This window comes from Carassius auratus, unplaced genomic scaffold, assembly GCF_003368295.1.
Source record: "Carassius auratus strain Wakin unplaced genomic scaffold, ASM336829v1 scaf_tig00035131, whole genome shotgun sequence".
NCBI lineage: Eukaryota > Metazoa > Chordata > Actinopteri > Cypriniformes > Cyprinidae > Carassius > Carassius auratus.
The window spans coordinates 70917-143005 of NW_020526206.1; the positions used below are offsets into that span (position 1 = coordinate 70917).

The 72089-nt window shown below is 38.2% G+C and overlaps 1 protein-coding gene across 2 annotated transcripts; it reads left to right on the plus strand.

Moving 5' to 3' along the window:
* Positions 1–25050: 25050 nt before the first annotated feature.
* LOC113081866 (GTPase IMAP family member 8-like) lies at positions 25051–58289 on the plus strand. Of its 2 annotated transcripts, XM_026253769.1 has the most exons (8): positions 25051–25118; positions 25452–25505; positions 30313–30354; positions 30605–30646; positions 30748–31425; positions 31915–31944; positions 32038–32724; positions 55993–58289. In XM_026253769.1, exons 2-8 carry the CDS (start codon positions 25490–25492, stop codon positions 57924–57926), a joined length of 3429 nt encoding a protein of 1142 aa, XP_026109554.1. In that variant the 5' UTR covers positions 25051–25118; positions 25452–25489; the 3' UTR covers positions 57927–58289. The 2 variants fall into 2 exon arrangements, with proteins under 2 accessions (XP_026109554.1, XP_026109555.1); XM_026253770.1 differs by lacking the exon at positions 30313–30354.
* Positions 58290–72089: the final 13800 nt, after the last annotated feature.

Consider the following 72089-nt stretch of genomic DNA (forward strand, 5'->3'; position numbering starts at 1 on the left):
TGATCGTTGGTGCTCGGCACTACAGGTTGATAGTCAGGAGAAATTGCGTGAACTTATTCTTCTAGAAGAATTTAAGAACTGTCTGCCAACCACAGTGGCCACCTATCTAGCTGAGCAGAAGGCCGAGTCAATTTCTGAAGCTGCTATCCTTGCTGACGAATACGTTCTAACGCATAACATTAGCAGAGACCGTTTTCGCTTAAGAATTAATCCCTCTATGACCTCTGATGCAGACAGGAAACAGAGTGCAATAAAACAAGATGACCGACACTGTTTTTATTGTAAAAAGCCCGGGCATATCGTCGCAGACTGCTTGATATTAAAAAAAAAACAGTCCACGAAACCAATGGGACTCGTTAGTTCTGCGAAGAAAGTATCACCTATCCTTCGTACAGGGTTAAAATTAGAGTAAGCCCAGTCCATGTACGATCCCTTTCTGACGAATGGGACTGTATCAGTGCCGGGTGAGGAAGCTGTTGCTGTGCGCATCTTGCGAGATACGGGTGCTGCACAGTCCTTCCTCCTTCGCGGTTTGTTGCCATTGTCGGAAAAGACTGCAACTGGTAGTAGTGTTCTTGTTCGAGGAATTGAGATGGGTTTTCTTGATGTTCCCTTACATTGTGTGCGTCTCGAGTCAGATTTGGTGTCTGGTGATGTGGTTGTTGGTGTGCAAGACTTCTTGCCAATCCCCGGTGTCACGTTCCTCCTTGGCAATGACCTAGCCGGTGGGAACGTGTGGAGTCGGGGTGATGTCCCACCAGAGGTTGTGTCAGGGTGCCCTGATGAGTGCTCACTAAAATTCCCTGACGTTTTTCCCACTAGTGTCGTCACTAGGTCGCAGACTCGAAGGTTGAGGGATTCCGTACCTCCTAAGGATGTAGACCTAAGTGACAGTTTTGTTGCTCACCCCGCAGAGTGTGAGAGGTTATTCGAACCCCCTTCCACTCCATGCCACGGTAGTCCTGTACCTGTGGCGAACGGTGAGAAAGAAAGAAAAACCAAAGAGCCAGATGTTTTGCTGTCCTTAGAGAAACTTATTAATGCTCAACAAAAAGACCCCTCTCTTGTTTCATGTTTTAAGGCAGTTCAATCTGTTTCAGACCATGTCAGTGAGAGCCCTGCTTATTTCATCAGAGACGGTCTGCTTATGCGGACGTGGAGACCTCAAAAGTAATGAGTGGAATGACATTGAGCAAATCGTTATGCCCGCTGAAAATAGATGTGCTATTCTGAGTGTCGCACATGATGGTGTTTCTGGTCATTTAGGTGTGACTAAAACAGTCAACCGCATTCTTCGTCATTTTTTTTGGCCTGGGCTGAAGCGTGATGTGCGGCAGTATTGTAAAATGTGCCATGTCTGCCAGGTTAGTGGTAAACCAAACCAGATAATTCCACCTGCACCGTTATACCCCATACCTGCCGTGAGTGAGCCTTTTGAGAGGGTAATCATTGACTGTGTCGGTCCTCTTCCATGGTCGAAAAGTGGATATCAGTATCTATTAACAATTATGTGTACTGCTACTCGTTTCCCGGAGGCGGTGCCTCTGAGAAAAATCACTGCTAAAATCGTGACCAGGGCTCTTTTAAAGTTCTTTGCTTTTGTGGGACTACCGAAAGTCATTCAAACTGACCAAGGAACAAATTTTACTTCGTGTGTCTTCTCCCAGATCATGAAATCGCTCCAGATTAAGCACCGAATTTCTAGCGCGTACCATCCGGAGAGTCAAGGCGCTCTCGAACGTTACCATCAGACACTAAAATCGATGCTGCGTGCATATTGCTTGGAGACGGGTACGAACTGGGAGGAGGCGATTCCTTGGATGCTGACGGCCTCTAGAGAAGTAGTACAAGAGTCAATTGGTTTCAGCCCTGCGGAGCTAGTGTTTGCACATGACATTCGCACACCTTTGAGCGTCCTTAAAGATAAGTGGATGAGCAAGCCTACTTCTCGTAGTGCACTACAGTTTATAAGCGACGTTCGCACCCGCCTACACAGAGCTCGTGAACTAGCTAGAGAGAACCTAGAAAAGACCCAAACTGGCATGAAAACTTGGTATGATCGAAAGGCAAGAGCCCGTTCATTTAAACCTGGAGACCAAGTGTTGGTTCTCTTACCCGTGTCCGGTTCTGCATTCCAGGCACGATTCAGTGGACCATATACCATTGAAAAGAAAATATCTGATTTGAATTACGTAATTTCAACCCCCGACAAGCAAAGACATTCTCGCGTCTGTCATGTAAATATGCTTAAACCATACTATACGCGCAAAGATGTTAAGACTGACTTGTGTAATCTTATCGTACACGGTCTTGAGTCCTCTGTGTTGCCTTCACTTGTAGATGATGATGATGATGTGGAGACCCCTCCATCGAGATGTGTGATTGAAGGTCGACTTAAAAACTCTGCTATGCTGTCGGTCATTGCAAATCGATTACCACATTTAACTCCCTCTCAAATCGCTGACATATTATCTGTGATGGATGATTTTCCTGAGTTATTCGGAGATGTTCCGACTGTAACAACAGTTTTGGAACATGACATAGATGTGGGTGATAAAGGCCCGATTAAACAACACCCATATAGGGTAAATCCAGAAAAGCTTTCTATTCTGCAACGAGAGGTTGAGTATATGACAAGGAATAATATTGCTGAACCTAGCTCTAGCCCTTGGAGCTCCCCGTGCCTTTTAGTTGGAAAACCTGATGGCACTTACAGGTTTTGTACCGACTACAGACGTGTTAATGCCATCACTCTACCAGACTGCTATCCATTACCGCGGATGGATGACTGTGTGGACCGGGTTGGCTCGGCCACCTTTGTCACTAAAATCGACCTCCTAAAAGGTTACTGGCAAGTGCCCCTTACACCAAGGGCAAAACAAATATCAGCTTTCGTGACCCCGGATTCATTTATGCATTATAAAGTTATGGCCTTCGGAATGCGTAATGCGCCTGCCACATTCCAGCGATTAGTAAATCTTGTTTTAGCTGGGATGGAAAACTGTGAGGCATATTTGGACGATATAGTCCTTTATAGTACACACTGGTCTGAGCACATAACACAACTTTGAGAGCTTTTCCGTAGGTTGTCCAATGCAAAGCTCACAATTAATCTTGCAAAATGTGAGTTCGGAAAAGCCACTGTCACTTACTTGGGGAGGATAGTTGGCAGGGGACGTGTTTTACCAGTGATGGCAAAAGTGGCCACTATTCAGGAGTTCCCTGTGCCCTGTGATCGGCGTGCGCTACGCCGATTCTTAGGAATGGTAGGCTACTATCGCAGTTTTTGCAAGAACTTTTCAACTGTGGTTTGTCCCCTCACTAACTTATTGAGCCCCAAGACTAAATTTGAGTGGACTGAGTCTTGTAACAAAGCATTTGAAAACGTCAAAGCTCTCTTGCAGACTAGTCCCGTGCTGGCTGCGCCAGACTTTAACAGACCATTTCAGCTTGCTGTGGACGCCAGCAATGTAGGTGCCGGTGCCGTACTTTTACAGTCAGGGGTAGACGATGTAAACCATCCTGTGAGTTTCTTTTCTAAGAAATTTAATTCTGCCCAGCGAAAGTACTCCACTATTGAGCAAGAGACCTTGGCTTTAGTTCTAGCTATTCAACACTTCGAAGTGTATTTAGGTTCTACGGTACATCCAGTTAAGGTCTATACTGACCATGATCCACTCAAATTCCTCAATCGCATGTACAACTCGAACAGGAGGTTAATGCGCTGGAGTCTCCTGCTTCAACCATTTAACCTCCAAATTGTGCATGTCCGGGGGATAGACAATGTTATTGCAGATGCGTTATCTAGGGTGGATGCTTAATCGTGTTTTTTTTTTTTTTGTTCTTCTCGTCTTAGAGGAAAAGGAGGATACGTTTGAAAAATTAAATTGCGTGACGTCTAGGTTATGGTTAGTAATAAAACAATACTATATATATAGTAGCTGCTATGTTTCTTTTTTTTTTGGGAGGGGATTTGTTTTAACTGTTTGTTTGTTTGGCTTGCTGATCTAAGGTAAGTCATTTGCATCGCGTATATTCATAAGTAAAATGAGTATTTGTCGTGTCCAGAGTATGGTGACAGGTCACCATTTTGGGGTGGGGGTGTTACGTCCCCCAGCCCTGTTTGATCCTAATCATGTGTTTGAACGCAGTGTCCCTTCTCTTAATTACAGATGATCCACACCTGTGCGGAGCCCTATAAAGAGCTGCTGAAACCACACCTGAGGGCGTACACAGAGAGCTGGAGAACAGAGCTGATGCACTGCCGTGCTGTTTAACTTTATAGGGATTGCTGTCCACCCAGTTGTAGAAAACGTTCCGCTTTTGTAGTTTTTTTTTGTTGTGTTACCATATCTTTCATTTTTCTATTAAACAAGCATACCCCTACCTTTGACACGAGCTGATCTGTGTGCGTCTCTCCTTGATGTTAAGGGTGGTGTCCGTGCGCCCGTAACATACGGAGATGATGGAAGAGGTTGGTTGTGGCGCTCTGCAATACGGCAATATGCATGGGACAAATTCTACAGATGGGCGACTTTTGTTGCTCGTCTTTTTTGTCTAAACCAAACCATCTACAGGCTAAAGAAGCTGACCCACGTCTCGTTATTAGCTCTTCTGGCACTGGTTTTGAGGATGACTGTGTATATTCGCTTTCTTCACTCATTTTTGTGTTGTTGCACTTGAAGCTAGATAACAAGTGACTAATGAGTAACCAGGGCCGCTGCTGGCCAAATGGGTGCCCCTAAGCAGGATTGTATTTTTGTGCCCCCCTTACTCAAATATGATTATGGAAAAAAACACCTACTATAGCAACCCATTCTCACTCCAAAGGCATCAAAAACCGAAGCATGGTCAAGCGCCCCTAGCGTCACTTTTATGATGCCAAATGTGCCTCTCGACGTCGAAGTATCTCCGCACTACGACCTTCATTGCTTTCAGTGGGAAACTTTTGGCGTCAGAATTTCGACGCAAGGACATGAGATGTTTATCGCTATGAAATCACTTTCAAGAAGTCTCATTCAGCACACATCGCAATACTTGCTATCAGTTCCACAGTTTGGGTGAGTAGTCATACGCTCTTTTAATGCCTTTTATAAAATGTATTCTGTCTTCTTTATTAATCAGATTAGCGCCATATGTTTAATCGCTGTATAATATCGGTCATCCGCGGCTGTCTTTGAGTTTCATTGTGTTTAAATAAATTAACACAGCTGCTAATTAGTGTGATTAAACTCTATCTGTCACGTGACGTGCCGTGGACCTTCAATCCGTTTTATATTAATTTCAGGTTCAATTATGTAAGTTGTATTTGTAGTAAAATCATCGAAATCACGACACTTACAATAGTAATAAATGAAATGTGAAGTTAAAACAGTAAATGGGTCATTAGTAACTGTAACTGTAGTTTACTATAGTATATTAATAATCAATACAACAATACAATAATCACCGTGTTTGTATCACTGTAATGTTAGTGTTTTTATGTGCTTTTATATGACAGATATCACAGTAATCATATGTTCTGTGCCATGCTTTTAATACCTTTTAATGTAAATCCCCCCCCAAAAAATAAATAATAAAAAAATGTATTTTTCCATCTTGCAGTTCATTCATATCAGTTTATATCTAAATATTTGCTCACAAATCATTATTAACATTCTGTATATAATTCAATTTTATTTTCTCTCGCCTTTTTTATTATTTTTATTTTTATTTTTAGCTGAAAGGACATAAAGGCAGTCAGCCCAGTGGTGTTTCTGGAGAGGGATTCCTTCAGAAATAGAGAAGACAGAAAGCTGCGGAGGCAGATATTTGCAGCAGTAAGTCTGTGATAGTTTGTCCCTTTTATCAAACATTCCTGCTGTTATAATTTGTACAGCATTTGTTGTTTCTTAAACTGTTGCACTGTCCAAATACCCACACTTGCCATCTTTGCACTTGACCACTTGATTACTTATTTGATGTCTTTCCTGTATTTGGCCTAGTGTTCGAGTGAGCATGATGACCACAAGTGTGTGTCGAACTTTTCATGACCTGATGACTGTGTTTCCCAATCCTGATCCTGGAGAACTGATGGAGCTGATGAGTTGAATCAGGTGTGTTTGATCAGGGACACATCTCAAATGTGCAGTGTTGGGCTTCTCCAGGACCAGGATTGGGAGCCACTGCCTTATGGGACACTTATGTGTTTACAGAGACTTTTAATATCCTATAATCAAATTTTCACATACTGTACATTGGACAGCTTTCCATGACCTCTTGTGAGATCTCAGCAAAAAGTTTGACGATTTATTCCAAAACATGATGCATGATGGGATACACTAAGCTTTGTATAGTGCTCCGGAGCGGTATTGGAGAGGTTTAGTGTGTGTTAAGGACGCTGTGCTTTGGCATTATTTAGACCGGGGACAGTCTCGTTCACACACTGTCACGTACACACACTCTCAAGTGGCCAAGATTGCAAGTGTGGGTATCTGGACAGGGTCAAAGTCTTAAAACTGATCCCTAAACACAGTCGCACATCACAGTCTTAATAATTCAGTTTAACACTTGTATGATATTGTCTCATCTGACACTATCAAAAGAATTCATATGACTATAGCTTGCTATTAATTACTTGCTTTCAATAATGGATGCATTTAACATTTAATTATACAGCATCTTTACAGAGGCTGCTTTTATTGTCTAAACAAAACCTAGTGTAATGTATAAGTTGTCCGTAATTAATAACAGCCTGTAAGTAACATACGCACAGCACACTGTAATGACGTAAGACGTCAGGGGCACTGAGGCATTATGGGCAGTTCACCGTTTTAATAAAAAATGTTTTTTTCTAGAAGTTTAAGAAAAACTTTTTAACTTCAGACTTCAGTTTTCCGCGAACAACGCATATTTGCCTTTTCTAGCAGCTATTTTATTAATCTTACATCGGCTTTACTATTTATGTTTTTGGATTGTTGCTTCAATTAAGACACGTCATAACACACAGGTAAGAACTCCATAGTTGTATTGCAAATTAGTAGCAGCTTACTCATTGAGGAACGATCGTGATTTTGTACATAAAAAAAGGAAAAAAAACTTAAAATACAGTCAAACAAACCCCTACATTACTAAAATTGCTACATATAATTGTTAAGTGTGAGTTATTTGTTTTCTCTTTAACTTCCTTCAGCTCTTTTCATGTTTGGGAGGTCATATTGTACAAATGATTAAATATTCGATATCAAAATTTTGCATATCGTCCAGCAACAATTTGGATATTATCGTCTAAACTATATATCGCCCACCCCTACGTGAGATGTGGACAGAGCTAAGACATAAACAAGTACAACACGACGATCTGACAACAGACAGCACACATGAGGAGACTAAATAGAGAAGGAGTGATTAACATGATGCAGAGTAGGGCTGAAAGATTACTCGAGTAACTCGATTACAAAAAATGATTGATGCAAATTCCTCTTCCTCAAAGCCTCTTTTAATTTATTTTAAATCTCATGTCAGGTTCTTTGGCAATGATTTTTTTAATGAGACACAAGCGCTGCATCCGAAATCTCATACTGTGAAATCTCATACAAGGAGTCAGAAGTGTTTGATTTGAGGGCGCGGGCAAACGTAAAGAGAACGTTGTGGCGTGTGTCCATTGCAAGATAGAGCTGGCATACCACAACTAGGGCCCTATGATTTCCGCGATGCAGAAAACGCGGAGGGAATCGTGGAATCCAGTCATTGCACTTACATCAAATCACGATATGGGCTAATATCTGTAAATATTTAGCCGCAACAGTCTATTTAAATATGAATCCTGCATGTTCTGCGTGTCTCTGTTAATGAATGGAGCAGAAGAGCGTCATCCTTTATTACAGACACTGAAGCGCGCGTCACGCTCCCATGATTTCAGCTTCTGCTTGTCTCACTAAATAAGGACGTGAACACATGAACAACATCTCCAGAACTGGTCTGACAGTCACTTCATTAGCATTTGACCGTTTGATTTGAGTAAAACTAGCGTCACATCACATACACAGAACTGTAAAGGTATGTTAACCCATCAAAATAAAAGTCAGTTTAAAGACTATTCATCAGCAGAATGTACATAGCCTACCGCAAAAAAAAAAACATAACATTTTTGAAGGTTTAAAAAAAAAAATTCTTCCATGTTTTATATTTAATAGTAAATCCCCTTTGTTTACCAAAAAGTTAAGTTAATTATCAATAATTAAAAGATAAATTAATGTTTTATGTGCATCTCAGAAAATGCTTTATTTAAAACCCCAACTGAATGGCACCTAAATGCACTTAATTCATCTGTAAACTTTCTTGTCATTGTTCACAGTACAAGTACAGACAGAGAAACAATGGGTAATAATTAAATGTTTATTTTTGATGTATGCATTGCATTCTATGCATTTAAAGCTCCCGTTTACACGCTTTTTTGAAGCTTTGATTGTGTTTACAGTGTGCAATGTAACATGTGTTCATGTTTCGCATGTAAAAAACACAGTATTTTACACACAATTCACCTATCTGTATACCGCTGTTTTCACTGTCACAAAAACGGGCTGATGACTTCCTTGCTCTATAAAGTTCCTCGTTCAGAAATACGTAACGAGTTCTGATTGGACCAGCGGTTCCTGTGTTGTGATTCGACAGCAGCTGAGAGCAGGCTGCCCTCCTGGTAACGTGATTGGGCTAGAACGCACGTGCTGGAGATGTATTTATCACAGGAGCGTTTTTACTGAAGAGATGCGCATGAAAATCGCATTCATTTTTTTGCACAGCCCTAACATCTAGTTAACAAAGCTAAATGGGAGAGGGGGTTCAGCGAAAAATCGGCAGCTGTCAGCAGGAAGTGGCTGCCAATAAAACCGGATGGCAGCTGTCGCTAATACCCGGAAATTGGAGGAGGCTGCCGGCGGCAACAAGACAAATAAATAATTATATACACTTATGATTATGTTTAATACTTTTTTAAATAAGTATAAAGGTCAGTATTGTATATTATTTTATTTAAAATATTGATCAAATATAAACAAAGAAATAAGATCATTTTGCTAAACGTTAATTTCCAGCTGAATGTTTATGCATGCATGTATCATTGTTTGTGTGAAATAAAACAATTTATATTTATATACGAGAGTGGAACTTACTGGGTGTATGTTGTATATTTATTATAGGCTATATACACAAATGACTGAAAAGAGAGAAGTCTCAGAGACCTTTATTTAAAATCATAATTTGCGGTTATATTTGTAGTATTTCAAGAAACAACTATATATATATATATATATATATATATATAGTATAAAGTAGCTGTTAAATTTGTAACTGGGTTAGTAAGTTGTCAAAGTCAGTGCTTTACAATGTAAACCGTATAAAATATATCCAGTAAGCAAGCAGACTAAAATATCAATCAGAATCACTAACAACAATCCGGAGGTATTTTCAAGACTCTTAGATCAGAACTGATGAGGTATACGGAGTTACTTCTCCAGCATCTTGCACCAATCACTGTAAAACCCAGGGTGGATGTGCATCTCTCCTCATTTTCCTCTTGCAACATGGTCAAGTCAAGCATTGTTTATTTATATAGTGCTTTTAATAATACAGATCAAAGCAAAGCAACTTTACAGTATTAAATAGGAAAATAGTGTGTCAGTCAATAATGCAGAAGGACATTAGTAAACTCAGTTTGTAGTCAGTTTAAAAGGCAGTTTATCATTCAATTCAGTGATGTCATCCTTCAGCTCGGTTCAGTTTAAATAGTATCTGTGGAATCATTTGCAATCATGTCAATGAGATCGCTGTAAATGAAGTGACCACAACGAAGCAAGCCAGAGGCGACAAGGAACCAAAACTCCACCGGTGACAAAATGGAGAAAAAACAAGGTCTTTACAGGGGATCTGTATCTGGGGCTCTAGTTGTCCTGGTCTCCGCTGTCTTTCAGGGCTGTAGAGGTCCTTTCTAGGTGCGATCCACCATCTGGTCTGGATACGTACTCGATCCGGGTGACTGCAGTGACCTTCGAATAAGAAAGAAACAGATTAATATAAATTGAAGATGTTAATATCTATACGATGTTTGATAGGGAGCCAGTACAGGGTTTACAGAACTGGGCTAATCCGGTCATACTTCCTGATTCTAGGAAGAACTCTAGCTGCTGCATTTTATTATTCATAAGAAAATGGTGACTTTACAAAAAAATAAAAAAAAGGTGTCAGTGCCATTGTTTTGTCTCAAGATGCACATCAGTAATGTGTTTTTTTTCTTTCTAAATGCATGTTTACAAAAGCTACTTCAATGTTCTAAATTTAACTACAGCCTAATCCTGGCTTAATCCAAGCCCTGTCTGTGAAACTAGACCTAAAAGTTATAAGGAATTATGAACCGGTCCATTATATTTTGTATAGATAACAATAAAAAAAATAATAATAATAATAATTGTTTTGCATTCACATGCTTACAACTTCAACTGGTACACAGAACAGTTCTGCACATGCATAGTATTAGAGAAAACACACCTCAATAGTGCAAAAAAAAAAACTTATTTTAAGAACTCTTAAGTTAATGTATATCACACAATCTCCTGAAAGACTTAACATGCAAAAATATATGGTTAGTGTTGCAAATGTATCTTCTATCATTCCAGTCAAACAACATTCTTTTATATTATTCAATAGACTGTTAACACGCTAACAAACGTTAATATTTAAGGGTACGTCAAACGTAATTTGAAGTTAATGGTAGGCCCCTAACAAGGTACACAAACAACGTTGCTACCACTAATTAGATTTCATTGAACAATTAAACCAAAGTAGACACCAAGTCTACCAAGTCGTTCACCAAGATACCAATTAAAATCAAACTTACAACGCAAAAAAACATTAATTACTCCGATGACCAATTTCTGAACTTACCGTTTGATCAATCGCAACCATTACTGAAGCGTTTGGGTGGAGTTATATCTGATTGGTTGCGCCCATGTTGGTCGATACTGATTGGCTCCCACCGAATGGCAGGTCCCGCCTACCATCCGGCTGACAGTTACTGCCTTCCGGCTGTCAGTTACTGCCTTCCGGCTGTCAATGGCAGCCACTTCCTGCTGCCAGCTGCCGATTTTTTATCTGAACCCCTGCTGCTAAACGGCGTTGCCCTTTGTGTAATAAGTTGGGGGGTGGACTCATTTAAAATAATGTAATCATCAGGTTTTAGCCAAGTTTCTGTCAAACAGAGCACATCTATATTATGATCAGTTATCATATTATTTACAAAAAGTGTTTTCGTAGAAATGGATCTGATATTCAATAAGCCAAGCTTTATCATTTGTTTATCCATATTTCATTTGTTTTTTATTTGTTGAACCTCAATTAAATTGTTAGCCTTAACTTGGTTTGGACGTTTTTTGTATTTTCTAGTTCGGGGAACAGACACAGTCTCTATAGTGTGAATATTGTGTATATTGAAAATAGAAGGGGACCTAGGACGGATCCTTGTGGCACTGTTATGTGGAGGGGTTGGGATGAACTCAGATGCAGACAGGAAGTACCAAACACAGGATTTATTAACACAAAAGGGGAAAACAAAACCCACGAGGGGGAAAACAACGACTAGGGTAGACACTAAATTACTTTACAAGACACGATAAACAAGGACTCTGAACACTAACTACAAACAAACACTCACAGTTATACAAAGACTTCTTAGAGGGGTTACAAGGATACGATATCTCACGAGGCTGACAAGTAGAAACATATGTGGAACAATCACAGTGTGGAACAATGAACCGACAAAAGACAGAGCACACTAGGGGATCTAAATAGGAGAACTAATTAAGACACAACAGGTGGCACAGATACGGCAATCACGACAAGACTAGGATAACAAGGGGGGCGGGGCAAGGGAACGAGACAACACAAGCACATGGCCCAAAGACAAGGCCATGTGCTTGTACACAAAAACACGGGTCTGTCATGATCCTGACTCATGACTAGAGAAAAGTCAGGACATGAAGGCAGAATCATGACAGGCACTCCATATTTTACTGGTGATAAATGAGATGACTCCACATTTAAATAAACAAAATGGTAGCGATCAGACATGTAGGATCTAAACCATCTTAGAGCCTGCCCTTGAATACCTATATAGTATTGTAATCGATCTATGAGTATGTAATGATCTATGGTGTCGAACACAGCACTAAGATCAAGTAAAACTAGCAATGAGATGCAGCCTTGATCTGAGGCAAGTAATTTTGAACTAAAGATAACAATGAGTTAATAATATTTGAGAAGCAGTTCTTCGGCTACAGGTAAAAACTCTTTCAGTAATTTAGTGGGAACAGGATCTAATGAACATGTTGTTGGTTTAGATACAGTAATACTATTGATACTATTGATACTAGTGATTACTATTAAACGTTTATGGAATATTTGAATCAGGTGGCATTTGGTTATTTGTTAATTTAGCCTCAAGGCTAAATAAAAACCTTGGATTGTTTTGGTTATTTTCAATGAGTTTGTGTATATGCTCTGCCCTAGCAGTTTTTAGAGCCTGTCCATAGCTGGACATACTGTTTTTCCATGCAATTCTAAAAACTTCCAAGTTAGTTTTTCTCCATTTGCATTCAAGACTTCTTTTCAAGTTTCTTTCTTGAGAGACTGAGTATTACTGTTGTACCATGGCACAGTACGTTTTTCTCTAACCTTTTTCAATTTGATGAGGGCAACAGCTTGTAATGTATTAGAGAAAATAGAGCCCATGTTGCCAGTAATTTCGTCAATTCGTCTTTGGTGGCTGGAACAATAGTTCTGCTCAGATGGTAACGCTGAGACATATAGTTAATATCAGTGATATGCAGCATGCACGATACAAGGAAATGGTCTGTAACATCATCACTTTGAGGTAGCATATCTATATCAGTAAGATTGATTATATGCGATATAATAAAATCTATAATTAAAGAATTTATTAGGTCAGTAAACGCAAGTCCTAAAGCATCATTTGTATTATCAACGTGAATATTAAAATCTCCCATGATTAGCGCTTTATCAACTGTAACCAGTGCTTTAAGTGGGCCGGTATGCACCTGTACTCACTACCGCCACTTCCAAATATAGCTCTTGAGCTTACCGCCACCTCTCCGTGCGCCCAGAACGTGCTTTTTGCATACGGGTATGATCATTTGGACATTTGTTTTAATAGAGATTTTAATCTTTTGCCTGCGCTGCCGCTTTTCAGAGCGCCCTTCACAATGCAAGCTTCCTAATTCATCCCACCGAGAGCAGAAACTACATTACCCATACACCCTTAAGCTTTACAAGTTTCCCAGTTTTTAGAGCCTGTGTTTTAGAGAGTTTTTAGAGTTTCCCAGTTTTTAGACTGTGGGAAGTCGTGGCCTAATGGTTAGAGGGTTGGACTCCCAATCGAAGGGTTGTGGGTTCTAGTCTTGGGCCGGACGGAATTGTGGGTGGGGGTAGTGCATGAACAGCTCTCTCTCCACCTTCAATACCATGACTTAGGTGCCCTTGAGCAAGGCATCGAACCCCCAACTGCTCCCCGGGCGCCCACTGCTCTGGGTGTGTGCTCACAGTGTGTGTGTGTGTGTGTGTGTTCACAGCTCTGTGTGTGTGCATTTTGGATGGGTTAAATGCAGAGCACAAATTCTGAGTATGGGTCACCATACTTGGCTGAATGTCACTTGACTTTCACAAGTGAAAAGCTTTTGCTGCTCTCAGTAACAACTCAACGTGGCCGAAGATGGTTAATATGCTCTCCTGGCTTCAGACTCTGAGTACTAAAATAACACGGTCAGAATCAGATAACTCGCTGGTTGACACCCCACCAAGCCTGAACGATATCGCTGCAGGTCAGACGCAAGCTAATGAAGTAATGCAGTAGCTCTTTCAGATAGGGTGACCAGACGTCCCGAAAAATTCAGGACACTCCCGAAATCTAAACTTTTGTCCCGAATCTGGCCCTAATTGTCCCGAAAATTATACTAAAGCAAAATCTTGAGTAGTTATTGTCTGATAAACAGTAAAAACTGTCTGGGGAGGTTGAGTCGTCCTGCAACCAGCCCCCGACCGCTGCTCATTGGCTGCAGCATATTTTTTCTAAGTTCTAAAAAAATACCGTAGGCGACTAGGCACGAATTTAGATATCCATTTATCTAATTAGTCTATATGCACAAAGACAACACAACCTTTTTGTCCCCTTTTTGTTTTAAAGCTTGATGAAGAGAGCGCAAGTTGCTGCAGCTGTGAGGAGGACAGTGATGCGCGCGTACAGGAGTGATTGACAGTTCGCGGCACTGTGTACAAAAAATACGTTTAAGCTTATTAGCGTTAGCGTTACAGAAAGGTCTGATTTACGCACTGTTACAACAGTCATTGTTTTTTTTTTTTTTTTTTACAATGACATTTGAGTTTATGATATTAAAGTTGTTGTTTCTTGTGACAGACTAAAGAGTAATGACAGACGGTTGATCTTTGAATAAAAATGTGTTTAGTTAAGGTTTGACATTCATTATCTTTTATTTTAGGCTACGAAGTCTAATATCGTAAGCCCCCATCCCGTCACCCAAGACCGCAGACATCCCCCTTAAACCTGTATCCTGTTTTCTGGGTAACATTGAGAATATCATTATTGTTGCAACACCTCCACCACGACCAGTCTATCGAGGCTCATGCTTATAGCAGTAGTTTGGTGGAGTCGACTCATTTAGACCAAAATAATCATTTGGTTTTAGCCAGGTTTCAGTCAAGCAGAGTACATCTATCGGTGATCATTTCATTTACAATAACTGCTTTGGGTGTGAGTGATCTAACTTATGAGCCCAAACTTTAAAAAAATTGTTCATTTACTTATTTATTTTTCTGGTTTAATCACGATAAGATTTTTTTAATATCCTACATTAAATTTATATTTTGGACCTCACTATTCGGGGAACAGACAAAGTCTTAATGGATTGTACAGCGCAAGTACTTCTATCATTTGAGCGTGTAGAACACAAGTCATCATTAATATTTATTTGAGAATTGTTTTACTACACTGTTAGACCTTACCGGGTTTTTTTACAGTAAAATACTGGCAACACTGTTGCCAGCTAGTTGCTGTAATGAATCTTTAACAGTGACTAACTGGCAACAGTGTTGCCAGTATTTTACTGTAACTGAACCATTACGGTGACTAACTGGCAACAGTGTTGCCAGTTATATACTGTAAATAAAGAATTACAGTGAATAACTGGCAGGAGTGTTGGCAGTTATTTACTGTAATTACACGAAACCACTCAGTATAATACTGCATATAAATTTACTGTATATAATATATGTGTAACACCAGAATGACAATATTTTTATTTATTTTTTTTCTTTAAAAGAGAATGCATATAAAATGTTCATACAAATATATTTTATTCATTTGGGAAAAACAAATACATAACATGAAATATATCGCAAAATTTAACAAATCAGAACATATACTAAAATGAAAAAAAAAAAACACACAAAAACAACCACATTATCTATAGAATTGGCTAAATAACATCTTACAACATCAGTAAAAAATATAAACAAAATACAAGTATTCTTATTTCCTTAACAATATAATAACAAAAGTAAAATAAATAAACAACAACGCCAGTGTATGTTAGTAACTTAATTAATCAAGCATATTTTCAATAAAAGCAAATTAATGAAATCAATATTTACAAAAAAATTATAACCAAATAGAAATAATGTTTTCTTCCTTTACAATATTACACACACACACAAAATATGTAGTGACAAAATATAATACTCAGTCACCATTGACCCACATGATGTTCCAAACCTGTAATAATTCAACACAAATTAAATAACCAGTTTATGTCTTTATAATGAAAGTCTTAAGAAATACTTCTTTTGCTTACTTAATCAGATGTTTTCTATTTAAATTCACTATGGCTCTGCAAAAATTTATGGTCATGTGGATTCGCATTTTGAACCTTTCTTTTAACTGTAGACCCAGTTTTGCGGCAAAAAAGAAAAAAAGAAAAAAGAAATTAATTAAATACCTGTATTATGAGAACCAAGTACAACAACAAATACATATTGGCAAAAAAGATATTCCTTAATTAAAACCATGATTGGACATAACAATTTTTAACACTTACCTTTGAATAAGCTCAAGTGCACTGGCTGACTCCTGGTACTCAATATTAAAAAAATAAAAGCAACCAAAAAGCACAGAGAGTGCTGCAGCAAAATCCAGCTTCTCTTCAATGCAATGTTTCACTTTCCCCTCAATGCTGACCATCCACTTAGATGAGGTTAGAAGTTTATCTCCTGAAAAATGAAAAGTCACCCTAAAAACTGCAAAGAACACATAGGTTGTTTACTATATATTTTATGCTTACCATGATGAGCCTTGGTGTGGCTGGTAGGGTTTGCTCAGTCTCTATTGAAGTTTCCTTGAAAACAACATTACTATTATTATTTTTTTAATAAAAAGATTACTCAGCAAAAACGTAGCAATGTTCCCTTTAAAAGGGTTTATTTTAATAGTTTTATTTAATTATTTAAATAAAATTAGTGCATTAAAGGGAAAAGCAAACTTTTCTACCATCTCATATGAATTTGCAAGTGGAAGCACAGCTCTGAAAAATTACAAGCCACAAATGCACACCTTAGGACCTGACAGTGGAGGTTCGTCTGTGGATGCCTATGCATAACGTTATCTTGTTTTTATGACTGCCTGTGATTTCTGTGCATATGAGACCTAAACAAGGAGAATTTCTTAAATGTACAAGGGAACTTCTGCATTCCGCAGGCATATTGAAAATTTGCTCTATGTTGGTGTCTTTTTATATGTGCATAAAAAACACTAAGCTGGTGGAAAGGCACATTGCACAGTTTGCATCTGTACATTGTGGCAAATGTTGACTAACCAATTAAATGAATAAATAAAAAATTACTAAATAAATAAACAATCTTGAGTTGGTAAATTTTTTAACAATTCAATATTTTGCAACACCAAGGGATGTCACTCAAAGTTTTGAGGAGAGGCTCAAAACTCAGCTAACCATATAGCATTCTGGAAACAAAGGAAGTCCAAGAACAAATAATAATGACAAAATAATTTAACTTCACATAAAGTATTCTAGAAACCACACTTATATTTGAACAGTTTACTTACTCCTTGTGTAAGGTTCCATTTTAAGGCTTAAAAACGTGAAAACGTTGCAACTGGTTGACTAACGATGCAGGCTGAAAAGTAAACAAATGACTTGACCACCAGGCTGCCTTAAAGAGGCAACACCTTCACTTTTAGGATAAGGCAGTCAGTGCATGTGTATGTGTGTGTTAATGCATATTGCATAAATCCTTGGTTTCTGCCTGAATATGTGTACACTTCACAATATAATGTGGCATAATGCACTCGAGTAGTGTCGGAGGACAGTAATTTACTGATTAATGTTACAGTTGGTACCTGTAATGGGTACATTGAGTAATTTACTGTAATTTATTATTTGAGCTGCATAAATTCTTAAAGATGCACCTCATATTACAGTAAGATATTGTTCCCAAAAGATACAGCAAAACACTGGCTATTTTACAGTTATATACCCTAGAAAATACAGCAAGGGTTAACAGTGTGAAATCACCGCCTCCGATCAGCGCGTACAGTGTCGAGCTCAAAACAAACGAATTTATTCTTGTTTAAGAGCTTTTTTAAATAAAATATTACCACAAATGCACACAATAAACCCATTGTAACACTACAAGAGCTAAATGCAGGTGTTTGTGACCCGTTTAAGTGTGCAAGACTAGCGCGACTGGCAGAATAACATATATCTCTCGAGCTGCAGGATTCTGGCTTTCGTCGTACGAACGAACACATAACGGACAAGATTATTTCAAAATAGCTTGGCGAATATAAACGAAAACAGCCACGTGAACATAAACTGTTGAGAAATAAATCTGAAGTGGATATACTGGATTTGAATATTAAGTGACCGCATATACCAGCTGCTTCTGTCTTCAATTTTAATCTACATAAAAAATGAAATTCATTCATCTTGGCTGCTTTTTTAATGTGTGTACGTATTTATTTATTATTTTGCTCTAACAAGAATTAATCTATATTTAATTAAATCAATTACATTTTATTTTACATTTGATTTGTCCATTTCTGCATCTAAACGCCTAAAAACATAAAACATGCTCTATTATACTATTGTTAGCAATTTCTTTATCGTCCAATTTATCTGGTGTACACACTTTTATTTTCATAATAAACTTGTTTGTTAGATTATACACAGTTACAGTGGTCTATAATAAATATTAACAGGTTTTATTCAAGCTGTTTAGAATGATTGCAGTAGGCTAAAAACATTGGAAAACAATAACTGTTGTACTTTATATATTTTGTATAATTTCATAGTTTATGCATTATAGTTATAAAAACAAATAAATTTAGCCACTCACATAGAAATCTTAGGCCTTATCCTTTTCTTACAGTTTTAGGGATTTTTAAAAATCGTAAAAAACCTTATTTGTGCTGCAAATAATAATTTCAAACTCAAAAAGTAAATAGTCAGTTCATGCTTTATAAAGCCTTGTCCCAATATTAATAGTCAGTAGTAAGCAGTTTATAAATACAGCTATAAATAGCTTGTTTTTGGTTTATAAGCACATTTATTAAAAAGGAGAGTAAAGGATCAGTTATCTTCCTATGAAAAATAAAAAAATTAAAATAAACAAACAACAACACTGATTGATACAGAACTCAGAAATTCTATTGTGGATTTATGATAAAATCAGCCTGTAAATGAATTCATACTCCTCCAAGAAGACACAAGTAGTTCACACCAAACTTTTTTTTTAACATGAAGCCAATATACTGAGATGTTAAATTGTGAATGGGTTTAGGATACCTTAAATGGTGTGGCCATAGCGATTTATTAAAGTAACATAAAAAAATACAATAGTTATTTTACTATATCTTTAAATTTTTTCATTCCAAACTCTTCATAATTTTTTTATATACGTAGAAGTCATCATTTGAAGGAAGCACAGTAAGTTTCAAAGCTTTATCATTTTCAAGAGCCAGCATAAAATTAAAACTAACTTATAAATATGAAGCTTGCAATTCTTAGTACCAATAATGGCCACCAGATGGAGCTATAGGATTACTTTTAAATAATTATTGTAGAAACAAGTATGATTTAAATCATTTATAGAAATCTTTCAAAGAAAAATAATCTGAATTTTATGTATTTTACTGATAAAATGACCCTCACTTAATTAGAATAACAAGCTGAAGTATTGTGAACGGTATATTAAGAATAATTCTTTATAGGCTTTATGGACAGATACGTTTTGAGTGACTCTTGAAGGTTCAGCACCACATCCTCTTTTACCACTGTTTAAAGAATTTATCTTACAGAACAGATGCGAATGAATTTTGGATAGCTTGAATGGTTTTGTCGTGGTGATTTTGTGAAATAACAGTAAAAAAGTAACCAGTAAATGTCTTTTATTTATTTAAAGTGCAGCTTCTAAACACTTCAAAAAAATTTACACATAGAAGACCAGTCATTCTGAGGAAATATGCATAGTTTCATGACTAAACAACACTATATGGATGATAGAAAATTAAAAAACTATCATACATCTGATGTCACTCTGTCCCTCAGTCACTGTGGTTAATGTGTGTGTGTGTGTGTGTGTGTGTGTGTGTTAAGTGAATTAGGTGTGAAACTATCAGGGAGCATTTAGTCTCCAGCGCCAACATTTTACAGAACTGCCACTTTCCTGGAGTCTCAGAATTACTCGGTGTCAGGTTCTGAGAGATCTAAGATTCCAAAAAATGATTTAATTAGAATACCATGAAGTATTGTGAAATACTATATATTAAGACTTTATATATAGGCTTTATGAACAGATTAGAGAGACTCGTGAAGGAACAGCACCACCTCCTCTTGTCCGATGGTTTGAGGAATATATCTTCCAGAATCTGGGATTAAGATTTAGGAGCTCATTTTTATTCCATCTCCTTTCCTGAAAAGTCTGTCTTGCAGAATTGACTAAAAATTAATCTTCATATTAATTCCTAATTATTTTGCAATTCTTTTTGTCAGTTCTTCTTGACCTGTTTTTCTCTTCCAGCTTTCCTGGACTATTGTATAGCACTCATAAATGATTAAATAAAAAATAATGGTAGTTATTAAGATTTATATGGTTTGGAATTGGTAAAATGTGCTTGGAAAAAAATCACAATAAAACAATGTTGAATGATTGTTATATAAATATTGTTCATGTTAACATAATGTTTATAAATGGAATCTTATTGTAGAGTGTTACTAAAGTTATATATATATATTGTTCTGTGAATGTGATTTTAAAGTCTAGATGATTCGGATTAACCCTTTAACTGCCATATCCTTTAAAACCTCACTGCCAGAGGGATATTGTGAATGCATGTGCCCGCTGGGCACAGTTTACCTGATGCCACCGGGGGTGGCGATGGCACTGGTGGCTTGAGCCCGCCATCGCTGCTTGCAGCTATATTAAATCTGTTTGTATTTCTTTTTTTGGGTCAGAGTCTAACAACGTTTGTCAGGATTGGCTATATTAGTTGTTCATCATTATCTTTTTTTTCTACACATTTTATTCAGTCTTTCTAAAAATTGTGCCTGTGTATTCTTCAGACTGAACTGGAAAATAGTTTGGACGGGGATTTTTTTAAATTTATTTTTATTTTATTTTTTCAGAAAAATTTCCAACTAAACAGTGCTGTTTTGTTCTGACTCTCAGTTCAGTTTGTCTCTTGAGCAGCAGGTAAACACAGCTGATGGTGGTGTGACAGTGTGTAACCCACAATGCATTATAAATTAAGGCAATATGTTAAAAAATGCAAACACAAAGCGGGACAGATATCATCTATAATCCAAACTAATGTTGTAAATATGAGTCCATCTGTGTAGATAAACAACAAGTTAAACATGAACTTTCGAATTGCATTTAACTAAGTCAGTGCATCCAAATGAAATAAGCTCTGTTAATATGGTAAAAATTATAATACAGGGCCCGTATTCATAAAGATTATAAGAATCCTCTCAGAAAACTCTTAATTTATCTTAAAAACTTTTACGTGGGAGTTTTAGCTTAAGAGCGATTCGGGACCGATCTGAGAGCAACTCTGAGTAAGGAAAAGACAAAAACTTTCATCTTAGAGAGGAGGCGGGGTTGACCCCGTTGCTATGTATGACACAATCTTTTGAAGACTGTGATTGGTTGGTTGTCCAAGAAGGAAAAAAAGAGTGATTTTAAGTATAGGGTCTATTTTAATTCTCACTTTGAATTTACATGCGTAATTTTTCCTATTTGACCGTTCTCTCTCTCACACACACACACACACAAACACACATTATATGTGTGTATATAAATCCTTTTTTTATTTACCATGCTTTTAATTTCCTATAAGGTATTTGCTCTTTCCAGTTACAGTGATTGCTGTCCTATTTAAGTGGCGGTTTGAATGTTGGTTTTAATGTATCAAACATGGAATCAAAACCAAGAAGGGCAAGAAAGCCAAACTGGACAGAGGAACAGTGTTTACTGTTAGCCCAGTTAGTGGATGAACACAAGGCCATTCTTAAGAAACTCTTAAGCCTCTTAAAAGTCCCCGTCTGTGCTCCTAACAAGTTTGAATTTAAGACCTCTTTTAAGGGTTAAGATGCTTTCTTAATTACTTTTTTCTTTACTAGGATTTTTTCTGCAATTTTAAGAGTAAACACCCACATTTCTAAGAATTTTCTTAGAATTTTGTCACTTGTGAATACGGGGCCCAGGATTTAAGCAAACATTGAACAACATGAAGTCTCAAAATAAGATGGAAAACACAATGAATCTTTTGTATGAAATAATGTGGTTTGGACAGGATAAAAACAGAACTGTAACAAACTTGTTCCGGTCTTCTCCGCGGTTTTCATTTCTGTATCGGTACAGTACAAATGTTTCAGTGTGAGCATTAATCGTATGCATTCTGCCTGTTCTATAGCACTGTGTGAGGTTTGAGAATATGCGCCCCAGTACTGTGATAGTATTGGAAGAGAAGTACAACTGTTAGAAGTATGGAATATGATCAGGAAAATGGGGGGGAATAGAAGGAATTATGAGTTACCAGTGTTGGTCGGTGCAGACATGGCTGTCAGTAATCTAGATAAAGCCGAACTTCTAGTACAAACATTTAAAAAAGTTCATAGTTCAGATAATCTTTCAGAAGAAGCCAGGAAGAGTAGGAGTAGAACATTAATGGACTACCCAAATTTATTAGAGACAGATGAGATGTCAGATAGTTTACTTAACCTGCCTCTGAACATGTTTGAGTTAAGAAGAGCAATTATAAGTGCTCGGCAGACTACTCCTGGAAAAGATGGAGTATGTTACAAAATGTTGGCACACATGACAGATACTACACTGGAAATTGTTTTAAAATTATTTAACCTAATTTGGGATACTGGTCAACTCCCTATTGTTTGGAAACAAGCAATAATAGTACCTATTCTTAAACCTGGGAAAAACTCATCAGATCCTACTAGTTACAGGCCTATTGCCTTAACTTCTCATTTATGCAAAGTAATGGAAAGAATAATCACAGAAAGAATAACATACTTCTTAGAGAGTAAAGATTTATTATCTCCTTATCAGAGTGGATTCCGAAGGGGTCGGAATACAATGGACTCTGTATTATGTCTAGAGTCAGACATCAGAAAAGCACAAACTAACAAAGAAGTAGTAATAGCTGTCTTTTTTGATGTGGAAAAGGCATATGATATGCTCTGGAAAGAAGGATTATTAATAAAATTAAAGTCTTTGGGAATTGGAGGTAAAACATATAATTGGGTTCAAGATTTTTTATTAAACAGGAAAATACAAGTAAAAGTAGGTGAAGAATACTCCAGTGTGTATACAGTGGAGAATGGAACACCACAAGGTAGTGTATGTAGTCCGTTATTGTTTAATATAATGATTAATGATATTTTCTCTCAAGTTAAACAAAACATTGGAAAATCTTTATATGCAGATGATGGGGCTTTGTGGATTAGAGGTCGTAATATAACATATATTAATAAAAAATGCAAGAAGCAATAGTTGAAGTTGAAAAGTGGGCTAATAAATGGGGGTTTAAATTATCTGTAGCAAAAACACAGGTCATTTGTTTTTCAAGGCGCCATAAAGTCACACCTCTATCTTTAAAATTATATGGGAATCCTCTGGAGCAAGTCAAATCAGTAAGGTTTCTTGGGGTTTGGTTTGATGAAAAATTGACATGGAAAGTTCAGTTGGATAAAATTAAGGATAAATGTAAAAAGATTATTAATATTCTTCTGTGTTTGTCAGGACAGGAATGGGGAGCAAGTAGAACATCTCTACAAAATATATACTGGGCACTCATGAGGTCTGTCTTTGACTATGGATGTATAGCTTATATGTCGGCAACAGAATCAAATCTCAAACAATTAGATGTATTGCAAGCTCAAGCCCTAAGAATCTGCAGTGGATCATTTAAAACATCCCCAGTGTCATCAATGCGGTGGAAATGGGAGAAATGCCTTTAGGCATCAGGCGAATGAAGTTGATGTTGACATATTGGGTTAATATACAGGGACAAAATGTTTCACATCCTGTCAAAAGTGTATTGAAAGAGTACTGGGAACATAATGAAACAAACTTTGTAAGTTTTGGGTGGATAGGTGATGCAAAGGCTAGGAATATAGGTTTATGTCATTTACAGTACAGCAATACAGTATCAATATCCTCCATCCCTCCATGGTTATTCCCCTCCCCTGCTGTTGACCTCAATATGAAGCGGGAAATAAATAATAAATCTAAACAATTTCCAGTATGTCATATAGTGAGGAATTATTTTGAGATGCATTTCCAAGATTCAGTGTTTTTATTTACAGATGGATCAAAAGATCCGGAGACAGGATATGCAGGGGCAGCTGTATATATTCCAACATATGATTTTTATATCAAGAAAAGAGTTACCAATCATTTGTCAGTTTATACAACAGAGTTATTAGCAATATTATTGGCCTTACAGTGGTTAGAGGAGAAAGAAATAATGTACACAGTTATTGCATCTGATAGTTATTCTGCACTGGAAAGTATAAAATCTGGCAGGTCATCTTTTAGAATGGACATAATTAATGAAATTTTCCATAAGATATATAATTTGAAGGTTAAAGGCAAAGAAACACAATTCATTTGGGTTCCTGCTCATGTTGGTGTGGAAGGAAATGAGAAGGTGGATATTCTGGCAAAACAAACTCTAAAATTAAAACAGATAGATCTACAAGTTCCATTAAGCAAAATGGAAGCTAAAGAATATATTAGGAAATATGCGTACTCAGTATGGCAGATACATTGGGATGATACTGAATTAGGCAGACACTTACATAACATACAAAATCAAGTTGGTTCTGGGAGGAGGGAGAGCAGGAATCGTAGAGAAGAAAGTATTATAACTCGGATGAGAATAGGTCATACAGGACTTAACAGTACACTATATAAGATTGGAAAGCATCCAACTGGGGAATGCATATACTGTTGTCAACAAGAAACAGTTGAGCATGTACTTTTTCATTGTATGAAATATAATAATGAGAGACATCACCTTATTCAGTCACTTAAGATAGCAAAACATCATGACTTTACATTGCCAGGTTTATTAGGGAAAAAAGATAGCAAGTTGTATGATTATATTATTAAATTTTTGAAAGTAAGTAAATTATACAAAAGAATATAATTTGTTTTGATTGTTTGTTTGTTTATTTGTTTTGTATTATTTTCCAGTTTGTTTATTTGTTTTGACTGTTTTTTGTTTATTTATAAGCTATATACAAATAATATCCTTATCCATACTCCATTCCAGTCGGTGGCGGTAATGCACCAATAAGTTAGGTTGCCAACCGCCAATAAACACCAAAGAAGAAGAAGAAGAAGAGAATATGCGCCCTCCTGTGGTGGATTTAGTTCATACAGGCTCGTTTCTACAGTGTGACATTTACTTTCAGTTTGGAGAATGGCGAGTCGTTGGTTGTAGCCTGTAATGGCGCACATTTCGGGTAAGATGTTAAACCCTCATATTTAATACATGTACGCTTTATCAAAATAATATTTTACAAGGATGAAAATGATAATTTTCTACTGTCTTAAAACGGACTTACTTGAAGAAATTAATACTCCGGAAGCTGCTGATGTGTGCTGACGTGTTTGTGTTGTCAGTTTATTACTTTGTAATAGCTTATTATATTGAGTTGCAAACTCTTATTACCTGACTGGATTGAGATTTTAATGACATGAGCGGAGCTAATCACACGCGAATATTAGTAGCTTTGAATCTTAATGTATTTTCTAATAAGCGCATGTATTTCTCTCTTCGCTGTTTTCCCCCTCAGCCTGATTTCTCGTTTGATTTTGAAACTTGGAGGCAGAAATGGCACAAAATCTACGTGAGTATCAAATTATAACAAATTAACGTGTTTTATTTAGAGACCCAGTCTTATTAAAGTGTTGCTAGTAGGCCTATAAACGATCGTTCCCATTATGTTAGCATTTAACATTGCATTTCTAATTCCATGCTTTATGGCCTACAAAACAACCGTGAACAAGTCGTCAATTTAAACCTAAGGCACCAATACAGCAACCTCAAACAACGAATGATGAACTTTATAAACTACATTGTTCCCGAGTGTACGGAAGATGTCATAGTGCGGGAGTAGGCCCAAGTGACGTAGGCCTAGGCCTATAAAGTGTTGGGATATAATATTATTTATGTGTTTTTATTTGCTCTGAAAGCAGAAGCAAAAAAATAACACTATGTTGTCCCAATTTTATAAACTAGGGGAAAGCACATGTAAACATTTAAACTGTGTCTTTTATTTTATATATTATTTTAGTTTCCTGTATGTAAACAACAGAGGCCTGCTGTGGCATTGTGACATAAGGAGACTAAGTCCTCACAGGTTTTTTTTTTTTTTTCAATGTGAATGCATGTCCCAGTTACTTTCTGTTAAAAAAAAAAAAAAAGTATTCAGTATAGTATTTGATAGTATAAAATCATACTATCAAATAATTATAATAATAACACACACACACACACACACACACACACACACATATATATACATATGTGTGTATGTATGTATTTAACGGAGTTTAAATAATGCTGTTAAATTCATGCATTAATTGGGGGGAACACGACATTGGCACTCGCATTTGTGTGCATGATATTGTGGGTGGAGTTATGTAATTACCAGCAGAGTCTCACATCTCTCACTGCTGATTTATGAGCAACGTTGATGCTTTGATAGCCTACACTAACCAGCTTTTGGTCGTGTTTGTCCCAGTTTTGTCTGTCCCAGGCCAGTAAAGCAAGACTTGAGTAACCATCCACCTGCTCTCCGTGTGATTTCATCCACACACACACACACACAAACAGTCACTGCATTGTTGAATTTAAACTACTAATGAAACTTTTTTTTTTTTGGATGCTGACATTTATTGTAACTCCGAAGCAGTTTCTTTTTGTATTAAGTTAAATATGTAAGAAATAACTGATGATTAGAAAAATAATTCACGTTGTAGCCGTTACACCTCGGGTGTGCATTATTGTTCTAATAATTTAATGGCCTGGAGTAAATTATTCCACTTATACTACGGTTACCACACCTCAAAATATCAATCAGACATATTTAAAGGGATCCGTCTGGTTCTTGTACTTAAATTGCTATTGTGAGTAGGACTATTTCTTCCGAATCTCTTCCAAAGCCTCTTTTGCTATTTCCAGAAAGTCATTTTAAGACTGGTAATGGAAGCTTGAGCCATTGACAGCATTCCAATGCAGTTATAAAAAAAAAAAAAAAAAAAAAAACTGTAACCTATCGGTTTGTGTAAATATCCTGATGAGACGTCACCTCGCTCGGAGTCTTCACTGGAGCATCATTTCTCGGGTAAAGGATGATTATATGTGGTTCTACCATCAACGAAGTGGAAAAAACAAACTTACAGAAATTGAGGTGGTTTCTATAAAGCTTTTAGTTTAAAAAAAAAAGATGATGAGCTTTTCCCTTCGGAAGGGCGTGCAAATCATAGGGTGCCCCCATCCACATTCAGCTTATGGTCAAAACAAGTGTCTTGCAGGTATTCAACTTCATCTACAACGATATCGTTGACTTGATTGCAAATAAATGCACAGACACTTTTTAACTGAACAGAGATGACATCACTGGTCCATATTAAAAGTAAACTAGCCTGTAAAATCTACACAGTGACCGCAAAACTACTGCATTACAACCAGAGATCGACCGATATGGTTTCTTCTATAGCCGATGCCGATGTTTAGAGGTCAGGGTCAGCCGATGGCCGAAATCTGCTGCCGATTTTTAGGGCCAATATCTCAAAGTTTTCCCCTTCATTTGCATGCTAAAATGTCACACTAATAATAAGTGGATGCACAAAATTTCTAAACTTATCATCATTTATTGAGCACAGACAGAAGTCAATCATCAGTCAATCATTTACAAAAATGTTTTAGAGCATTTATCAAGCAGAATTTTTCAAGTTTGTTGTAACATAAATGTAAACTTAAATATGCATTTAAATAAAATGTTATAAATAAAAATCAATTAAACTGAAAAATACAAAAAAAAAATATATATATATAAAATAACAGTAGTGCTGCAAACACATTAGCAACCAGCAACATTTGTGTTTGGTATAAAAGACACAGAACATCTAAAGTGCATTCTAATTTCAAACTTACATCGCAGTCTGTTCATTATTAAAATAAAGTACAGTCAACCAAACATTTAAAAGGTTACACTGGTCTGTTTAATTAGACCGTAGTATACCGGTCCACTCTGCTGTTATGCCAAGAACGTTTTTGCTCATGTGAAGAGGATGATCTTTTCCATCTAGTTTACATTTAAAAATTTGTAAAAAAAATTATAGTTTAACATTCAGATACATTGCGAATGTGAAAACATTTGGATATGCGCAGAATGAGACCTGAGCAATAACCTCCAAATACATCTAGTCAAATTTTTAAAAACAAATAGGCCTAGCGGAACGCAAAAATTCTAAGTCGAATGTTTTACTGAACAGGATCAAACAAAAAAAGTACTGGTCATAATACTTGCATAAAATATTTGATGTGAAAAGGCGGTTCACTGACTGCGCAGCACAGCCACAAGCACCACAGTTACGTTTGGGATAATTTTATTTTTAATACTATAGTGTAATTTGAAAACATTGCAATTGCATTTTAAAATACAACAACGAGCACCACGAAACCATTTAAAGAGGCGCATTCAGCGGTCTCCTTGATGGGAAACAGTCAACAAAGTAACATGATCTCAGACATATGGCGCACTCTGTTCATTTTATCAAATTATCATAATTACATCTATTCATTTTACAGTCCTGCTACTAGCATTTTATTTAGACTAAAACCCCTTTAATTCGGGTGAGAAAGCTTTTTTTTTTCAAGTGGCTTTGCACATAATAATAATAATACCGCTGAAGACGCATTTTGCAGTATTAAGGTTATTAATTGATCGTTAATTTAAACGTCGATCTATCATGGAAATTATCGAATATTGACATCCCTAAATTCAAATGAGTTGGATGGAAACCTGGCTATTGTCTGCATCAAACCACGCTTCCGAACAAATGTGATTCAAGGTTCTGGGCAGCTCCAGGACAGCTGTCTCTCCGAGCACGCTGCTGTCTGTGAGCGGCGGAGTAACGTAGACCTCAATCACGCTGCAGTGTTTGTTAGAGCTGCCAACTTCTCCACCCCATTTACAGAGTGAAATTCCTTGACTACCTATATCTCCCAAGGACTGTTGTTGAATCTTCCAAAAGTTTTGGCTTGGGGTCCTTCACATGCGCAGCACTTTCCACTGCAACAATAACACGGGGCTGCCCGCTGACGTGCCTGACTTTAAATCGGTGCTACTAAACATGGATATCGGCCGATGCCGATATATTAAAAAATGACAAAAATAGGCCCGATATATCGGCCGAGCAATATATCGGTCGACCTCTAATTACAATACAACTACTATCAGAGGAACTAATTCACTAGAAATCTGATTAATAATGGTTCTAAAATAGTGGTGCCCAGGCTTATGTAGCAGACTTCAAGTGGTAATCTCCGGACACCACAGAAACTCATCGACACCACGATTGGGATGATGAATTTATTCCTTAAACAGAGTAGAAGACATCAGAAGGCCTAATCTCTCATTTTTGCATTGAAAGATTCACGTGCAAACGAAACACTCAATTTAACACGGTTAAAAGTACCACTTTCAAGGAAAATGTGCTAATCACAGGGATACAAGTTACGACAGATACTCTTAACAGTGTTTTAACATCATAAATGTAGGGATTACATTACAAAGAACCGTTAATGCAAGCTAAATACGAGAGAGAAAAACTACCTCTGCTTCTCCATTCACATACACCGTGCATCTGAGCGCGAAGCTTAAAGGAGAAGCGGCATGTCTCTTGCGTGTCCCACTAATTAAGGCCTCACCTACAACAATTGATAGGAACTCTCAATCGGAACCAATGTAAATAAAACTTAATAAAAATGCTTTTGATACAAGTTTTTCTAGAGTTTTTAACTAGATTTACAGAACAAATTCCTTAGACATAAAAAAAATCTAATTAAACAGATGTCTTAGTCAACTGGCTGCACTTACGTGAGAAACAGGGTGTGTAAACATACAATTGACTTGACTTAAATTCTGTATCTCCTTGCTCTCTGAGACTAAGAGACTGCAGACCATGAGGCAGGTTTTTTTTTTTTTTCAACACAGGGTTGGGCAGAGATCAGCAATCATTCTGACCACAGGAAGCTGAATTGTTCAGACATAAAAAAATACTTGGCTGTTTCTATCTATAGTCGTACTTGATCTACCAGTGGCTCAGTTACAATCTAGAAATACAGAGGGAATCTGATTTTAATTAACATTTTGATACAAAGGCCTTAAAGTATTTCAGCTTAAATTATTCACAAATGTCAAACAGTAAAATCTGTAATATTTGCATTGCCGTCTTAAAACTATTCATTTATTCAATATTTCACCTTTATTTGAGTTCAAGTAGATAGAAACTTGAACACTTAGTTACAGATAAAAATGGCTTTGTAATATGTGCATTGTCCTTTTACTTATTAACGTGTTGTAGTCAGTAAGATTATAATGCAGATATTAATATCTGTTGAATTTTTATTTTAATTTTTTATAGAGAGCAAGAAAGAGCAAAGTTCATCTGGTAATCGTCCCGCCAGTAAGTGAAGGAAAAAAAAAAACTATGATTGACAAAAACATAGCATTAATATTAATTATTAACCTGCATTTTATGTGAAACAGGATTAATGTTGTAAACCATCAATGATTAAACCAGACCTAATGTTTGCATGTTAATTCTAACATTGTTCTGCACACATTCACTAAATCCAGTCAGTCATGATGATTGTGAAGGTTCAATCATGTCATATTTATCACATCTAATATTATATGGGTGATGCTATTTTTAGGGAGCCAAAGGCGACGAAGTCACAGTGGAGAACGGCCTAACAGTAAGTTCATTAAATTATAGCTATATTATAACCACAGACTTTATTTTTTTTTTTTCTAAATATTTTCGTGAAAGAATCAATTAATGTGTTTTGTGTTTCAGTGTGTGATCTGAGGATTGTTATTCTGGGGAAGAATGTACCCGAAAACAGCAGAGTCAGAAACTCAATCCTGGGAATAGATGTGCATGAGAGTGATGCACCTATAGAGCAGCACAATGTGCTGAAAATCAGTGGAACAGTGAAGAACAGACACGTCACAGTCATTGACCCTCTTCATCTGCTGAATCCTGACATCTCAGATCATCAGATCACACAGACAGTGAGAGGGTGTGTGAATCAATCTGATCCAGGACCTCATGCGTTCTTAATCATACTGCAGTATAAAGACTTCACCGAGGAGGACCTGAGAAAAGTGAAACATGTGCTCAACAAATTCAGTGGAGAAGCGATAAAACGCTCTATCGTTGTCACGACTGATGAAGAGAGAGATGACTCGTACATTCATCAGTTAATAAAGGAGTGTGGAGAAAGACATTTGGAGTTTGAAAGAGAAAACCCAGAATGGCAATCTGACATATTCCATAGGATTGATAAGATACTTCAGGAGAACAAGGAAGAATATCTCACATGTGAAATATTTCATGATGCTGAAGGAACATCAGTGGATGAAGAGCGAAGATCTCATGGTTCAGTCAGATCAGAGGAAAAATACAAAGAGCGCTCTTATTACAAAGATGATGGAAAACCCAAACAGAGCAAGAGAAGTGAAGGAAGTCTAAGTATGTTTTCAGAATTTATCTTCTTATTAGGCTAATTAAATAAAATAACTAAAACTACATTTTAATAAAAAAAAAGAAAAAGCTTCCAAACAAAACAGGAGCTTCCATATTCAGTTTGACTATAAGCAGCACATATTTTGTCACTGTTATTAAACTTGTGGGATGTGCCCTGTGTCCTGGAAAGTTTCCAGCAGAGAGAGTTTCAAAAAACCTGTACTGTTAATCATTCTCAATGAATAAAGTGTACATGTGAATAATGTATAATGAAAAACTCAAAGGAAGTGAACTGGAACAAGAACTCAAGAATTAATTAAGGAACTGGGAACAGCTTTAATGCTCCAAATAACAAAATAAAATATGCTTAGAAAATAAAAGCAACAACAACAAAACAGTTTATATGAAAGATGATTGCAGAATGACAGAATACAGCATAACTATTTGTACAATGTCAGACATTCATGTTTTTTTGTTTTTGTTTGTTTTTTACAGTTGATATAAGAGAGTGGATTCGCTCCAACTGTAAGTTGAAGCAACTATTGGAAGTTAAGAATTTCATATTCTAAAATGTGGTTGTTGTTTACGGAAGTCTAATGTTTTTAATATGTTTTTCAGTGCCAGCTAATTACTCTGGAAAACAGAAGCTGAACCTGGTTCTGTGTGGAAGTGATCCAACATTGAAAGTCTCTGTGGCCAAACTTTTACGTGGAAAAACTATAAAATCTTCACCTCAGAGAGAGAGCAGTGAAGAGTGTGTGAAGAAAGAGGTGAAGATTCATGGTCGTCAGATCAGTGTGATAGAGCTTCCAGCTCTGACTCGTCTCTCAGAGGAGGAAGTGATGCGTCAGACTCTGCACTGCCTGTCTCTCTGTGATCCTGGAGTTCATGTTTTCCTCCTCATTGTTCCTGATGCTCCACTTACTGATGAAGACAAAACAGAAATAGAGAAGATACAGAAGAACTTTTATTCCAGAGAGCATTTCATAGTAATGTTTATCAGTGAAGGCACTGTTAAAAGTCCAGTGACAGACTTCATAAAAAACAGCCCAGAATCTCAGAGGTTAATCAGTCTTTGTGGAGGTCGGTACTGCGTGATGGGTTTAAAAGAGCATGAAAGCTCAAGACAGATCCCAGAACTACTGGATTATATTGAGAACATGAAGACTGAACCATATTCACTTCAGATGTACATGAAGGCTCAGGAGAACAGAGTCAGATGTGAAACAGAGGAGAAATATGAAGAGAAATTGATGAAGATGGAGGATGAAATCAAAGAGTTAAAGCAGAAGATTCAGTCAGAAGGTGAGGATTTTTTCATCATCAGAATGTAGAAATAGTTCGCTCACAATGATGTGTGTTCTCTAAGTCTGTTGTTAGAGGTTCCTCATGGATTGTCAGTGAAGAAAGTCTTTAGCTTCATGCTTTTTATATTTAAAAGGATAGTTCAACTAAAATGGAAATATGCTGCTAAATGTTTCACCCTCAGGCCATCCAAGATGTATAGGGGGCTTTTTTCTAAAGTAGAACAGTAAAGAAGGTGATTCATACACTGTATGTCTGTGGCTGCTGGACTCTGAGCTTAAAAAATATATAGAGAGAGAGATTTTATATATATATATATATATATATAGAGAGAGAGAGAGAGAGAGGATTAAATTACTTTATTTATACAATACAGGTAAAACCAAACTGTGTAACACTTTTACATTTATACAATTCATAAATCACAATTGAAACATTGATCTCAACAAAATAGTTAAAAACTGACCACTAAATCATAATTTTCATTAACGGTGCATAGTACCTCATTTACAGCCCATATATTTACAAACATTGGCAAGCATCCTACAAGTTTATAGTATGCATATTCAATCTTAAGTTTTGATTTCACCAACCCCATAAACATGAACAAGGGATCTAAACTGTCTTTGCCCAACATCTTATTTTTTCTTGTTTTCCAAATAGCCAACTTGGCAATACCAAACACATAATTTAATAAAACCAAAGCATTTTTGTGACTAACTGAGTATTTTGGTCCACATATAAACAGTTGATAAGAAAAATCTTCACCTATGGCTGATGCCCAATGGGTTAAAACAGTGAACAAATTTCCCAGCCGTGCACATTGCACAAACAAATGAAAAACAGATTCACTTTCAGAACAAAAAGTACATCCCTCTGTTGCATTTGGATTGAGGTGCACCACATGTCTATTCGTTGCGCCATGAACTATTGTCCATTGCAAATCGCCTGTTCGTTTGTCAATTGGGCATTTTTACAATGACCGCCAACAGCCTTTGGGGGAGGCATTATCTCTAAAAATTCAGTCCATCTAGATAGTCACATATAATGCCGTCTTCTCAGCAGACTCAAAACTGCCCAGTTGAGGAGTATTGAAAGACAATATAAGGTTTTCCTTCTCCTGCCATTGTCCTGAATTAGCAGTTACCATTAAGTTAAATTAGATCGAGTAGATTTTATCCCAGTTCTCTCACTCAGATTGTCTACACTGATACTTAGAAGATGGCCCAATTTCACACATCCAGCTGTTATCAGTCGTGATGTCACATTTGTGCAGCATAAATGTCTAGAGGGTAAAAATGGATTAAAAAACAATGGTTCTTCAAAAAGCCAATGACCTGCACTCATTTCAACTGATCTTGACACACAAAATACTTTCCAAGCTTCCATCATAGACCTGTAGAAGGGGGTCAGATCTATTAAATTTGTTTAATTTAAGTCCATTAGGAACAAGTGTCTATCAATTGCCATATTTCCTGCCTTTCTTAACAATGCAACTGCTGTATTTAGCCAAGCAATATCATTGGTGTAAAGTAGTCTTTGAGCAGCTTGCAGGCAAAATGCCATAAGTCTAGATTTGATGTCCACAAGACTTTGCCCCCCTTCTTGAACTGGCAAAAAAAGAATAGCTGAACGAACCCAATGCTGTCCAGACCAGAAGAATGTCAATAGTTTCCTTTGGATTTCTTGAATTAATCCAGCAGGTGGCTGTAGCACAATAAATCTGTGCCACAAAGCAGAAGCAACTAAATTATTAGCAACTAAAACTCTCCCCATATAAGACATCTGTGGCAACAGCCATCTCCATTTCGACAGTCTGGTGAACACTCTCTCCAATGCTCCTTCCCAGTTCTGTTTTTGATACTCCTCAGATCCCAAAAACACACCCAAAATGTTTAATCCCCTTGTGTTCCAACTTAAACTACTGGGTAGTTTTGGAAACCTTTTTAAACCTCTATAACCTGCCCAAAAGGCTTCAGTCTTTTCCCAGTTTACTATGGCCGATGACGTCTTTTCATACATGTCAATTGTCTTAATTAAAACATCAATAACAATTTGATCATTGACAAAAATTGTGACATCATCAGCATAAGCAGTAACCGTAATGCTTGAAACCTGAGGCATAGTGGGTATTGAAAAGCCAGTTAAAGCTTTTCGTATATGAAGGAGAAAAGGTTCAATTGCAATACTGTACAATTGACCTGTTAAGGCACAGCCTTCTCTGATACCTCTTGAAACTGAAATGGGCCTGCTTAAGCCACCACCCAGCTTAACCATACAAGAAGCTCCATTATATAAAAGTTGTATCCATTTTATAATTTTTTTACCAAAACCAAAACTTTCAAGTAAATTAAAGAGGTAGTTATGGTCTACACGATCAAATGCTTTTTCTTGATCTAATGTTAATACTCCAATCTCTTCATTATATGTTTTACAAATATCCAAGACATCGCTCATCAAGAAAATATTGTCCATTATTGATCGGTTTGGGATACAGTAGGTTTGGTCTTAGTGGATTATGAAATGTAGATACTTCTTAAGTCTGTTATCAATACATTAAGATAGAAGTTTGTATTCTGTTGTAAACAAGGCGACAGGTCTCTAGTTTTTTAGGAGAGTTAAGTCTCCCTTTTTTGGTAAAAGAGACAATACAGCACATTGACATGAAGTTGGTAATAATCCATCTTTGTAACTTTAACAAAATACTCCAAAGAGGTCCATACCAATGCATTTCCAAAAATGTTTATAAAATTCAGAAGTCAGTCCATCAATGCCAGGAGAACGACAAGGTTTTAACTGTCCAACAGCATCACTGAGTTCATGAAAATAAATTTTATTTTCCAAAGCAGTCTTTGATTTACAGTCTATTTTTGGCAGATCTTGACACAGCTGTGCAGCACAATCAGAATCACATTCATCAGCCTTATATAGACAAGAATAAAAATCAACAGCATGACAACGCATTTCTGTAATATTGTTGGTTATTTTCCCATCATAGTTTGATCATTTCTTTGTAATGCAGCAGTTTCTATAGAATCTATGTCTTTTTCAAGTCTTTGAACTGTTTCTCTTTCTATGACAATGGAATGAATATGCAGTATATTGTGGACAATATGTTCTAATATGAATTTTGCCAACTTCCCACCACTGCTTTAAATTTTCAAAATCTGCCTTTTTGGTTCTCCATTTACAAAATGTTTGCAAAAAGATACATCTTGCAATAATTTAGCATTGAAATGCCAATATGAGGATTTTCTTGGTGAGTGTACCATATTAATTGAAATAAACACCAGGTGGTGATCGGAAAATCCCACAGGACAAATACAACAATCAATGATTCTAAGTGCTTTAAGTGGGACGGTACGCACCGGTACTCAGTACCGCCACTTCCAAAAATAGTTCTTGAGTGTACCGCCACCTCTCCGTGTGCCCAGAACCTGCTTTTAGCGTACCGGTACGTTCATTTGGACATCTGTTTTAATAGAGATTTAAATTTTTAGAGCCATGAGAAACTTTTCAGAGCGCCCTTCACAATGCAAGCTTCCTAATTCGTCCCACCGAGAGCAAAGACTACATTACCCATACACCCTTGAATTTCACAAGTTAAAAGCGCATGCGTCGCTTTCGCCGCTGTCAGTAACAACTCAACGTGGCCGGAGAGGGTGTGTGAAACGCGCATATACTCGGCTCGATAAAATTGCCAATACAGTGAACAACGCTTAATATGCTCTCCTGGCTTCAGACTCTGATTACTAAAAGAACATGGTCAGAATCAGATGACTCGCTAGCCGACACCCCACCAAGCCTGAATGATATCGCTATAGGTCAGACGCAAGCTAATGAAGTAATGCAGTAGCTCTTTCAGGTAGGGTAGAAATCTAAACTGTTGTCCCGAATCCCGAATCTGGCCCTAATTGTCCCGAAAATTATACAAAAGCAAAATCTTAAGTAGTTATTGTTTGATAAACATTAAAAACTGTCTGCGGAGGTTGAGTCGTCCTGCAACCAGCCACCGCCGGCTGCTCATTGGCTGCAGCATCTTTTTTCTTTTTAAAGTTTTAGAAAATAAGTGTATTCACACTGCTCAGGTCTCACCCACCACCACTCTCAAACTTATCCCATCATGCAGAGAGAGAGAGAGAGAGAGAGAGGACATACAGACAGGACCAAATCAATACCAATGGTTCCTGATACACTGAACTGAAACAATCTGTCTGTGCATGAACTTTCTGTTGCTTAATGATGTATGCACAGAGCTGGGTAGTAAATGATTACGTGTAATCTGGAGTAATCAAATTCCAAAAATCAAGTTCTTGTATTTAGAGCATTTAACATTTTATAATGCTCATAATGAGATAACATCTACTTTTTTATTTATCATATGATTACATATTCACAAATGTCATTAAATAATGACAATTTTTTTCCTCTCTTTAAAAATTTCCTTTCTAAAAATTAGACATGTGCCAGTATTTGGTAATGCAATATATCATGATAATAAATATGGACGATATTTATTGTTATCCTGGGCACTTCTAAATACCGTGAATAAGTATATATTACAAATTATTCAGAATTTGGAATGTATTTTAATAATTTTCCCATCAACTGGTCAAAATGCACAACGGGTTCGGTTTTAATTTATAAAATTTTACACGGGCTCAGGCCGGGCTCAGGCTTACACCCTGCTTTGCAAGGTAAATGAGCGGTCATGTGATATGTTTCAATTAGTGCAAGAAAGTACAGATGGTTCAGTGGTAGACTGATGGTCTTTGGAATGACGAGACTCGAGTTCGGGTCCCAGTCATTGCAGGTTTGTTTTTTTCGGGAAGTCGTGGCCTAGTGGTTCGAGAGTTTGACTCCTAACCCTAGGGTTGTGGGTTTGAATCTCGGGCCAGCATTATCATGACTTAGGTGCCCTTGAGCAAGGCACTGAACCCCAACTGCTCCCCAGGCGCCGCAGCATAAATGATGACCACTGCTCCAGGTGAGTGTGTGTGTGTTCACTGCTGTGTGCACTTTGTATGGGTTAAATGCAGAGGACGAATTCTGAGTATGGGTCACCATACTTGGCTGAATGTCACGTCATGTCGAAAGAAGCAAAAATGGATGCTGAGTAGGTGAAACGGAGGCTTGCCTCTGGCAATTATATTTTGGTTGAACCAGCAACTAAAGCAAAGTCTGAGCTGTGGAAAAGTTTTGACTGTGTTTATGAGAATAATGAGCCAGTGGGTTATATTGCTGGATACACCATCAGCGAGCGCAGGAATACAGTGGATTCAATCATTTTCCTCCACATAAACATGTAGGCATAGCCTAATCTCTGTGAGTAAAGTTTTTCAAATGATAACTAAATATTAATTGAGTCTTAAATGCATAATGTAGACAGAGTACATAGGCTAATGTTGGCATTATTCTTTTATTAAATGTCAGCTGCTAGTGGTGAAGCAAATCCAGAGGAGCCTTTATCTTAATTTCATTACTGGCAAAAACCTTAATATCTTAATTTAGAATTTATCGTAATTTAATTTAGTAAGAAATACTCTTTTTTTTTTTATTGGTGTGTTGGCCTATTTATAGGCTAAATGAGCCTAGGGCTGTTTAGAGTTCTGAGATGTTACAATGTTACAGAAGACTTATTTTATTTCTTTGTTCCAACTTCCAAGTGGCCTATAAGCCTACATTAGTCATGAATAAATTATGTTAAAACATGTACAGTATAAATGACTCATTCTTGACAAAAGGCAAAAGAGCTGTGTGCGCGCGCACATTTGAATAATGTCGGGCTGTAAACCGGTTAAGGGTTTTAAAAAGCTGTCAATCAAAATGTACTTGTCGGGCTCAATTTGTCGGGGTCGGGTCCAAAATGTCATGACTAAAAAAAGTCATGACAACTTTTTTAACTCAATTTCAATACCACGATAATACCGTATACCATGATAAAAGCATTAGCAATTAATCGCAACATGAAAATTTGATACCGGCATATCCCTGCTAAAAATGTATCTGCACCCATTTAGCTTTGACTGTGTTCACAACATAGAATGGCCATGTAAGTGTTATGTAAATACATTTGCAAACATACTTCAGAATGAAAAAAAAAAAAAGCACCTCTCAAGCAATTAAACAACGTATGAAACACATACTTATGCAAGTTACTAAACACTAAACACTGTTTAGCTGTGAAACACTTTCTTCATCACATCCTTCAGTAACTGTTGATTCTGGAAGTCTGAACAAAAAATATCAAAACCTGGAAGACTTGGGCATCCAATGTAATTTATGTTTTATATGTTTAATAATGTTTTTTCATGTAATGCAAGGATTCACCAATGTTTTTGTCAGCCAAACCTATTTGACATGATATTTACTTGAAAGATCTGTTCGATGTTGCTTAATGGTCACATTGATATTCAGATAATCAAATTGAATATATCTATTTTTAGTGTTGAAATTACTTATTTAATAATAATAATTTATTTTACATTTTTATGATTTAATTTATTACCAGGGTTTATTAACTCACAAACCCACTGCAGTTCTTACATTAAGTACAGTTTGGGAAACCCCGGTGTAATGTAATGTGTAATGCATTTTATGATGTTAATGTAAAAAAGAAAAAGGAATATATTTTCTTTCTATTTGATTCTTATATCCATATGGTACGTTTAATGGCAAGTGTAACACAAGTTAGATAAAATATAATCTAAAAGTAATTTAAAAAAAATGTCAGAAAACATTTTCTAAACGAGTAACCTAGATTATGTTACTAACTACGTACATTTCTCAACATGTAATGTGAAATCAGTAATTAATAAAATTTTGTTAAGTAATCTACCTAGTTCTGTGTATGTGCGGGCACATACTCGCATGAATACTGATGCTGTTTGTTTACAATGAAAAATGAGGTGTGTGCAGACCTTCATCAGCAGTTCCAGCGTCTAAAGCTCACAACATAAAAGTTACAATGGCTGATGATTTTAATGTGAAAGAGAATAACATGAAATCTTATGCACAACCATTCTTGTTCAAACCAGAATACTCAGACCTAGAACTGAGAGAGATGGAGGAAGCAGGGGCACAACAACAAGCCTCAGTGAGACTGAGGGCTTAGAGCTAGAATTGATCTGGATCACATGTCAGAAATCTTTAAAAAGTCTCTCGAATGGGATTGCAAATGGAAACATAATATTTTAAAAAATTGTTCCTGTATTGAGGATAAGCCCAGGTAAGTACATTTTTGATGAACAATAAAACACTAAATATGCAGTTGATGAATCACCAAGGACAATGGTTTCACCTAAAAACATTTGTGCTAAAGAAAAATAAAGTCACCTAAATTTCGGATGGCCTGAGGGTGAATAAATTAACAGCAATTTTTTTTGTCCCTTTACACTGTAAAAAGTGAAACATTGGATTAACTTAAAATTGAAGTAACCATTCACAATAAAGGTTTTACATTGACCTAATGTTCAGAAACCATTCTGTAGGGATGCAGATGGAATTTAGAAGTCTGTTTCTGACGCGTGCTTTACCTTGAATAAATCAAGTCATTGTCCAAAATAAAGTCAGATATGCCAATCCATTTATTGTCCATCTTGCATTGCAAATATCAAAATAAAACAAAGGAAAAATATAACTTAAACGTAACTTCGTTTCTTCATTAATAAACAAATATTTCATTTAAACAAACTGTTAAGAGGTACGATCACAGTTTCCTCTACCTTCATCACAGCACGGTCAAAAAATTTGTTTGACCTTCCATTGCGCACCTGTAATTCATCAGCGATTGGCTTAAATTTACTCAAAAATACTCATATGCCCTCTAGTGTCACAAACACAAATTACAATGAAATGGCTCCAACATACCTGCCACTAATTGTTAATGATGTAGGGCATAAACAATTAAAATCATATATTTACATAAGGAGCCAGTCAACAGTTCATTTTACATAAGTGAATTACCTTTTATTTCTTTTTTTTTTTTTTTTTTTTTTTTTTTTTTAAAGTCGGACCTCAAATGACTTACATGTCCTCTTCTGCATATGAATCGTCTCAAAGCATTTATGCAAGAATCAGTGTCCAACGAGTAAGCCTTCTCTAATTGGACTGACCTACTGGCCATGCATGTAAAGATTACGCCATAGCATTTCACACAAGTGCGACCTCTTTTTACATCAATTGGGCCAAAATAATATACTCCTACATTAGAAAATGGAGGTAGATCTGCAGTTACTCTTTCTGCGGGAAGTCAGCCATTTTTTGCTCTCCTAGCTTACCTTTGTGTGGTTTGCAGAAGGTACAGCTTGAAATATTTTTTCTGGCTGTTGCATTGGCGTGGGTAATCCAATATTTCTCTCTTAATTTATAGAGCATGTACTTTCTCCCACTATGGCCACTTTGCACATGAATATGCCTAAGAATCAGTTTGGAAATATGCTGATATTTATCTAAAATAACAGGATGTTTCCTTTCTTCAGGCATAGCAGTTTTGCATAACCTCCCACCGATTCTCAGAAATCCATCTTGTAGAATTGGACTTAATTTGTGAATAGAACTGTCTTTTCTGATTCCAGATCTTCCAGATTTCAGTGATGAAATCTCCATGCTAAACTTTTCCCATTGACAGAACTGAATAATAGCATTTTCCGCCTGGCAAAGGTCATCTGAAGACAAGCAATGTCCAACAAACAAAGCTTTGGTTTGTTGCAACCTTTGTTCCAAGTCATTGGAATTATTTAAAGTGATCAATTGTTTTCTTTGGCGACTTAATTCATGTAGAACTTTCTTTACTTTCAGGATCCATGCAACTGCTGTCTTGAGTATTTTCCAATCAGAAAAGTAATTGATCAGCTTATGGGTTGCATTTAGGGTGACCACCCGTCCCGCGTAGCGCGTGCGCGCACAGCGTTTGAAGCCCAATTCATGCGTCCCACAAATTGAGACTGTGTCACGCATATCAATGCTTGCTCCAAAAAAGTCGGTTGCTCTATATCCTCGAGCCCCAGGCAGCCAAACGAACATTACTTGACAGTTCAGCACGCTACTGTTGCCACACCCACTCCTCAGTTGAACTGCTGACTAGGTTGTTGTCAACTTTTTCGTTGTTGTCATGACAGCGCACGCACGTGCATACCAGACAAGGAACTTTTAGATGCACGCTTTCCAATTTGAAATATGGAGAAAGCGAGGCACCGCCATCATCAATTAAAAAAGAGAAGGTGTGTCCTGTTTCAAACTTTTTTTTTTCATGCGCCTGACTTTACTAACATGCAAGTTCACCATCCTTTCTCCCCTTCTCGTTCCGTGAACCTCTGGAGTTGTGTGTTTAGACTTTTTTTTTTTTTTACTGTTCCTGTGGTGTTGAGCAACTTCAATTCATTGTAATCCTATACTTTTATATTATAATTTATTTAAAGTGAATAAATTGTAATGAAAAATAAATTAAATTAAATAGCTAAAGTAAATCTTAAGTGGAAGTGCATCTGTCAGTTCTGTCATGAGCATAAATCAGCAAGTACACACGTTTAGGGGAATAGGGCATTATTAATATACCATGTAAGGTGGTATGTGGTGTCCTCAACACTTAGAACATTTGTTGAGAGCTCTTTCTTGAGTCCTGTATCATCATCAACAATGTATGATTCAATGTTTTTATTTGACCACTTAAGAACTGGTTCTCTTAAAAACTCTGGTCCATTTAACCATCTTTTGTTGGTTATGAGCTGCTGTACAGCCATTCCCCTGGATGCATCACCTGCAGGGTTTTGTGAAGTATGAATATACCTCCACTGTGTCACATCTGAAGCTTCTCTGATCGCAGAGATCCTATTCACCACAAAGCTACGGAATCTCTTGTTTTCATTCCTTATGTACTTCAGGACAGAGGTGCTATCAGTCCATAAACAAGAATTTTCCGGTTGAAGCTGAATTTGTTCTCTGAGCATTTTGTCAATGTGAATTGCTAGGATTGCAGCCGTCAACTCTAAAGGAGGAATGGTAACTGGTTTTAGAGGTGCCACTCTGGCTTTGCCAAGCAGAAAGGAAATGTGAACAACATTGTTACAATTCTGTAGCCTCAAGTAGGTCACAGATCCATATCCACTTCCAGTGGCATCTGAAAAATGGTGTAGTTGGGAACTAACCGTTTGTCCAAAATCCCCTGGCTTCAGACATCTTTCAACATTAAAAGTACTTAACTGATCCAAGTCAGCAATCCACTTAACCCACCTTTGTTCAAGAACTCATCATCCCAGTTATGGTTTGTTCTGCACAACTCCTGGAGGATAAGTTTGACTGGAAGTGTCAGTGGTGCAAGATATCCTAAAGGATCATACACTGAACTAATCACTGACAATATGCCACGTCTAGTTGGCATTCTTTCTTTGCAAACATTTTTTTAATTAAAGGTGTCAGTCTGAGTCCTAAGGCCCTTTCCACTGGTAGTTGGTCTCGATCCAAGTTGAGTTCATTAAGGTTCTTGGATCCGTCCTGTTCTGCAGTGCACTGCAAGACCTCACGGCTGTTACTGACCCACTGAGTTAGATAGAAGCCTCCTTTGTGACAAAGTGTGGTCAGGTCTTTGGCCATCTGAATTGCCTCATACTCTGTAGGTAAGCTTTTTAGGCAATCATCCATGTAGAAGTTTAAATGCACAGTTTCAATTACCTCTTCATTAAAGCAGTGCTGATTGTCTTTTGCAGTTCTCCTCAGAGCGAAACATGCACAACTTGGGGATGAAACTGCTCCAAATAAATGAACAGTCATTCTGAAGACAACAACATCTTGTGTTACATCTCCGCCTGGCCACCATAGGAAACGAAGAAAGTCTTTGTCTTCCTCTGCCACTCTGACCTGGTAAAACATTGCTCTGATGTCAGTCATGAAAGCAACACATTCTTGTCTGAACCTCAGAAGATCGCCCATTAAAGAGCTTGTCAGGTTTGGGCCCTGTAGAAGTTGACTGTTTAATGATGTGCCTTGGTATTTTGCTCCACAATCAAATACTACTTGTAATTTGCCTTTATGAGGGTGCACCATGATGTGGAATGTACCAAACCTTACCTTCACATCGATCCAACTGATGTTCTGGCACTTTCTCAGCATAGCCTTGGATAATCATATTGTTGAGAAAGTCTGCATATTCTTGTTGAAACTTTAAATTCCTTTCAAACTTTCTCTTTATCCCAACAAGACGCTGTTTGACAATGTTAAGATGGACACAACAATATCTTTGTTTTTGAAAGGCAGCTTTACACTGTAATGTCCATCTTTAAAGATCACAGAAATCTCCATGATTTCTATGAATTTTGCATCCTCTCGACATTTCCTCTTTGTCCTCTGACACCTTCTCATTGAAATCATGGTGGTATTGCTTTTCCAATAACAACTCCAAGGTTTCAACAGAGATCCTATTTACTTTAGCAATATTTTCTAAAGAGAACCATTAACGACCCACTCCAATAGGGTTCGTATGGCATAGGGACCAGCTCCCTGACTATTTACTGCTTCCCACGGCTCAAGTAATTTGGAGGCATTGGTACCTATCAACAACTCTACTTCAGCTTGAATCTGTGGAATGTGAATACCATCAAGATATGGCCATTTAGCTAGGTCTTCCTGACTGACCATGTTAGCTTGGTTTACAGGCATTTGCTTCTGTGTGTAAACTTCTGGTAACCCATAAAAATCTTTTCCAGAAAGACTTGAAATCTCCAAGTTGTTTACCACATAGCTTGAGACCGTTGTTTTGGGACTCATTGTAAGCAAGCAAATTTTTGTCTTTTGTCCATTCAGGTGAAGCTTCTTCATCAAACTTTCAGAACAGAAAGTAGAGGTACTGCCTGTGTCCAAAAATGCATAGGTTGCATTGCCCATTGCAGACTTTACTTGGACTGGAAGGATAGGTAATATACCACTGCTACCCCCGGCCCCTATATGACCACATGTTTGGGCAGATACAAGCGTGTTGTTGATAGTTGGTCCTACATACTGCTCATTGGTTGTGTTGACAGCTTTATTAACTTTGAACTCTTTAAAATGAATGTGAAGAACACTGGGGTGTTTTTGGTTGCACACTTTGCAAGTCAAGCACCTTTTACACTCTTTGCTCAGGTGTCCAACATGTAAGCAAACAAAACAGACAGCTTTTTCCTTTATAAAGTTGATCTTTTCCCTATGTTTCTTCTTTTCAAACTCTACATTGCTCCAAAGAATGATTTTGTAAACTGAACAAACAGGTGGTGGAGATACACTTGAACCGGCTGATTGACTGTTCAGCATTTGCCTTTTGGATTTCACCAACAAGGGTTTTGTCAATGTTGGTGACACTGGTAGCAAAACTGTCCCCTTTCAACTTAGGCTTTGACTGGGATTGTGATTTCCATTTGTAGACATCTTTGGGTTTACCAATTGTTCTTATCTCTACATTTTGAATGGACCCAAATACTGGATCGGTAATGATTTTAATTTGGTATTCAATGAAGTTGACAACATCACTAAATTTGGCTCTTCGTTTCTGTCGTTCCATGATATCACAAGCAGTTGTTCTCCATTTTTCTCTGTTTAAATGGAAGCTTTAAAATTACTGCTCTCATATTTGTTGGCATGTCTAGTTCTTGCATGTACTGTAGATCTGCCATTTCATTGCAACAACCACATAAAAAAAGTGCATAATCTTGAAGAGCTGTAATATCTTCGTACCAGATCATAGGCCATCCAAGCACTTTTTCCATATATGCAGCAGAAACAACTGCTGTTTAAGCATAGCTTTAGCTGTATCATAACCTCTTTCAGGTGCCATATTCATTTAGCTTCGAACTATTTCTCTTGGGCGCCCTCTTGTTTACCTTTCAAGAAAGTACAAGCAGTCACCCTTGTTATTATTTTTTCCTCCACACAATGTTTAAAAGCTTTGGTAAACAAACTGAATTGCAATGGATCCCCTTCAAATCTCACGTGGTGGCAAGTGTTGAGACTTTTGCTGCTGTATTAGCAGTTCTGTTTTTTTATTGATGTTTTGAAGCATATTCTGTGTGAAACCAAACCTTCCACCATCTACTGAAGATTTTTGAAGGCTGCGATTTTTACATCGATATCCATTTGTTCCTTACGTTTCTCCTACATTTCCAACTGTTGCTCAATATCATGCTTCGCTTTTAAAGACTTTGCTTGAGTGACAAGAGCAGCCTTTTTTGCTTCAAGCTGAATGCGTGAAAGTTGCACAGAGGCATTGGATTTGCTGGAGCGAGAACTGTGGTGGCTACTTTTGTGGCTTGAAGTGCGACTGCTGACCCTTGTTTCTACATTTGAAACGCTATCACTGGGTTCAATTTCTCTGGCAGAATGATCACATTCCTCCTGTAGCTTATCCAACCATTTATTTACCACAGTGCTGAATTCCGCAACCCATAACAATTTTGCTTTAAACCAGGTTTCATGACTGTCTTTCTCTTCAACAGGCAATAAAACAATCAGAGACTTGTGTGCTTCTTTTGCTTCTTTGCATTGTGTTGTAAACTTTTCAAACATACTTTTGACCTCATTTTCATTTTCTCTGTTACCCATAAACCCTTGTATAGTCTTTTTCAGTTGGGATGCTTTGTAAAATTTTGACTTTCTTTGTTTTTGTAACATATCTAGTTTTGCCATTAACCCTTTGCACTAAGCTTAACCTCTCATTTTCTTACGGATGATTCAACATTTCTCCCACTGCATTCTGAGTTTGAGCCTCATCATGCTCGATTTCAGAACTATGAAACTCCTTTTCATCTGCCATTTTTAAACCTTTAAATACTCACTGCATATTTACATAAACATCACCTCAGACATCATAAACATGGGTAAATAATTATTTCAAGAAACAGTTCATAGTTTCACAAACACCCTTTTTTAACCCACCAATGCATTGGATTTTGTTTGTTTGTTTTGTGCGCACAATTGTTTTTTATGGCCATTTACAGTGGCGTAGCAAGTCAGTCCTGGGCCCATATGCAAAAAAAACCTTAACTTAAGAACAACTTTGAGTGGGATGCCAGGTGTGGAAAAAAAAAAAAAAAAAAACGTTTTAAACTACTGATCTTGGCACGGCGGCCCAAAATGTAAAAACATAAAACGACTCAGTCATTTTGGCATGGCGGCCAAAAATGTTACAACACAAAACTACTCACTCATTTTAGTTGCATTTTAGTTGCACTTGGCCTGTCTTTCGGCAAGTTCATCCACGATGAACGTGGTGTTTAATTCACGGCTTCGTGCATTCTCGATGGAAAGAATTGCCGGTCTCGATAGTCTGTTTTGCGACATGGTTCTCCGCAAATAATTTTTTATTAGTTTCATTTTTGAAAATGAGCGCTCCGCTGAAGCAACAGTAACAGGGATGGTAAGTAGGGATGTGCCGATACCGAGTCCCGATCCGATACTTCTGTAATACATAAAAAAAGAATAAAAAAGAGTGAAAAAAACAGATCCAGGATGTTCAATAAATTACATTTTGAAACTAGACTATTGCAGACTATCTTGTCTCTTTGAGTTTGAATCTATATTCACACCAAAACAAAGTGATGTCATGCTGTCAAGTGATGTCTTGCTGTTTCTGTGTGGAGTCAAAATGGTCTAGCTCTGTGCCACGCATAACTAAAGATTTGTTAAAAATTAATGAGAATATATATATATATATATATCTGAGTGCTGATCGGGAGGTAACGTCCGATTCCGATCAAGACTGAAACCACGCGATCGGGCCTGATTTCCGATCACGTGTTCGGATCTGGACATCCCTAATGGTAAGAAAGAGAAATAAAACGGTGCACATGTCACTGAAGCTAGATGTGATAGAATTGTTTTCAACAATCAAAACAACAATTGGCCAGATCTTGAACTGTTTTCATCCCAGAGATTTGTCTTTTAAAGGCGGCACAGAATGCAATCAATTGTTGTGGAAGGGCTGGAGACAAGTCTTGGTTGTATCTCTCCACTAACCTCTGTGCCCCTTCGTATATCGCATTCTTCTCCTCAGTTGCAAGTATACGTGGCTGGATCACTCTAAACAAATCTGCAAGTGATCGCAAAGCTGAAAATCGCTGACTCAGCTGGGAAATTATAATGTCTAGGCAAGCGTTAAAAACATTTACCTTTAAGTAACTTTCAGCATCAGCCAAACGTTCATCCTGATATAGGCAAGGCAAGGCAAGTTTATTTATATAGCACATTTCGTACACAATGGCAATTCAAAGTGCTTTACATAAAAGAAAGTAAAATAATCATGAAGAAAAATAATAACAAAAATAAGACAAGCAATTTTAAAACTTTTAAAATGATTAAAACATTTAAAAACAGTTAGAAAATGATTTTACATAAAAAAAAAAAAAAAAAAATAGTGAAAATATAGTGCAATCAGTTCGGACATTGCACAGTGCTCATTCAATAAATGCACAGCTAAACAGATGGGTTTTGAGTCTAGATTTAAATGTGACTAGTGTTTTAGCACATCGGATCTCTTCTGGAAGCTGATTCTAACTGTGGGCAGCATAGTAACTAAAGGCGGACTCCCCTTGTTTTGTGTGAACCCTTGGTATTTCTAACTGACTCGATCCTAATGATCTGAGTGCTCTGTTAGGTTTATATTCAGTGAACATATCTGCAATATATTTCGGTCCTAGGTCATTTAGTGACTTATATACGAGTAAAAGTACTTTAAAATCGATCCTAAATGTAACTGGAAGCCAGTGTAAGGACCTGAGGACTGGTGTGATATGCTCAAGTTTGCTGGTTCTAGTCAGAATCCTGGCAGCAGCGTTCTGGATGAGCTGCAGCTGTCTAATGGTCTTTTTGGGAAGGCCAGTGAGGAGCCCATTACAATAGTCCACCCTGCTGGTGATAAAGGCATGAACAAGTTTCTCCAAGTCTTGACTGGAAACAAAACATCTAATTCTTGCAATGTTTTTTAAATGATAGTATGATGATTTAGTTACTGCTCTGACATGACTACTGAAACTAAGGTCTGTCTCCAGAATCACACCAAGATTCCTGACTTGAATTTTAGTTGTTTGACCCCTAGAGTCAAGGTATGCATTCACCTTGAACACTTCATCTTTGTTTCCAAATGCAATGACTTCAGTTTTTTCCTTGTTTAACTGAAGAAAGTTGTGGCACATCCAACTATTAATTTCATCAATGCATTGGCAGAGGGAGTCAATGGGGCTGTAGTCATTTGGAGATAAGGCTAGGTAAATCTGGGTATCATCAGCATAGCTGTGATAGGCAATTTGGTTCTTTCTCATTATTTGACTTAGTGGAAGCATATACAGGCTAAACAAGAGCGGTGCAAGAATTGACCCTTGTGGGACTCCGCATGTCATGGACGTCCACTTAGACTTATGCTCTCCTAGACTCACATAATAGCCTCTCCCTTCTAAGTATGATCTGAACCATTTGAGTACCATCCCAGAAAGCCCAACCCAGTTTTCCAGTCTCTCTAGTAGTATGTTATGATCGACAGTGTCAAATGTAGCACTGAGATCTAGCAATACCAGCACCGATATTTTGCCAGAGTCACAATTTAAGCGAATATCATTTATTATCTTAATGAGTGCTGTCTCTGTGCTGTGATGCGGTCGGAAACCAGATTGAAAATTGTCTAGGTATCCATTTGAGTTTAGGTATTTGTTCAGCTGATTAAAAACTACCTTTTCTATAATTTTGCCTATAAAAGGAAGATTAGATATTGGTCTAAAATTGCTCAAAATTGTGTTATCAAGATTGGTCTTTTTCAGGAGGGGCTTTACAACTGCAGTTTTTAGGGAGTTTGAAAATGTCCCAGAAAGAAGTGAAGCATTCACCACTTCTAAGAGATCTGCTTTTAAGCAGTCAAGCACACTTTTGAAAAAAGATGTGGGAAGTGTGTCAAGACAACAGGTTGACGATTTTAGGTGCTGCACTATGTCTTCCAGAATTTTGCTATCAATTGTTTCAAAAATAGACATAGTATCTTTTTGATATTTTGGCCGAATCTGTCTGACCTCTGCATTACTTGAGGATGTGCTAATCGCCTTCCTGATATTGATGATCTTCTCAGAAAAGAAAGAAGCAAACTCATTACATTTGCTGTCTGAGAGCATATCACTGGGAATCTGACTTGGGGGGTTTGTCAGTCTCTCAACAGTGGCAAAAAGAGTATGAGTGTTATTTAAGTTACTGTTTATAAGGTTTGAGAAGAAGTTCTGTCTAGCTGTGGCTAGTTTCACATTAAAAGCATGAAGGATGTCTTTATAGATGCTATAGTGAATTTCAAGCTTCGTCTTTCTCCACATCCGCTCGGCTTTTCTGCATTGTCTTTTCATAGTTTGAACTGCTGTTGATCTTCTCCAAACTGATTTCTGTCTGTTTGTTTTCTTACTGACTATTATTGGAGCAATATCATCAATAACATTCTTAACTTTTGAGTTAAAGGAATCAAGGAGAATATCAACAGAGTCTGCAGAAATGCTTGGTGTTAAAGATATAGCCTCCATAAATAGTACACTTGTGTTCTCGTTTATGCATCTCCTTCTGACGGAGACAGATCTAGATTCAGTGGTAGCAGAGATCAATATATCAAAGAAAATACAGAAGTGATCAGATAGTGCTATGTCCTTAATAACAATGGATGAAATGTTTAGACCCCTACTGATGATTAGATCCAGAGTGTGTCCACCTTTGTGTGTGGGTCCATGCACATGCTGAATCAGGTCAAAAGTGTTTAGAACCGTTATCATTTCTTTTGTAGTTTTGTTTTCTGCATTATCTATGTGAATATTAAAATTGCAAAGCAGTCAAACTCTGAGGAAATCATTGATAACATTTCTGTGACCTCTTCAACAAAGGCTGGAGAGTATTTTGGAGGCCTGTAAATAATAATAAACAGAATGCGTGGGGCACCTTTCAGCACAATCCCTAGATATTCAAAAGACAAGTACTGACCAAATGACACTTGCTTGCATTGATAGACATCTTTAAATATAGCAGCTTCACCCCCACCTCTCCTAACAGTCCTGCAAACACTCATGTAAGTGGAGTTAGGAGGGGCTGCTTCATTTAGGATTGTTGCACTGCAGCTGTCTTCTAGCCATGTTTCATTTAGAAACATAAAATCCAGATTGTTTGTGGTTATAAAGTCATTGATTAGAAATTATTTATTTTTTAGTGAGCGAATGTTTAAAAGTGCTAACTTGATGGCAGTGCTTTGTGTCTTTTCATCAATCTTAGTTTGATGCATAATAGGAAGCAGATTAGATGAGTTTGCCCTTCAGCTTGAGATGGCCTTAGACTTTCTATCACGTGATAAAACTGAAATAGAGAAAGCTACAGGCACACTGGGTTCCCGCTTGTTCAGTAGGCATTTGTCAATGTTGCTGCTATTATAGCGGGGACCCGACACATATCACTGAGAGCTGCTATCAGTTGTTTTTGGTTCACCTTCAGCAGATAGAGGGTTTGGGCCCTGGCGTTGTGGCAGCGGTCGGAGAGCTCTCATAGGAACAGGGCCCACAGGCTTTGGTGGTTGGGGGGCCCGCCGTTTTTTTGTTGATATCTGCGGGCTAGCAGCGAATGAGTGAGATAGTTTAGTCCCAACATACACCAATTCCTCCATTTTCTGTGAGAAGCACAGAAGTGGAGATGCTGGAGAGAGGGATAATGTGTCTGGTGAGATGGGCTGTGTATCTGGTGTTTCCGGTGGCTGTGATGTGTTGTCCTCGCTTCCCTGGCTGTTTTCCAGAAAGTCGTACTTGGGTGGTGAATCTTGTAGCTGTTTTGATACATCACAGTCAGTCTGTGAGGAACTCTGTAGGCAGGGCTCAGCAGGGATAGTGTCTATCAGCAGTGATTGTTTTGGCTGCGTGGTGTTATCAGTGTCCTTGTGGGATATGTCAACCACATGATGACTTGGACCCGGTGTGTGTCTGCTGAATGGATTGACACACTCTGCTGAAGGATGACAGAGGGAAAAGTAGATATTGTCCTTAAGCACTCTGGCACCAAGTTTGTTTGGGTGGAGGCCATCCGGTTTAAACAATTGTCTATGGCCCCAGAAAAGATTAAAGTTGTCGATGAAATTGACTCCTTTTATATTACAAGATCTTTGTAGCCATGTGTTCAGCCCAAGCATCCGTGAAAACATTTGTTCCCCTTGCTGGGAGTGGTCCACTGATGAACGACTGAACTTTGAGTCTTCGAAGTGTTTCAAAGAGTTCACTGAAGTCCTTCTTAAGGAGTTCTGACTGCTCTTTCCAAATATCATTCTTCCCCACATGGATGATGATTTGATTTTGCAGTCTTGTGCTTCATCAGAATGTTCTGAAGTTCCTTGTTCACATCAGAGACTGTTGCTTGAGGAAGGCAGCATGTTGTTGTAGTCCTGCTACGGATGTTTCTGATAACAGAGTCACCCACTATCAGAGTCCTTGGCTCGGCTGCGCTCTGAGCTGAAAGCCGCTGTCTGCTCATCCTTGAGCGCCTGTTAGTAGCGGTGTTAACTGCTGGCTGATCAGATCCATGTTTAAATACATTTGGGGATTCCTCACCCACGTTCATTAATGCTTCAAATCTGTTCTCCAGATGTATAGGGGGTGGTTGAATGCCAGTATTCACAAGCCTTGTCATAGTCGAATCTGGCGTAGAGGAAGCTATGGCAGCAATACGAGAAACTCGTGACAATCTGATGTCTTGTGTTCCTTTGGGTCTTGCTCCCTGTTTGTGCCATCGATTAGTGTGGCGATCAGTTTCGGCTTGTTCCTCTACACTTGGTATAAACTGTTGAGATTCAGGAGATTCATGGGACTCACCGGCTGTATGCTGAGGGGGTCCATGACGACTGTCTGCTAAGTGTTCCGTCTGTTTTGGAAGTCCAGAAAGTAACTTTGTTTCAAGAATCACAATCCTTTGTAGAAGTTTGCAGCAGTTCATGCAACAAGTAGATCCAACAGGAGGCATTTTCTCTCTCTTCTGTTTGAATGTAGGCAGTTGTTTTCCTGTCTCCTGAATGTTAGCTGTTCGCAGTGGGAGACAAAGTCTTCTTTTTGTAGTATTATTCCAGTCCCAATGTTTTTAGTTTTAGCGTTTGTGCCAAAAATCTGTTGTTTGAGCACTGTGCTGATCTGCTGAAGTAAAAATCTTAGAAAAATCAGAGAAAAGTAGAAAATAAGAAGCAAAGCGCAGAGCAGTAAGCTAGAACGTCCGAACGGTAGCAAAGCCGGAAGTTATAATTCATATAATTCATCGAAATGGCGCTTTGCTCTTCTAATTCTTTCCTTTTCAAAGCCGAAAAGCCAGATAATGACTTGTTCACGATAATGACAAACTGCTTTGATTTGAACTCTCTCACAACAGGCACGGAAGAGAAGACAATGCTGAATAAAGTCGTAGTTTTTGCTATTTTTGGACCAAAATGTATTGTCAATGCTTCAAAATATTCTAACTGACCCTCTGATGTCTATCCCTTTAAATGTACTCAAAAATACTCATATGCCCTCTAGTGTCACAAACACAAATTACAATGAGATGGCTCCAGCACATTCAGTTCAAACTAATTTTCTGCATTTCATGCGAATTCTTTTCTGAATTTGGTGTAAATCAATATTTTTAATTGGCTTAAATTAAAACAAAATGTTTTTTAACAGACTTGATTTCCTGCAAACTCTTTTCTGAATTTGGTGTAAATCAATATTTTAAATTGGCTTAAAAAAAAGAGACTTCAAACTGAAATATGTATTCATTTCAAGTAATATAAAAGGCTTCAGAATGGGCATAATCTAAAAATTCTTAATTCTCTCAATATATTAAATGAGTCAGATCAAACTTTATTTTAAAGATTTATTAAAATTTGTATGAAAATCACGGTTTTTAAGATTATACTTTTTGGGGGGGCAAAACAAACATTGTTTTACAAATACAAATGTAATTCTGAGAGAGATCAAGTGATCAGTTCATTTCAAGTTGAATTTAATATATAGCAGTAATTAAATGTGAATATAAATAAATTATACAAGAACAAATAAGACAAAGAATAAAAAATAAGAACAAATACCTAAAAACAACTGGACTGCTTCTCTGCTTCAGGAATTCACATTTTTGGCAGAAGAAATAAATGTAAATCAAATACAAAACATAGATATTGCCACATCCAATAAACAACAAACAACTACTTAACTACTAATATGATGTAGTGGAGACTGGGGTGAAAGCATTACTGCCATCCTGTGTTCATCAAAGCATTGAAATGAAGGTTGTCAGTCAGTCATTGACTATGCAGCAGAGTGCAGAGGCGTCATATTTTCGGGGTCATTTTTCTTGTGTCAAGTTCCATTAAAACTTTCTGAAAAAAAAACTCAAGTGAATTTCAGTTCTTTTGGATACTCAAGGTTTAGCACATATGTCAGTCCAAATAGCATTGCTACAGCAGCTGCAGTTGAGGGCACGTTACTCTATGGCAGGGATCCTCAAATCTGGACCTCTAGATCCACTTTCCTGCCGAGTTTGGCTCTAACCTTAATCAAACACACCTGAGCATGCTAATCAATGTCTTTGGGATCATTAGAAAATCACAGGCAGGTGGTTTTGATCAGGGTTGGAGCCAAACTCTGCAGTGCATTGGACGTCCAGGGCAAGATTTGAGGAAGGGGGCTCTATGGACTCAATGAGAACCCTGGTGTCTGTCTCACTGATTAAGACGGCCATTGTTTGCTCCAGTCCATCACCTGGCATATCCTGGTGAGACAATACATAGTAATGAATAAAGAGTGCCGACCAGACCCAGTTGATTGTGTGAGAGACAAGTTCCATTGCTAGCCAGCTATAATTTCACAGACTAGATGATGAAAAGAAAGTTAATCAAAACAGTAGAGGCAAAACTTTGAATTAAATTGCAGCCAAGGATAGTGAATATTTCAAACGATAGTCTGACCTAAAACAGCAGAAGCTTACTGTCGAATTTAATGTTCGACAGTAAAGGAAAAAAGTTTGTCTATTCTGAAGTGTATGTCAATATCTGTTTTCAAATGTATGACACACCTGCTCGTTGCATGTGTATGTGTGAGACACCAGTTGTGTGTGTGTCTGCTTGTGTATGAGAGACTACTGCTTGCACAGCTCGTTCTGAACCAAGCATGTAGCCAAATACCAATGTCCTCCCTGAAACATAATTGTCATGAATCAACTTTGTGACATGCTGACTGACGCGTGTGTGTCTTAAACTCTCTCTTTCTGTGTGTGTGGGATAAAAAATGTGAATATAGTCAAAAAGTTAATACATTTCAATAATTCAAGGTAAAAAGTGAAAACTTGTATATTACATTGATCCATTACACAAAGTGAAATATTTCAAGTAAATATTTGTGTAAATTTTGATGGTTGTGGCTTACAGACACTCAAAACCCCAAATTCAGTATCTCAGAAAATCTGCAAAGGAGGCCAAAATACTCAACCATGTATTTAGTGCATATACGTGAACATAGCTATAAGCTGCAATCAACAGAAGTAGCACAAATAATTGCGTGAAATATTTCACTTTGTGTAATGTATATAATGAATACATATAATGCATGAGTTGCACTTTTTTTGTAACTTAGTTTGTAACGCCATTCTAATTTTTTTAGCCCTACGAGTATGTATGCGTGGATGGCTGAGCAATGTACGTACCTGAATTTCCTTGATGAAATGGTGAACAAATTCACCAATGTAGATGATTAAACATTTAAGAACGGATTCCCTCCTTTTCTTGATGTCCACGACCTGAACAAAATGCATTAATTAACATAAAAAATATAATTATTGGCAGATGCACGTGCTATAACATTTCTCCCCGAAAAGGTTGGAAGTTAAAATAGATTGAATGGAGGATTTTAACTGTAATAAGATAACAAGCCTCCTCCGACTTCTGCTCCGTTCGGTCTCTTCCAGAACTTTCTCTCGAGTTTTCATCTGTGAGCATACGCAAACCATGCATAATCTAATAAAAGTCGTTTGATTGAATGTATAATTTGAATTTCATTGTTATGTTATAATTTTATATTGTATCAGTCTTAGAAAATGGATTGAAAGACACATACAAATTACAAAATGTAATTTTACCTAACAATCTAATAATTTTAGGCTATTGGAAGGAAAAAAATATATATCATGAAATACAGCAATGTTTTACTTTTTACAGTGTAATCTCCAATTTTAACACTTGAATGTGAAGCTTGTGCCTTTAACCACATGATATTAACACATGTGTACATGCATTATTTTCAGGTGCTGAATGTTCAGATGATCAGGAGAGTTTGAGGATTGTGCTGATTGGGAGAACAGGAAATGGAAAGAGTGCAACAGGAAACACTATTCTGGGAAGAAATGAGTTTGAGAGTAAAGCGAGCACAGATTCAGTGACGACTGACTGTAAGAAGGGAGTTGGTGAAGTTGACGGTCGATCAGTAGCTGTGGTTGATACTCCAGGACTCTTTGACAAATCACTTTCAAATGAACTAGCGGTGGATGAAATAGTGAAATGTGTTTCACTCTCATCTCCTGGACCTCATGTGTTTGTCATTGTGTTGAGTGTGGGAAGATTTATACAGGTAGAAGCAGACACTGTGGATCAGATAATAAAGATCTTTGGTCCAAAATCTGCTCAGTTCAGCATCGTTCTGTTCACAAGAGGAGACGATCTTGAGGGTGAATCTGTAGAGGATTATGTGAAGAGAAGTACAAATGCAGAACTGAAGAAACTGATCAGTGATTGTGGAAACAGATTCCTGTCTTTCAATAACAGAGAAAAACAAGACAAAACTCAAGTGACCCGACTGTTAAACATGATAGAAGAGGTGAAGAACAGTAATCAGGGTCGATACTTCACTAACAGCATGTTTGAGGAGGCAGAGATGTCCATTAAGAAGAGAATGGAGGGAATACTAAAAGAGAGAGAAAGAGAAGTTCAGATTCAAAGAGAAGAATTAGAAGCCAAATATGAGCTGGGCATGAAAAACATGATGAAGAGACTCGAGGAAGAGAAACAAAGAGCAGATGAGGAGAGAATGAAGATGGAGAATAAATTCAGAGAAAAAGAGGAACAACTCAGAAAAGAGTCTGAAGAAAAAGAAAAAATTGAACAAATGAAAAAAGAGAAGGAAAACCAGAAACGATCAGAAGAAGAAAAACAGCGAAGAGCTGAATATATAAAAAAAATTGTAGAAATGAAGAGAGAGATTGAAAACCAGAGATCACAGTATGAAAAACAGCAAAAAGAAAGAGAAGTAGAAGATAGAACGAGAGAAGAGAGATACAGACGAGATCAAGAAAAAATGAAAAAAGAACAAGAACGTGTTATAACAGAGTTAAAGATGAAAGAAGAAAAAGTAATGAAAAAGAGAGATTTAGAGGAAAAAAGGAAAAAAGAAGAAGAAGAGAAAGAGAGACAAGAATGGGTGAGAAAAATAAAAGAGGCTGAAAATGACAGAAAAGAGACTCAAGAAGAAATTAAACGACAGCAGAGAGAATGGGAGGATGAAAAGGAAAGACAGATGAGAGAACGAGAGGAAGAGGAAAGAAAGAGAAAAGAGAAACATGAGGAACAACTGAGAGAAAAACAAGAAGAACTGGAGACAATGAGAAAGAAATTTGAAAAAGAGAGAGAAGAAAGAAAGATGATAGAGAAAGAGAGACAGAAAGAAAAAAGAGAAAGAGAAGATAAAGAGAAAGAATATAAAGAAAAGAAAACTGAAATGAATAAACATTATGAACAACTAGAGCGAAAGAGAAGAGAGGAGTGGGAGAGAGTGAAACGAGAAGATGATGAGAGACAAGAAGAAGAGAGAAAGAGATGGAAAAAAATGATTGAAGATCTGAAACAAGAACAAGAAGAAGAGATGAAGAGAAGAGAAAGAGAGAGAAAAGAAAGAGAAAAGAAAGAAAGAGATGAAATGAAACAGAATTTTGATGCAGAAATAAAACAGATAAAGAGGAAACATGAAGATGAAGCCAGAAAACAAGCAGAAGAACTGCATGATTTAAGAGAGAGAAAAGAGCAACACGTTCAGGAGCTCCAAAAGATACTGGAAGAACGTCAGAAACAACAAGAATTAATGGAAAAACTCTTTCAGCACCTGAACGAGCAGAAACGAGAAAAAATGAAAGAGCTCCAACAAGAAGTTGAAAAACTGAAAAATAATCCAAACTGTGCCATTATGTGATTGATTTCAGTGCATACAGATGAGTGCCAACAACATTAATGCTTCCGTTATAGTTTCTGTATTTACTTCGAGTACCTTAAGCTTTTCAATAAGAATTGCTTTGCTGACAAAATGAAAAAAGGTCAAAACATTTACAAAAAGTCATTCTGTTATTCTGATACTGTTTTGAAGCATTTCATTGGCATTTTCACATTGCTTGCATACTTCAGTATTAAATAAAAGTGTCAAAAACGGCAATATTCTTCTACCCCCTTCTACATCTAAAACTAACAACAGACATTTTGTTCCTTTCCACCTTAAAGGGGGGGTGAAATGCTCGTTTTCACTCAATATCCTGTTAATCTTGAGTATCTATAGAGTAGTACTGCATCCTTCATAACTCCAAAAAGTCTTTAGTTTTATTATATTCATAAGAGAAAGATAGTCTGTACCGATTTTTCCCGGAAAAACACGAGCGGCTGGAGGCGTGACGTGTGGGCGGAGCTAAAGAATCACGAGCGCGAGTAGGCTTTTGCGTTGAGAGCGTTTTGAAGCTGTGACATTACCGTGAGGAAAAAACCATCATCCCAAACAAACCATGGCTAACAGTCAGATTCAGCGTATATTTATGATCCAGAATCAGATCCAGAGGCTGAAATTTAACAAGAGCAGCATCAGCAACAACGTCTCTATGTGGTATGTAACGTACTGAAACTGTATATATTTGCTTAGCGGTTTTGGAAAATGACTAAGTTCCACTTTATGTCGTCTTTTTTTTTTAAGCTGTACATGTGGAAAGTGCAGTTTGATGACAACATCGCATGTTGTTTACTTGATATGCTTACACGCCGATAGCTAAGTTAACAACACAGAGATATTTGAAGCAGTTTTACTCACCGCCTGCGGTTCCAACACACAATCGTGACCCTTTTTCGTTGGGACTGCATTATCCTTAAGAAATAAACGATGTGCAAATCCGGCGTCAAACTGGGCCTTGTTTGTAAAACAAGCATCTTCGAAATGCAGGGAACAAACAAAAACACTTGCACAACTCCGTTGATGCTCTGTAAAAATAAACTCCATCCACTGGTCCCTTAATGCTGTTTTTTTTTTTTTTGGTAATCTGTGCAGGGTTGTCTTGCCCTGGCAACCAAAAACACACTTCTTTTGTGACATTTCGCTCTCGCTCTGATCAGTGAATGTCTCTGCTCTGATCAGTGAAGTCTGTTGTGCTCTCAGTGCTCTGCTATACGGGAGCGCGCGCTCTTCCGGCAGAAGTGCCTTAGGACCCATATAAGGAGATTCCGCTCCATCTAACGTCACACAGAGCCATACTCGAAAAAAACTTTCCGAAACTTGTGACAAACCGGAAGGAGTATTTTTGGAACAGAAATACTCCTTCAAACGTACAACATAATTTTTGAAACTTTGTCCATGTTTAGCATGGGAATCCAACTCTTTAACAGTGTAAAAAATTCAGTATGCATGAAATAGCATTTCACCCCCCCTTTAAACATTGCATCCCTGACATTAGCATCCCTTATTATGAGATTTTTTAAAGGACACCAAACAGTTTATAGAATACCTGAAAATGATCACTATTTACTTTGTTAGTGCACATTGCTAGTCTTGTAATGAACAAATAATCCATACAAGTTAATCCAGAGAACAATAAACAAATGATTATATATATATATATATATATATATATATATATATATATATATATATATATATATATATATAAATATATATATTCATTTGTTTATTTTATGGATATATTTATATATAAAATAGTTAACTAATTAATGTGTTAGTCTATCATCAAAATCATGCAATGGCAAATCTTTTCTGATGATGTCAATTTGATGGTTTTTGTAGAGTATCCTTAAGAAATTTCCTCTAATTGTTAGTTTGGTGGCAGCGAGAGATGGAGAGGAGGAGCACTAAAATTAAACCCTGTTGAAAACCCTCATTTCAGTTGAAAATAGGTCACAATGCTCAGTCAGCAGCAACTTCTTGTTCACACAGACTTTGACTGACTCTATTGTGAGTTTAAAAGAACAGTTCACCCAACAAAAAGAAAAAAAGAAAGACAATTATGCAAATGTGCTCATCCTCAGATCATCCAAGATGTAAATGAGTTTGTTTCTTCATCAGATTTAGAGAAATGTACCATTACATCACTTGCTCAACAATGGATGCTGAGTCAAAATGAGAGTCCAAACAGCTGATAAAAACATCACAATAATCCACATCACTCCAGTCCATCAGTGAACATCTGGAGAAGACAAAGGCTGCGTGTTTGCAAGAAACAAATTCATTCATAAGATCATAATCCATAATATTGCTTTCTCCATTGAAAAAGTTCAGACTTTTTCCATTTTGGGCAAACTATTCCTTTAAGTGGCTTTTTATTGGTTTACATCTCTGTTTTCTTAAAAGGTTAGTTCACCCAAAAATGAAAATTAGACCATTAATTAATCACCGTCAAGGCATCCTAGGCGTATTTTTACATTCACCTATTTTGACTTGAATTTTGGGATCTAGCATAAAAACACTGGATGGAAACATCTTGTAATATAAAAGGAGTGAATTTTATTGACAACTTTAATCTTTTCTGGGGCCATAGACAATTGTTTAAACCGGATGGCCTCCACCCAAACAAACTTGGTGCTAGAGTGTTTAAGGACAATATCTACTTCTCCCTTCATCATCCTTCAGCAGAGTGTGTCAATCCATTCAGCACACACACACCGGGTCCGAGTCATCATGTGGACACTGATAACACCACGCAGCCAAAACAATCACTGCTGATAGACACTATCCCTGCTGAGCCCTGCCTACAGAGTTCCTCACAGACTGACTGTGATGTATCAAAACAGCTACAAGATTCAGCACCTAAGGAAGACTTTCTGGAAAACAGCCAGGAAGGCGAGGACAACACATCACAGCCACCGGAAACACCAGATACACAGCCCATCTCACCAGACACATTATCCCTCTCTCCAGCATCTCCACTTCTGTGCTTCTCACAGAAAATGGAGGAATTGGTGTATGTTGGGACTAAACTCTCCCACTCATTCGCTGCTAGCCCGCAGATATCAACAAAAAAAGGGCGGTGGATTTTATGTTTCTAAACGAAACATGGCTAGAAGACAGCTGCAGTGCAACAATCCTAAATGAAGCAGCCCCTCCTAACTTCACTTACATGAGTGTTTGCAGGACTGTTAGGAGAGGTGGGGGTGTAGCTGCTCTATTTAAAGATGTCTATCAATGCAAGCAAGTGTCATTTGGTCAGTACTTGTCTTTTGAATATCTAGGGATTGTGCTGAAAGGTGCTCCACGCATTCTGTTTATTATTATTTACAGGCCTCCAAAATACTCTTCAGCATTTGTTGAAGAGGTCACAGAAATGTTATCAATAATTTCCTCAGAGTTTGACTGTTTTGCAATTGCAGGGGATTTTAATATTCACATAGATAATGCAGGAAACAAAACTACAAAAGAAATGATAACGGTTCTAAACACTTTTGACCTGATTCAGCATGTGCATGGACCCACACACAAAGGTGGACACACTCTGGATCTAATCATCAGTAGGGGTCTAAACATCTCATCCATTGTTATTAAGGACATAGCACTATCTGATCACTTCTGTATTTTCTTTGATATATTGATCTCTGCTACCACTGAATCTAGATCTGTCTCTGTCAGAAGGAGATGCATAAACGAGAACACAAGTGTACTATTTATGGAGGCTATATCTTTAACACCAAGCAGATGTGCTAAAACACTAGTCACATTTAAATCTAGACTCAAAACTCATCTGTTTAGCTGTGCATTTATTGAATGAGCACTGTGCAATGTCCGAACTGATTGCACTATATTTCCACTGTTTTTTTTTTTTTTTTAAATCATTTTCTAACAGTTTTTTAATGTTTTAATCATTTTAAAAGTTTTAAAATTGCTTGTTTTATTTTTGTTATTTTTCTTCATTTTTATTTTACTTTCTTTTATGTAAAGCACTTACATACCATTGTTTGTTACCATTGTGTATGAAATGTGCTATTTAAATAAACTTGCCTTGCCTAAGTAAAATTAAAAAAATAATAATTACATTAAATCTGTGAGTTTATACAATTTATATTAACACTGGATAACCACCATGCTATTAAAGCATGTGATTCCCTTGCAAACATGCAAGTAAGCATGTAGACAGACTGTTATCCTTTAAAGATAATATGCCCACTCAATAAAACTGAAAAGCCACATGAACACAGAGACCTCAATACTTGGTACAACTGTCACGGTAGGAAATCCAGTGTTTCCTCCGTGTCATGTTTTGTGGTTGTTTTTGTACTCACGTTGTCTCCATGTGCTCGTTTGGTTGATTGTTGTCACCTGGGTGTTGATTGTCTCGCTCCAGCTGATCCTCATCCCCACTCAGCTACATATACTCACCTCTCTCTCTGTCTGTTGTCAGATCCTCATTCATGTTGCAGTTCTCTGTTGGATTACCGTCTCCCGTGTTAGTGTTCTGGATTGTGTTCGTGTTGTCGTCTTCGTGTGAGTGTTCCGGTCACTTCCTGGTTTCATCCATTGACCGTCTACACCGTCACCACCGACTTCACCACCCAGCACTTCTCACGCCACTGTAGACCTTCCGTCACCATTGCCCACATCCTGGACAGTGACTTCTTCTTTCATTTTTGCTGTATTTTCTACCATCAATAAATAACCATTCTCATTACCTGCAATTGCTTCCTCCTCTCTTACGAGCCGTCACAGTAGGATCTGACCATCATGGAAGCAGCAGGCAATCGCTCCCCATCTCATCTGGAGGACATTCTGCAGAGAGTCGTTGATCGTATGGAGCGCCAAGACAAGGCGATAGATGAGATGGGTCGAGCTTTCCAAGCAATGGTGACGAAGGTGTCCGAGCTCGCTCTCCAGGCTCAACATCAACAACAACCGCCACCCGCTGCGCCTCCCACGCCAACCACACCGCCGATCGTCTCCGGAGGGATTTCCCAGTCCGAACCACGCCTCCCCATTCCTGAGAGATATGCGGGTGAGCCAAACTTTTGTCGATCATTTCTGTCACATTGTTCTCTGCACTTCGCCTTACAGCCCCGCACGTTCACCACCGAGGAGATGAAGGTGGCATTCGTCTTGTCACTACTGACGGGGAGGGCTGCCCTCTGGGGAACGGCGGTGTGGGAGAACCAGGACAGCTGCTGTGCCTCGTTCCACACCCTTTCGGTGGAGATGAGACGAGTCTTCGACCGCTCCGTCGCCGGGAGGGAGGCGGCTAGACTTCTCACGGATCTACGTCAGGAAGACAGGTCCGTATCCGACTATGCCATCGAGTTCCGCACCCTGGCGGCGGAGTGTAAGTGGAACGAAGAGGCGCAGTGGGATCACTTCCTGCATGGGTTGGCTGACCGCATCCAACAGGAGATCCGCGCCGCTGAACTCCCCACTTCTCTCAATGGTCTTATTGACTTCGCCATCAGGATAGACAACCGACTCGACCAAGCCGACAGACGGAGGGGGAGAGTTGTTCTCACGACCAGACCGGAGGCTCAGCGTCAGCGCTCAGAAGTTGCGGTCAGCCCACCTGGAGATCCTGAACCCATGCAGGTGGGGCGAGCTCGGCTCTCCCGGGAGGAGAGGATCAGGCGGAGATCCCTGGGACTGTGTTTGTACTGTGGCAGCCAAGAACATCACATCCAGCGCTGTCCGGTAAAAGACCAAGCCCGATAGTAAAACTGAGGCTACTATCGGGTGGGATCTCTGCCAAGAAGACCTCATCTACATCGACACTCCTTCCGGTGAGTCTACGGTGGTCTACCCACGCACTCAATCATCACGCTTTGTTGGATTCTGGGGCCGAGGGCAGTTTCATGGATTTCAAATTCGCTAGGAAGCTCAACATTCCTCTCACCTCCCTCAAACACCCCATTGCACCTTTTGCACTCAACGGACACAAACTGCCTGTCATCACACAGACCACTCTACTGGTTTCGCTCATCACAGTTGGCAACCATACGGAAGAGATTTCATTCTTCATCACGGACTCACCTCTATCCCCCATTGTTCTCGGTCACACCTGGCTCCAGAAACACAACCCAAGGATCGATTGGCGTCTCGGATCTGTGGTTAGCTGGAGCGAGGAATGTCATTTGTCTTGTCTTTTGTCTGCTGGTGTTAATGTTTCTGAGTCTGTGTTTCAGGGGGAAGCAGTGGATTTGGCTAACGTGCCCGCGGAGTACCACGACCTGAGGGAGGTGTTCAGTAAGTCTCGGGCTGATTCTCTTCCTCCTCATCGTCCCTATGACTGTGCGATAGAGTTATTGCCAGGTACTTCTCCGCCTAAGGGCAAGTTATATTCCTTGTCTATTCCAGAGACGGCGGCCATGGAGAAATATATATCCAGTTCTCTAGCAACGGGGTTCATCCGCCCTTCTTCTTCTCCAGCGGGGGCGGGGTTCTTTTTTGTGGGAAAGAAGGACGGATCCTTGCGACCTTGCATTGACTACCGAGGGTTGAACAACATAACGGTAAAGAATACCTATCCTTTGCCGCTTATGTCTTCAGCTTTTGAGAGGTTGCAGGGAGCGTCCGTTTTCACTAAATTGGACTTACGTAATGCTTATCATTTGGTCCGCATCAGGGAGGGGGATGAGTGGAAGACTGCTTTTAACACCCCTAGAGGCCATTTTGAGTATTGCGTCATGCCCTTCGGGCTAACCAACTCGCCGGCAGTCTTTCAAGCACTCGTTAACGACGTGTTACGAGACATGGTCGATCTGTTTATATATGTTTACCTGGATGACATATTGATTTTTTCTTCGTCTCTCCAGGAACACGTGCAACACGTACGACGAGTGCTTCTGCGGTTGCTAGAGAATGGGTTGTTTGTCAAGGCGGAGAAATGCGTTTTTCATGCACAGTCTGTTTCTTTTCTAGGACACATCATTTCGACTGAGGGTGTTCGCATGGACCCTGATAAGGTTAAGGCTGTGGCAGATTGGCCATCCCCAGAGTCTCGCAAGGCCCTGCAGAGATTTCTGGGGTTCGCCAATTTTTACCGGCGTTTCATTCGCAATTTCAGCCAACTAGCCGCGCCTCTGACCGCTTTGACCTCCCCTAGATTGACGTTCAGGTGGTCAGACGCAGCCGAGGCTGCGTTTACCAAACTGAAGAGCTGCTTTGTTTCGGCTCCCATTCTCGTCACCCCTGATCGCTCACGTCAATTCATAGTGGAGGTCGACGCGTCAGAGGTGGGGGTAGGAGCAGTGTTGTCCCAGCGCGCATCCTCAGACGAAAAGGTTCATCCTTGCGCGTATTATTCTCACCGTTTATCCCCTGCGGAGGTTAATTATGACATTGGTAATCGAGAGTTGTTGGCAGTCAAACTTGCACTGGAAGAATGGCGTCACTGGCTTGAAGGGTCGGGTGTACCCTTCATTGTATGGACGGACCATAAGAATCTCGAATACATTAGAACCGCCAAAAGACTTAACTCCAGGCAGGCTCGGTGGGCATTATTTTTCGGTCGTTTCGATTTTACACTTTCTTACCGGCCGGGTTCCAAAAACATCAAACCCGATGCTTTATCCCGTCTTTTTGAGCGTTCCGATCGTACTGCTACTCCCGAGCCCATTTTACCGGGGACCATCATTATCTCCGCGCTCAGATGGGAGGTCGAATCGAAGGTTTTGACTGCCTTAGAAGTGGTAACGCCCCCGGCTCGTTGCCCACCGAACCGATTGTTTGTGCCGGAGGGGTTACGGTCAGACGTTCTCCAGTGGGGTCATTGTTCCAGTGTTGCTTGTCACCCAGGGGTTAGTAGAACTAGGTTTCTAGTCATGCAACGATTTTGGTGGCCTGGTATGGCTCGTGACGTCCACGACTTCGTCTTGGCTTGTTCGGTTTGCGCTATTGGTAAGACTTCCAATCGACCTCCAGATGGGTTACTCTTACCGCTGTCTGTCCCTTCGAGACCCTGGTCCCACATCTCGCTAGATTTCATTACCGCCCTCCCGCCCTCTAAGGGCAATACGGTGATTTTAACCGTAGTGGACCGGTTCTCGAAGACGACTCATTTAATTCCCTTGCCCAAATTGCCATCAGCCAAGGAAACAGCGGTAGCTGTCATTGACCACGTCTTCCGTATACATGGCCTTCCGACAGACGTGGTTTCTGACAGGGGTCCCCAATTTGTGTCCAGATTTTGGCGAGAATTCTGTAAATTGTTAGGAGCGACTGTTAGTCTTTCGTCCGGGTTCCATCCCCAGAGCAATGGTCAAACCGAGCGAGCCAATCAGGATGTCGAAAGGGTTTTGCGATGTTTAGCTTCCAAGAATCCTTCGTCCTGGTGTCAGCAACTCTCAATTGTGGAGTACGCACACAATTCTTTGCCAGTGTCATCTACGGGCATGTCTCCATTTAAGTGTAGTTTAGGGTACCAACCACCTAATTTTGTCAGTACGGAATCCGAGGTTTCGGTCCCCTCCGCACACGCACTAGTCCAGAGGTGTCACCGCACCTGGACCAGAGCTCGCAGAGCTCTGCTCCAGGCTAGGTCGCGCACCAAGGCTAAGGCCGATCGCCACCGGTCGAAGCCTCCCCGTTACATCGTCGGTCAAAGAGTGTGGCTTTCTACCCAGAATATTCCTATGCGTTCCGTTTCTAACAAACTTGCTCCCAAATTTATTGGCCCGTTTTCTATTACCAAAATTATTAATCCGGTAACCGTGCATCTTAGCCTTCCTCCGGCGTACAGGAGGATTCATCCCGTGTTCCATGTGTCCAAAATTAAATCGGTGATTTCCTCCTGTCTTAATCCGCCTGCCCCGGTTCCCCCCCCGCCTCGTATCGTTAATGGGGAAACCACCTATTCGGTTAATCGTATTCTGGACTCTAGACGGAGGGGACGCGGATTTCAGTACTTGGTGGATTGGGAAGGTTACGGTCCGGAGGAGAGAAGCTGGGTTCCTGCTCGGGACATATTGGATCACCACCTTATAGATGATTACAATCTACAGGTAAAGCAGGCTGGGAACGTCAGGTGACGTCCTAGGGGAGAGGGTACTGTCACGGTAGGAAATCCAGTGTTTCCTCCGTGTCATGTTTTGTGGTTGTTTTTGTACTCACGTTGTCTCCATGTGCTCGTTTGGTTGATTGTTGTCACCTGGGTGTTGATTGTCTCGCTCCAGCTGATCCTCATCCCCACTCAGCTACATATACTCACCTCTCTCTCTGTCTGTTGTCAGATCCTCATTCATGTTGCAGTTCTCTGTTGGATTACCGTCTCCCGTGTTAGTGTTCTGGATTGTGTTCGTGTTGTTGTCTTCGTGTGAGTGTTCCGGTCACTTCCTGGTTTCATCCATTGACCGTCTACACCGTCACCACCGACTTCACCACCCAGCACTTCTCACGCCACTGTAGACCTTCCGTCACCATTGCCCACATCCTGGACAGTGACTTCTTCTTTCATTTTTGCTGTATTTTCTACCATCAATAAATAACCATTCTCATTACCTGCAATTGCTTCCTCCTCTCTTACGAGCCGTCACAACAACACACACAATGACGGTAACAATCATTTGAGTATGAATGGGTCATTTTGAGTAGAAAATGAACTCTAGGTGTCACAAAACAGTATGTTACTAAAACAAACAACAAATAACAACTAAACTAAACAACTAACGACAAAAACAACCATAAAACAGTGTATTTTTTATTATTCATGCCCCATTGCATGATGGGAAATATGTGATCATTACTTTGATATTTACATGAAGAATCCTTGTAAACATAACAAACGGTTCTATTGGATTAAACTTGACATTTTGAAGCAAAAAGACAAAATAGTATTTGTTTGTAAAATGTACTTAACTGATGCTATCTTTATTTACAAGTTAAAAAAAAAATCACTTTTTACAGTGCACTCAATTCATTCATAATGTTTATTTAAGGAATCAAACATTGTGTTCCTCTGCACTATTGTTTAAAATTAATAGCACATTTGTGCTCGTGCAAACATGGTGATATTTAGGAAAGCAATAAAAAAAAAACATAAAAACTCATACATGTGTATTTTTTCTTTCATTGCTTGAATTTTAAGGGCATTCAAACTACGTCCTAATAGGCTTTATAGTGCAGTGAATGCTTTTGGACTCTCAAGACTTGTTTTTGTTAGATTTTTTTGCAAACTGACATAATGTCAGCTCTCCTATCGTCTCTCAGTCCCTCAAAGTCACACATACTGTTTGGAAGATTCCCAATTTAGGAATGGGGTCCCCCAATCACAATATTCCCAATTGTGTCTCACTTGGTAACTGTAATAATGAATCAGGTAAAATAGAGATTGATTTTGATGATCTACTGGTTGAAGGCCTCCAAAGAGACTGGAGCAAGAAGGTCAAACGACAAAAGAAGAAAGACAAACGTTGAGAGAAACGGAAGAGGAGATCAACCGACGGACAAGCAGAAAATTGTTTCTTAGATAAGAAGAATAATTTGACTGATGCGAAGACAAGAACACATGAATAAGAATAAGAAGAAGATGCTGAAAGAAATGATTGAATTGGTTAACTATAATTCAGAATTGCAGTCTCTTGCAAAGGATATCAGAGCCATGAGATTGCAAACCTCTGTTACAAAACCAGAAAAGCCTTAAAAGGTAACAGTGAGATATACAATGTGTTAGACAGAAACCTTAAAACGCAGTAATAAGAGATGTATGATGTTAACATTTGCTCAACAGTTGAAACTGTCACGTATACTTGCTTTTTGCTAATAGAATGATGATTGTGCAAGGAAGTGCATCTTGCAACGACGGTGCAAGATGGACCTTCTTTCTAAAAAGTTGTATCAAAGAAGAGAGGGGTTGCCAAAAAAGGAAATGTCATATTCCTGTATCCATAGCAACCTGACTGTGAGTGCGTGCATGCAGATGTGTTAGTGTTTTTCACCGAAAAAGGCATCCGGGAGAAAGGACGTATTGTTTTTTAGACTATATAATGTTATGGTCTGGACACATCCCCTGCCGCATCTCGGGGTGAAGACTTACGCTTTTACTCTTTGTAATTATTTTGCTTAAGAGTTATTGTTTAAAATAAAGCGAAACCATGTACAATGGTGATGCGTTTAAATCTTTTAAACAAGTCTCTGAGTAATTTATAATGAGTAAAGTTATTATTTTAGTTTGTTCCTGATCCTGTATTACGAAGCTCAACTGAGCTGATCTGGTTCTGGTGGGAGGAAGTGCAGAGCTCTCCATTGCCACAGAGAAGACATCAAAGGTAAGAGCAATGGGTTAAATCACCTTTGCTGGTTGGAAACTAAGACGTACTTAGAGAGTATATGTACATTTCCTTAGATAAAAATGACACAACAATACATACAATAACATTTTGTCAGGGGAATGTATTTAAGTTCTTTTCAGTGGTGTGCGGTGGTATTCTGAACTAATAATTCAGAATATGGGATTTCCAGAATATTCAATTATATAAATTAATACATGATCGACATTTGTGATCAGTTTTTAATTAAAAACATTGCCTAAATTTAATGATCACTAAAATTGGAGTCAGATTTAAATTCTGATAAATTCAGAGGCGCAAGTAAAAGACCGAATACGCAGTAAACCTTTGACCAGGCCGCTGGACTCTGCTTCTTTGGGCCAGCGTATGGATTCTTACAGTTTACCTCCTTTTTCCATAGTTTCTGTCTTTTCAAAATTTAGCTTATAACCTGACACATCTCCATTTAGATCTCTTTTTCTCTCTAACACTGAGGGTAATGAATTTTCTATATTTGTTAAAGATAATAGTACATTTAATTTAATTAATTTCATTTATTTAGCGCTTTTCTGCTTTTCTAAGCACTCAAAGCGAAAAGAGCTCTACACTGTGAGGGGACAATCTCTTCTTCTACCACCAGTGTGCAGCATCCACCTGGATGATGTGACGGCAGCCATATTGATGCAAGAATGCCGAAGTACACCCGGCTGCAGCCTGCAGATCGAGGAAGGCTGCACGTGCATTTTACCTACTCTGATTGGTTCGACTGTCTTTCATAGACATACATGATAGGAAATGTGTGCGTAGTTGGTGTCGGACAGATTATGTTGTTTAAAAAGCTAGAAACGCTGTGCAGTTTTACAAAGCCTTCATTATAATGCACAGTTGTTTACTGTTATCTTGACTTGTCTTATTGAATCAAGAGATGTTAGCTGCTGCAAGTTTAATCTTCTGGACCAGTCGAATTCACAAATTAATCATTGGGACATTCTAAACGTGAAAGTACGTAGCCTTATGCATTAAAACAGTGTTTTAAAAAGACCAAACTCAGTAAACAACAGAGGTGTCAAGTAACGAAGTACAAATACTTCGTTACTGTACTTAAGTAGAAATTTGGGGTATCTATACTTTACTCGAGTAATTATTTTTCAGACGACTTTTTACTTCTACTCCTTACATTTTCACGCTAGTATCTGTACTTTCTACTCCTTACAATTTAAAAAATAGCTTCGTTACTGCTATTTCATTCCGGCTTGTTATCATTCAGAGAAAAAAAAAAACCTATCCAGATAAAGCGCGCCATCCTGATGGAGTGAATTTGATTGTGGTTGGATGAGAAGTAAGTACAAACATATACCATTCCGACACCCTATTGGTCCATACGCGATCCATCACACCTGCACATGACACAAATCACATCACAGTCCAGCAAGGACATAGCCAGTTTTGGGTTCGTTTATCAAAAAATATATTTCTTAAAGGGTTGGCTATGGAACCGGTATCCGATCGCCTCAGAGTCAGTCCGCTTAAATTTCAAATGAAACCGGCGTCAGACTCAGACCGGTCTCCTCCCCCTTCTTTCGGTGCTCTTCAAACCGCAGACCGCGGAGGAGCAGCGCGAGCTCAAACAGAGACAGAGGACACAAGGTGTGTGTTTATCGATAGATTGTTAGAATATCTGTTTCTGTGAAGTTCTTTGTCATAAATACAGTTTACAAAAGGTCACGAAGAAGCAGTCGGTTTCTCATCTACTGTAAAGTTTTCGCTTGTCACCGCTCATCACGAAACAGCTGTTTCTTCCAGCGAAAATCTAGCCCTTAACACATTTGAACGAACACATACTTTAATTAAACTTATTTAAATATACTTCATTTAATCGTACGTACTTTATACATACACTACTGTGCAAAAGTCTTAGGCAGTATTTTCACTTAAAAGAATGGCGTTCAGTTATTTATATATTTTGCTGTAGTGTGTCAGTATAAAATATCAGTTTACATTTCCAAACATTCATTTTGCCATTGTCAAACTGCTTGTGCATTCATAATCGCACTAGATTATTATTAAAATTAATGGCAAACTGATATTTCCTACTGACACACTACAGCAAAAGATACAAATAACTGGCTTGAAACCCATTTTTTTGGGGTGAAAATACTATTCTTTCTTTTCTATAAGACTTTTGATACAGCAGAAACATTATGTGTGCTTTTGTATTAAATAATGACCCAGATTGTGAAATACATTTATTAGCCTTAGATTAAGGGAAGCACAACTTGGGAAATGAGAGCATCCAAGGTGAAAGCTATGGATTTATTTTAAATATTTGTAATGTTCTTTAATGTTATCCATAGTTTTTTTTGTTGTTGTATCGGTTCAGGCACCGTTTAGGCGCCGGTACCGTTTTAAAAGTATCGAAAAGGCACTGGACCCTACTTAAAAGTTATTATTTCTCACTACTGGCTCATTTACCAAATGGGTGCTTTCTCTTCGTCCTCCACAAATTAAGCTACTGTAGGTAGTTGGGTAGCGATTGATGACGCAAATGACAATGTTGTGATATCTAGGCTATAGAGCATCACAGTCCCACCCACAGCTGGTGCCGGAACTAAAAATTCAATGCAATTTCTGTGTTGACTTTTTGCACGGTAGACTTATCAGTGCAGTCATGATCTCCTTGGCTGCCATTGTGAGTTTTGCAGGGAGGTTGGTAACTTTAGTTAGCATTATCGTCCACTTCAGCTAGGCTACTATAGCTTTCATATGAAATGAGTCATATCAAGCATTTTATAATGCCACTGTCAAAACAATATTTAGCCTAGGCATACCTTTTTGTGCATTTACTGAACATTTGTGTAATGGCAAC

What these genes read in the sequence shown, in the direction of transcription:
- LOC113081866 (XM_026253769.1), top strand. An exon ending in ATCTGGTAATCGTCCCGCCA is followed by an intron (nt 30,355 to 30,604) that starts GTAAGTGAAGGA and finishes TGCTATTTTTAG; the next exon opens with GGAGCCAAAGGCGACGAAGT. An exon ending in GAGAAGTGAAGGAAGTCTAA is followed by an intron (nt 31,426 to 31,914) that starts GTATGTTTTCAG and finishes TGTTTTTTACAG; the next exon opens with TTGATATAAGAGAGTGGATT.